At 41.6% G+C, this 62,591-nt stretch overlaps 1 protein-coding gene across 1 annotated transcript; it reads left to right on the forward strand.

The window, feature by feature from the left end:
* Window positions 1-28,370: 28,370 nt before the first annotated feature.
* LOC140206084 (regulator of G-protein signaling 4-like) lies at window positions 28,371-40,625 on the forward strand. Its single transcript, XM_072274214.1, has 5 exons — window positions 28,371-28,503; window positions 29,419-29,526; window positions 31,240-31,301; window positions 37,698-37,864; window positions 39,014-40,625. The coding sequence occupies exons 1-5, from the start codon at window positions 28,460-28,462 to the stop codon at window positions 39,248-39,250; spliced, it is 618 nt and encodes a 205-aa protein (XP_072130315.1). The 5' UTR covers window positions 28,371-28,459; the 3' UTR covers window positions 39,251-40,625.
* Window positions 40,626-62,591: the final 21,966 nt, after the last annotated feature.

A 62,591-nucleotide genomic window follows, 5' to 3' on the forward strand; every position in this document is an offset into this window, starting at 1 on the left:
GCTGCTTCCAAGGCATCGGCAAGTTGATGGTGCCTGGAGGTTTATGGCAGGGAGTTTCCCCCTTTTGCCGCCTGCTATTGGGGACTCAGGAGTCGATTGACTTGGGGACTTTGAGACTATTTTTACTGTGCCCATGGTTTGTTCTTCATCAAATTATGGTATTGTTTTGCACTGCTGTAACTAGATGTTATAATTATGTGGTTCTGTCAGTGTTAGTCTTTGGTTTATCCTGTTTTCTGTGATATCACTCCGGAGAAACATTGTATCATTTCTTAATGCATGTATGCATTTCTAAATAACAATAAAAGAGGACTGAGTGTTCTCATTATCTAAAAATATAGACCATGTACAGGCAGAAGGGATTGGTTTGGCTTGGCACAGACATTGTAGGCCGAAGGCCTTTTCCTGTGCAGTTATTCTCTATGCTCTGTGTTCGAACTACAAAAGGTCAGATCATTTGGTGCAATACTCCAGCAATATTTGCCTGTACTTCGTTGTAAGCTTTCTTTTACATTTAAAATAGAATAACTCCTTGATCATATTAAATAACATTTTAGTTTGCTTGATCACATCTTGGATTAACTTCAGTCCATTAACTATCACTTCTGCTTAGCACCTGAAACATGACTGAACATAATCCAGACCTAATATACAGTAACTGGACATGCAATAGACATATCATGATCTATTTTACAAAAGTCATTTCAGGACAATGTGATGCACTTCAGTTCTCAAACGTTGCTTTCACTGTACCTGACATTGTGCTTGCATTAATGTTGAAACATTAATGACTTTTGCAGTGCGAAGTGAATCTAGACCGGAGATTAGAATTTAACCAAGAAAATACCAGGATTTCCCAATAAAGCCAATATGTTTACTAGAGCTCCTGAACCATCAATTAGTATCTCCACAATGCCCGCAAGAAGCAAAAATTTGACAATATTCAAGGATGGACAGATGTGCAAGTCCGATTTTTGAAGTTCTCCAAAAAGAGAGAGTCTAAATACTTTATACTTTATACTTTATTGTCGCCAAACAATTGATAGAACATACAATCATCACAGCGATATTTGATTCTGCGCTTCACAATCCCTGGATTACAAATATTAAATATTAAAAATAGTAAAATTAGTAAATATTAAAAATTTAAATTATAAATCATAAATGGAAAATAGAAAAATGGAAAGTAATGTAGTGCAAAAAAACCGAGAGGCAGGTCCGGATATTTGGAGGGTACGGCCCAGATCCAGGTCAGGATCCGTTCAGCAGTCTTATCACAGTTGGAAGGAAGCTGTTCCCAAATCTGGCCGTAAGAGTCTTCAAGCTCCTGAGCCTTCTCCCGGAGGGAAGAGGGACAAAAAATTTGTTGGCTGGGTGGGTCGTGTCCTTGATTATCCTGGCAGCACTGCTCTGACAGCGTGCGGTGTAAAATGAGTCCAAGGACGGAAGATTGGAACAGGTCAGAAAATGGGTATTCTGCTGCACACCCTCTGCATCCTGACATATCGAAAACTTTTTACCATGTCCGACAATACTCAAGAAGCTTAAGACTATCTAGGAAAGAAACCGTGTGGTTGATTCGCCTCTGATCAACTATCTGAAATGTTTAGCCTCTAGAAACGGTGTACAATTGTTGCAACATGTACCAATGTGCAAAATGGATTGCCTTGGCAATGCCTTGGATGACCCTGACAACACCCCCCAATCGGTTGTTGTCTGTCACCAGGTAGGACAAGTGGAGTGCGTGCATGTTTTAAACAGAAGTCTCTGGTACTGCAAGATAGCAATCCTCCTCGTAGCACCAATGTGTTGCCAGTAACCCTGACCTTGAGTGCTCTCTGTGTGGAGATTGAATGGCCTCCTGTGACATATGGAGTTCCTCCAGTACTCTGTATCCTCTCACATGAGCGATAAGTAGTCCTCTGTAAATTGTCCCCAGTATAAGAGTTGTAGAATCAGGGAGAAGACAATAAGGATATGGAAAGAATAAAAAGAAGGAATTAAAACCCAGATATGATTGGCAGTGTCCTGGTTGATGAAACTTTCCACTTTGTTTTTTGGATAGGAGAAGGCACTGGCCATCAATGTATTGGTGAGGCCTCATCTGGAATATTGTGTTCAATTTTGGTAACACTGCTATAGGAAAGATGCAGTTAAGATGGAAAGAGTGCAGCAAAGATTCACAAGGATGTTGTCAGGGCTCAAGGTATTGATCAATAGAGGGAGGTTGACTAGGCTGGGACTTTATTTATGAGAGCACAGCTGAATGAGAAATAATCTTATAGAGATGCACAGTACAATATAGTGAAGAGCCTAGAAAAGATGAATGCACAGTGTGCTCTTCCCAGAGTTGAGGAATCAAAAACTAAAGAGCATAGTTTTATAAGAACCTGAGGGGCAACCTTTTCAGCCACATTTGGAATGAACAGCCAGAGGAAGTGCTTGAGGCAGTTAAATTAAAAACGTTTAAAAGGTACTTGGACAGGAACAGCTTAGAGTGATTTGGACAAACTGCAGGCAAGTGGGACCATCTTAGATGGGAATCATGGGCCAAAGGGCCTGATTCTATGTGGTAGATTCTGTGACTCCATAACTCTATAAGATGCTGAGCATGGGTAGAGAATGTGAGGCTTGCTGGATGATCTGTGCCAGCCAGCATCACTCGTCTGGTTCTGGCTGCAGTGATTCAATTTGCAGTAAGCTTGTCAAGCAGAGACAGACTAGTGTTGACCACAAGCAGCCTCGGGGAATTAAACTCAGCGATGTCTGACTTTGCTTGCTTGCTCTGCACCAGCCATACCAGTGTAATCCTCATCAGACACGGCCATCAATCACACTGAAACAGAGCAGACTGTAGCCAAATGACTTAAGAGATAGTGAGATTAGGAGGATGTGTTGTGCGTCTCTCCTCTATCTTTAGCCATTTAAAAAAATGCTTTATAACATTGTCTACGAAGATCCGTACAGTCAAGTCTATGGTATTTCCAGTTGTGATGTATGCCTGTGAGAGCTGGACTATTGGTAAGGCTGATTATGAAAGAATCGATGCCTTTGAACTTGGATGCTGGAGGGAAAATGTTAAGAGTTCATTAGACAGCAAGAAGATCCAACAAGTCAATACTTGAAGAAATACAGCCAGACTGCTCACTAGGAGGCTTGATTATGAGATAAAAGCTCAAATATTTTGGCCACATCATGAGAAGACAGGATTCCTTGGAGAAGACTCTCATGTTAGGTTAAACAGAAGATAAAAGAAAGCAACGACCACAGAGGCTACAATGGATAGATAATATTACTCAGACAATGCGCATGACCTTGGGGGAACTTAGGCAGTTTCCAACAAGAAGGCTTGGTGTGTATGAGTCCGTGAGGTCATGAAGAGTTGCGCTCAATTTAGCGACTCAACAAATCAAAATAAAGTATTAGGTATTTGGCATTCATTAATGGTCATTATTGTTTGCTTGCCTTTGTAGTAAAGACAAGAATTGCTTTATGAATTGCTTAATTTTTCAATGAAACATTTCATCCAGTGTATGTTCAAGATTTGTTTAGGATACAACTCACAATAATTTAGAAGCGTGTGCAATTTGTTACGAACATTTAGGTCTTAACTGTGAAACAAGTGCCTTTGTCTCTTGCTCTAGGCTGAATATCACCCTATTATTTGGCCAGTGGAGATTCTGACTGCACTCTGTGCAACCCATCCCCTGACCAAAAAGAGCCTGAAGCAATGAAATTTAGTGATATGGACATCTTCAACCTATGCTATTCAGCGTGGCTGGGGTTATTGTTGATTACTTCAAGTATTTGTCCAATTGCCTCCTTTGTGAACCATGGCCTTCTCACTCCATCTTCCATGGGCAGCACTGCGTGGCAATGCAAACCCACTGGTTGATATGCCATCTTCTGCCTGAACTTCTGAAGGTGATAGTGTGCTGTCTGGCCTATGTCACTGTAACAACCTTCCAAAACTTGAAACATCTCCTGAAAAGCAGTTTTCCTAGTAAAGGGTGGCTGGAGGAAGAATCAGAGGACACAAATTCATTTACTAGTAATCCTCCTGCAGGTTGATAACTTCATTGGATTTTACCTGCTTGAGAGTAAGGTTGCCTCCCGGCTCTAACAAAAGAGGCAAAGAAAAGAAACAATTTGTTCACTACAGTATGGATGTACATGAAAGTCTGGGTGTTTTCCACAACTTCTGACTGAAACACAATGGGAGTCATGATCTTCCAGTATTTTTCCCCCCACAGTATGGTACCTTACAGAGCATTCTTGGAAAACAGCATCAATGTGCATTCCCCTTTATTTAAGATTTGTGTAATCACAATTCTTAACCACAACAAGAGCTCTGTCAATCAGAAACAAGGGAAGTGTATTATAAGGTTTTAAATTTTTGGTCTTCTTCGATTCACAGATTACAAATGTATGGCTATTTTACCTTCCATAGATCATTCACAGCATTGAAGGATTTGTATGCTGCTTAAATGAGATACTTAGTTTTCAAAACTAATGAATGCCCTGTGGCATTTTGTTTTGTCATGCTAAAACAAAACGCCAAAGTAGCATCAAATACTGCTCCTTTGGCATCTGAGAATGGTTTTCTAGAGCCAAATAGACAAGTCACTTAGCCTTGCAAACTAATAGTCTCATCTCTTTCCAATTAGAGTAAGCAATGTCATGGCAAATGACACCCAACTGGACAAGGCCCTTTTTTGCCATGCACAAATCAACAGTGATGCACTGTTCCAGTGCATGCAAGAGTACATCATTCCATTTGTGAGTGGAAGATCAAATCACTTGCCTACATCGCCAACCGCGTTATTAATGTTAGGTTCCGTCACACAGAACAATAACTTTATCACCAGATTGGGAGCAGAAGGATCATCCCATATTTACCTCGTATTGAGCAATCGGTTGGAGTGATTCCCATGCACAACAGAAACCACTGAACTCTGAGCAGACACGAATAGCTCCATCTCTGGGAAGGAGTCACAAGAATAATTGTTCAGCACCACAGTGGGCAATGCCATTGCAGTCCTATCCCTGCTCTGGCACTCCAACAATGGGTAGTAATGTATGATTTGAGTGAAGACTTTGGAGCATCATCTCATTAACCATTCATCCCTGTTATCATCATTTAACTGAATCCGTAGAGCAGATATGGTCTCCTCCTGAGGACACTTCTGCGCTTATTTCACTTCCTTTTTCGAATAGCACTTCCTATTCTACCCTGCTGTATTCTGAGAGGAAACCCGGGCAGGGTGCCTTTGTCAGGAGAAAATGTAAGTTGGTGCAGAAGGCAGCGCTGAGGCAAAGACATCTCAACACCTGCCCCGTAACTTCCTATGGATTTAAGCAACTTAAACACCTACAAAAAATAGGAAATACTTGTACAATCTCAATGACAGCTGCAAAAAAAAAAATCAGTGATGAATCTGTAAATGGTCAATGGTCTCTTTGAATAGCACAATTGAAGAGGGTTTTTCTATAGCCATTGATGAGGTCAGCATAGCGAGGTCACCAAGACACTGTTAGCTGGAATGTCGAACTCCAAAAGAAGTGTTTAGCAATATCTGCCTTGCACATTCATTGATGTCATGATAAAAGACCATAAGGCCAAGAGATGTAAGATCAGAATTAGGCCAATTGGCCCATTGAGTCTGCTCCGCCATTCCATCAGGTTGATTTAATATCCCATCTCAACGCTATTCTCTTACCTTCTCCCACAACCTTTGACACCCTGACTAGTTGTTCAGGCTTTTATTTTGAAATATAACCCTGCCGACTTTCATTCTGATAGTGTTACAGCCTTAAAATTTGAAATTCAGTTGGATCACATGAGAGTAGCCATTTTGTTTTGGTGGGGTTTTTCAGTCAGACTAAAGCATATTTATACAACCCTGTGTCGTCTTTCCCTTGTTTGCACCATCAAAACCATCGCTTGTTGGTTTTAGCTTTGTTCATAAAGGAGAACACTATCTGAGCAATATTTTGTGTTAACATATGTAAAAGTTTATCCCTAATCATTAGTATAGTATTTGACCAGCCTTGGTAATTTAATAAATGCTTACATAGTATTAATCTTCTCACATACTTTAAAATTTTGCTTACTCATGCTTTGTACAATTTTTGGATATTTTACATCTAAGTCTAGCTTCATATATTGCTGATTTCTTATGAATGTGTGGCTTAATTATCATGTTTGCTGCATTAAATACTTGGAGTATCTTTCTGGTTTGTTCTCAGTTTTGCTTTTATTCAATTGCATGTGTACATGCTGCCCAAATAAAGCACCTGCACCTTGGACACTATATCCTGACTCCTGTGTTCAGTTGACTGCAGACTGGCTTACTGCTGTGTACTTCCTCCTTCACACACAAGGAGAGCAGTACACTAGTCAAGAACTTCACAATCTCTGCTTTAAACATAGTCAATAACATGGCCACGACAGCCATCTGTGGCAATGAATTCCACAGATTCACCACCCTCTGGCTGAAGAAATTCTCTGTTCTAAATGGATGTCCCTCTATTCTGAGTCTGTGCCCTCCGGTCCTAGACTCACTCACTATAGGAAGCATCCTCTCCACATCCATTCTATCTAGGCCTTTCAATATTCGATAGGTTTCAATGAGATCCCCCTTAATTCTTCTAAATTCCAGCAAGAACAGGCCCAGAGCCATGAAACACTACTAATACATTAACCCTTTAATTCCCAGGAGCATTCTTATGAGCCTCCTCTGGACTGTCTCCAATGCCAGCATATCTTTTCTTAAAGGACCCAAAACTGCTCACAATACTCCAAGTGTGGTCTGACCATTGGTTTACAAAGCCTCAGCATTGCATCCTTGCTCTTATATTCTAGTCCTTTTGCAACCAGTGCTAACATTGTATTTGCCTTCCTCAACACCTATTCAACCAGCAAGTTAGCCTTTAGGGAATCCTGCATGTGCTGCCATCATTCCTGATAGTGCCTCTTCCAATCAACTTTGGCCAGCTCTTCTTTCATGCCCTGTAATTCCTTTTGCTCTACTGTAATACAGATACATTTGATTTTTTTCTTCTCCTTCTCAAATTGCAGGTTGAATTCTATCAAGGATTACTGTCTCTTATGGATTCCTTTACCTTAAGCTCCCTGGTTCAACACCCAATCTAGACAAGCCTTTCCTGCTAGTTGGCTCAACCACAAGCTGCTCTAAAAAACAATCTTGCAGGCATTCTACAAATTCCCGATCAGGGTACAACACCAACCTGATTTTCCCAATCTACCTGAATATTGAAATCTCCCATAATTATCATCATATTGCCCTTTTCCCATTGTAATTTATACCCCTTATCCTGGCTACGGTTCAGAGTCCTGAATATAACTCCTAACAGGGTCTTTTTACTCTTGAATATCTCAACTCTGCCCAGAAGGATTCTACACCTTCCAATCCTATGTCTCTTCTTTCTAAAGGCTTGATTTCATTTTTTTACCAACAGAGCCACCCCACCCCCTGCCTCTTCCCACCTGCTTGTCCTTTTGATACAATGAGTATTCCAACTATGATCTTCTTTCAGCCACAACTCTGTGATACCCACTTCATACCTGCCAATCTCCTACTGCACTACAAGATCATCTACCTTATTCCATATGCTGCATGCATTGAAATATAACACCTTCAGTCCTGTATTCATTACCCTTTTCAATTTTACCATCTTACACTTCACCTCATCCCAGACTGCAGTTTTGCCTAAACATCTGCCTGTCCTTCTTTACTCAGTACTCACTACACAGTACCTTGACTGTTTACCAACTTTCCCATCCTTAGCCCTATCACTCTAGTTCCCCTCCCCCACCAAAATAATTTGAACTTGCCCCAGCGGCTCCAAGAAACCTATCCACAAGGATATTTGTCCCACTCAGGTTTAAGTATAACCCTTCCTTCTTTGTACAGGTCATATCTTCCCCAGAAGAGACCCCAATGGTCCAGAAATCTGAGACCCTACCCACTGCACCAGTAGGTCAGCCACTCATTCATCTGTACTATCATCCTGTTCTTGCCCTGACTTGTGCATGCTACTGGGAGTAATCCAGAGAATACTACCTTACAGATCCTGCTCTTCAGCGCCTTCTCTTACTGACTATACACAGCATGCATGACCTTCTCCCCCTTTCTACCTATGTCATTTGTGCCAATGTGCATCAAGAACTCTAGCTGCTAACCTTCCCTCTTGAGAACCTTCTACAGTTGCTCTGAGACATCCTGGACCCTTGTCTTTCTGAATCTGAACTTTGGTACACCTCTCACAGATGTAGTCATCAGGGAGACTGTTAGGTAACCTACATTGCTACATCCTACAGAAGGAGCATTCCACTGCCTTAATTACCATCCTTCCTATACTTCTTGTACCTCTGACTTCTCAAGCTTAACTTCTAACCTGTGCCTGTTCTTGCCATGGCTGTTGAGTCAAAGCCTGACCACTCTAACACTGGCCTACTCACACAATGGCCGCTCCACTTACACCTCACTTCTTTTTATTGGCCCCTGCCAGGTGCCTCAGAGATTGCAAAGGACCCAAGCTCTTTTTAAACCTTGTGCTATCTCACCTGCTTGTGAGTGCTCGCGATGATTGAAGCACATCAGAAAGCATGATCAGCATGTACTGTACACTTGTGGAATTTGGCGACTGCTGTTGAGCTAATGCCCTCTCCAATATGATTTCCCATCTAATTTGCCCCACATTGTCTACATGCAATTCTGACTAATATGGAAAAGATGGCGGCGCAACGCAGCTCGCAGCAGCCACTCCGGTGATGAATATCTGTTATCTGTCAAGTAGGGTGCCGTGCACAATCCTGACTTGATGGAGACAGACATGAGAGCACGGGGGAACATCTGGTGAAACTCCTGAAATGCCCGCTTCGCTGCCGCTGCTACTGTGTAATCCTGAATCTCGGGAGGGGAAGGCCCCCGAGTTCTCAGCTTTACTTGTTGCTCGGTGGCTGGCACTGGGGTCAAAGCACTCGGCAGAGATGCTGCTCGGTGCACGGTGTCAGAGGGCTGGTCAGAGGCTCGAAGTTTTTGGACAGACTCAGAGTCGGCTGTGGTCAAGTGCTTCCAGAGTGCTACATCAGCAAGTTTGTGGTGCTAGAGGTTCATGGCAGGAAGAGTTTCTCCTTTCTACCATCTGGGTGAGATGATGGGGTATCGGGACTTTGAGACTTTTTTTTACCGTGCCCATGGTCTGCTCTTTATCAAATTATGGTATTGCTTTGCATTGTTGTAACCATTGTTACATACCTCAAGGAGATCTTGTGAGAATGATATAATGGTCTTTTGGAGGTCACCTGATGTAGTTTTTCTGCTGATGTGAGGTCACGTGATAACATGTTCACCACAGGTATATAAGGGAAGACCTCAGATGACGCAGTTAGTTTTTAGTTTTTAGTTTTCCAGCTAGAACATTAGTCTGTCTCTGTTTCTGTTGTGTATTTATTTTTTGATGCAGTTTCATTTTTAAAATGGAGTGTTACGTTCTGTTGCAAGGTACAATAGTGCTGGATTGACAATTTTCACTAGATTTGTTGATGTACCTTTTTCCAGTAGTATGGGAGAGTGAAGACTTCATCGAAGTACAGGACCAGAAGGATTAAGAGAAGTTGGTATCGTTCAGCAGTTTTAACAAAGGATCGACCTTATTGACCTTATTGAGTCTTCGTTGAAGAAGTAGCGACCTGCATCAAAGATAACTCCTGCTGAAAGAGCAAGGTAGTTCATGCAAGGTTTGCTCTCTAGAAGTTAAGGTCAGTTGTTTTAAGCCATTTATTTCCTGCATCATGAATCCTTTGGACAGAACCAACAGGAAAGTCGTGTCTATGAAGAAATCCTTCTCCAGAGAAGTCACTCCCAATAGAATGTATAATTCTGTTGGACTTTCGAATTTACCATTTTAAGAACTGTATCTGACTTTACCGCTTTAAGAACTGTTTTCGCATTTAACGCTTTAAGAACCAGTAGCGAGTGGCGGTTTGTTGAACGGCCGCATAGTGGTTAACTTCCAGTTAAGGTTTTCGTTTGTTTTTATTACTTATCCGTGTTTAATAAGTGTTTGGACGTTTTTATATAACCTGTCTCGATTGATATTCATTGTTGCCAGTTACGTAACACTATATGTTATAATTATGTGGTTTTTGTCAGTTTTAGTCTTGGTCTGTCCTGTGTTTCTGTGACATCGTACTGGAGGAACATTGTATCATTTCTTAATGCATGCATTTCTAAATGACAATAAATGAGGACTGAGTGTCCTCATAATCTAATCTAATCTAATCTTTCAGACCCACTACGTACATGTTCCTCTATTTGCATAGCGGACAACAACTGCAGAATTGAAGATCTGCCTGACACTGAGCTGATACAAACCTTAATACATATTCAGTATCACCTTGTTGTCTCACTCCTTATGTTGACAGTGCACTAGAAGATTTTACATATGAATATTTTGCTCCTCCAGTCTTGGTGAATGTACCCTACATTGTGGTGGGCATATTGATACAAGTTGTTTAGCGCCCTTAGAGTAAAATCATACTCATTTTCCTGAATGGAGGGCATTCTCAAGATGTTACCCAAAGGGTGATCCTGTTTTCCCTGATTATCTAGTGGTCAAATTGCAAGGCCCTGAGGGTAACAGGGCTGGGCGTAATAGAGTTGCCTGCATGGTCCAGAACAAGCCCAATCTGTGAAACCCTCTGAAGCCTGTTAACAGCTTGCAAAGCTGTCCTCAACATTATCAAATGTTAAAACTGTCAAAGACTCTAGACCTTTATAAAGGCCTCTGACACCTGGAAACATTACAAGAACTAGAAGACAAATTAAAATAGCTGACAAATAAAAAAAAAACTTAAAGTGTATTTAATTAAAAAATTACAACCTACTTTATGTAGCCCTGCATTCCTGATTAAAATGAATGGGCTCATGGATTGTGTCTGATGTCCAATTTAGTACAGGAGCCAAGAGCAGATTCTCTGGCAGAAGGGCTGGACAATTTCGACAAGCTGCTGCTGCCTTGGGACATGGATGTGGGAGCTGAGGAAGGGGACTGTGGTGCTGTGCCAGTAAATTCAGGTCTTCCCTATTCATGGAAGAATTCTGAAGCTTCTCAGCACCACTGCTGAGAAACGTAACAATTTCAACAGCTTCACCAGCTAAAATCTAGGCTAGTTTAGTGGTAATTATTTCCAAAAGTGGTCACTCTCATCTTTAGGAAACTTCCTTATTATTCTGAAAAGCATCTTTGGTGTAGATTTAAAATTTATACTTTGCAGATTCAATGACAAATCTATAATGTTAGGCACATCTCATTCCAATCCAATTAATGTGTTGTCTTTTAGAGACAATGAGGAAGAAAGAGAACCAAGAAAGAAAGAAAAGGATAGCTGGATTTCGCTTCTATTTCTGTGGCTACTGCTGGGTCAGGTAATCACTTTCCTCTCTAATTGATAGAGAGAGTGAACCACAAGTACCAGCTTATCTTTGAATAAATGTAGACACAACAGTGTGTGTAATGTGTTGTAAGCGGTACCTGAGTATTTGACTCCTGTTGTACTGCCACACAGTAATACAGGTTTCCCAACACAGGGTACTGTCTGATGAATGTGAATGGCTGGGATATGGTGGTAAATACGTCTTAATAACACAATGAGAGTTGGCTGACGTGTGCTTTTTAAAACGGGTAAACTCTGTGTTTAAAATAAGAATAAGCTACAAATGATGGAAAATCAAAACAGAAAATGCTGAAATCTCTGGGAAGAGTAAAAGAGTTAACATTTTGGATCAAAGTTCCTTTATCAGAAATTCTTCCTGTTACATTTCTTCAGAATACCAAACAGGAAGTCAGGGTTAAATGGCCAGTTTGATTTGCTGGAATTGCAGCAACCATCAGTTATTTTTCTATGAATAACGCACTAATTCTTCTGTGGACCATTGGCTGTTGACAGGAAATGCGATGATCTCCACAGCTGTAAATGAGGCAAGGCATGTGTCTCAGCTGGACCATGAAACTGATGCGCTGGGCAAAGCTGAGCTGCTTTCCTAGCCAAGCATGAGAAAATCTGGCCCAAAATGTCCCATTTGTTGTTTTTCTCAAGCTGTTTTCTGAGTTGCCTTTCAGGCTGCACAGCGTCTACCTGGAATCCTTGTCTTTTCACTCAGAGGAAGACTAAATGTGGCAGAGAATAGAGGGATGGGTGACATAGTTTTGCATTGTAATGAGAATTCTTGATAGGTATTGGGCGACACTGTTTCTTCTGGCAAGCTGGTCAATAACCAAATTATTTAAAGTATACACCGAAGAAGTCAAAGGGGAGATGAGGAGAGATATTTTCATATGGTCTGGAACATATGTCTCGAGAGGGCTGAGGAACACTTTGCACAGCACTGTGGGGGACAGGAAGGCTCTATGACGGGTAGTCAAAAGTGCCCAACATACCGCCAGCACCAGCCTACCTGCTGTCAAGAACATACATACAGTAAGGTGCTGGAGAAAAGCCCATAGCATCATGAATGATCCCACCCACTCTGCTCATGGACTGTTTGTCCTACCCTCTTCAGGAAGGAGGCTACGTAACATCCACACCAGGACCACTAGACTCAAAAACAGTTACTTTTCCCGAGTAGTAAGGCTGATCAACACTTCCAACCACAAATCTACCCCACCACACCCCCCACAACCACTACTTTACCATTTCTTGCCTGAATCACCTTCTGTACAGACACTCCTGTGCCTAGTGCCACTTTATGGACATGCAATCGATCTATGTATATAAGGCTTCTTATGTATTTATATTTATTTTTTTTATTATTGTGTTCTTTATCTTATTGTGTTTCTTTTTGTGCTGCATTAGATCCAGAGAAACAATTATTTCATTCTCCTTTACACTTGTGTGCTGGAAATAATATTAAGCAACCTTAAATCTTAATAGATTTCATAGGAACTTTTAAAAGGCAACTGCAAATTCTTGTGCAGAAAATGCATTTGCAGGCTGACAAGGATAAAGCTGGAGTAAAGGATTAAATAAGCAATGGCTACAATGGATCTGTGGAACTCCTGATTTCATAGTATTTCAACTCCCAGCTCACTCCCCCCCTGACCTGTTTTTCCTCGGCCTCCTCCACTGCCAGGGTGAGGTAAAACGCAAACTAGAGCAATAGCGTCTCATGTTCCACGTGGGTAGTCTATGTCTCAATGCCATGAACACAGAATTCTCCCGTTTCAGGTAACCTGCACAATCTCTGTTCGTTTCTTCGCTCCATCTGATCCACCCAGGTTCTCATGTGAAAGTCCTTCTTTCCAAACACCTACTGTCCCACCAGCTCTTGGTTTCTTAGTTACCCCTCCTCATCTGATTCAACCACACACACACACACACACACACACACACACACACACACACACACACACTATCCACTTGAACCCCATCCTGTCTCCTCTCCTTTTGCCCACCACCATCCCTCCTGATCTTATTCTACTCACCAGTCAGATACAGTAATCTGCAACCCTTTGTTGTCTCACTTCCCAGCCCCTGTCACTATCTCAATTGCTCCCTTCTCCACCTGGCTGCATCTGCCCACGATCACATCCTCATGCGGATCCACTTATCTCTCACCAGCTCTAATCCCAGACGTGTGAAGGCTTGCGTGCTTCAAGGACTCCATCAGCGAAGCTAACTCAGCCCCACTCATGTTGGAATGGCTGTGCATGAGATGTCAGACAAAGAATGATCCAACCCCAGCTCCCGAACGGACTGACACACGACTGGGCCACACTTCATCATGAAACAAGCCAACTTTTCAAGCACGCCTTTTCACCAAGATCTGAGACAGCTTTGCTGCAGTCCAATAATGTGGCCCGAGCTGGCGAAGTGTCTTGACAAAAACCAATTAGAAGTGTGAAGAGAAAAACACCTGCCACATGAAATATCAACGATCCCAGCACTTCCTCTCACTGGATCCACCTATCACTAGCTGGCTCCGTCCCAGCATTTCCTCTCACTGGATCCACCTATCACTAGCCGGCTCTGTCCCAGCACTTCCTCTCACTGGATCCACCTATCACTAGCCTGCTCCGTCCCAGCATTTCCTCTCACTGGATCCACCTATCACTAGCCGGCTCCGTCCCAGCGTTTCCTCTCACTGGATCCACCTATCACTAGCCGGCTCCGCCCCAGCACTTCCTCTCACTGGATCCACCTATCACTAGCCGGCTCCGTCCCTGCGCTTCCTCTCACTGGATCCACCTATCACTAGCCTGCTCCGTCCCAGCATTTCCTCTCACTGGATCCACCTATCACTAGCCGGCTCCGTCCCAGCACTTCCTCTCACTGGATCCACCTATCACTAGCCGGCTCCGTCCCAGCGCTTCCTCTCACTGGATCCACCTATCACTAGCCTGCTCCGTCCCAGCATTTCCTCTCACTGGATCCACCTATCACTAGCCGGCTCCGTCCCAGCACTTCCTCTCACTGGATCCACCTATCACTAGCCGGCTCCGTCCCAGCGCTTCCTCTCACTGGATCCACCTATCACTAGCCGGCTCCGTCCCAGCACTCCCTCTCACTAGATCCACCTATCACTAGCCGGCTCCGTCCCTGCGCTTCCTCTCACTGGATCCACCTATCACTAGCCGGCTCCGTCCCGGCACTCCCTCTCACTGGATCCACCTATCACTAGCCGGCTCCGTCCCTGCACTTCCTCTCACTGGATCCACCTATCACTAGCCGGCTCCGTCCCGGCGCTTCCTCTCACTGGATCCACCTATCACTAGCCGGCTCCGTCCCGGCACTCCCTCTCACTGGATCCACTTATCACTAGCCGGCTCCGTCCCTGCACTTCCTCTCACTGGATCCACCTATCACTAGCCGGCTCCGTCCCGGCACTTCCTCTCACTGGATCCACCTATCACTAGCCGGCTCCGTCTCTGCACTTCCTCTCACTGGATCCACCTATCACTAGCCGGCTCCGTCCCGGCACTTCCTCTCACTGGATCCACCTATCACTAGCCGGCTCTGTCCCGGCATTTCCTCTCACTGGATCCACCTATCACTAGTCGGCTCTGTCCCAGCATTTCCTCTCAGTGGATCCACCTATCACTAGCTGGCTCTGTCCCGGCATTTCCTTTCACTGGATCCACCTATCACTAGCCAGCTCTGTCCCAGCATTTCCTCTCACTGGATCCACCTATCACTAGCCGGCTCTGTCCCGGCATTTCCTCTCACTGGATCCACCTATCACTAGCCAGCTCCGTCCCAGCACCTTCTCTCACTGGATCCACCTATCACTAGCCAGCTCTGTCCCAGCATTTCCTCTCACTGGATCCACCTATCACTAGCCGGCTCTGTCCCAGCACTTTCTCTCACTGGATCCACCTATCACTAGCCGGCTCTGTCCCAGCATTTTCTCTCACTGGATCCACCTATCACTAGCCGGCTCTGTCCCAGCACTTTCTCACACTGGATCCACCTATCACCAGCCAGCTCTGTCCCAGCACTTTCTCTCACTGGATCCACCTATCACTAGCCGGCTCTGTCCCAGCATTTCCTCTCACTGGATCCACCTATCACTAGCCAGCTCTGTCCCAGCATTTCCTCTCACTGGATCCACCTATCACTAGCCGGCTCCGTCCCGGCGCTTCCTCTCACTGGATCCACCTATCACTAGCCGGCTCTGTCCCAGCACTTTCTCTCACTGGATCCACCTATCACTAGCCGGCTCTGTCCCAGCACTTCCTCTCACTGGATCCACCTATCACTCGCTAGTTCTTGCCCCAGCACTCACTCTCATTTCTTTACCATCGTGTTGCAAGGTCTCAACCCAAAACATCAACTCTACCTTTACCCCACAGATGCTGCTTGACCCAGTGAGTTCCTCTTTACTCTACCAAAAATCAGCCCAAGCGTAACAAGTCTATATGGCCTACTTCAATGCAGCAACACTGAAAAATGTTAATTGTAAATAACAGTGAGCTAAAGAAGGAATATAATATGAAATTCTAGTTGGTGAAATATGGCCAAACTCCCAACACAATGCTTCAGATAATAGGATGAATAACAGGAAGCACAAACCTGGTCCCACAGTCGCTGTCTGTTTTCTAGGAATTGATCTCAGTAGTTCAAATACATCTCCAGCTCTACAGTTACCCATTTCTAGGTATCACTAATGTCTTCTAACATAGCGCCTGCAGCAAAGACTCTCTTGGAAATAGAAATTCTACAATCTAGTTATGCTCAGTTGATCTTTTAAAATTATCCTTGATGCTTTCTTAACACGCCACCTGTTAAACATGCATACATAGACCTGATTAGCTGCTCAATTTTTTTTCTTACTTTTGCTGATCTAACTTGGCCTTGATTCAACGGTTTTACATTCTTCAATATTTCAACTTTCTTCCTTTGTAAATAGTTAATCTTTAAAAAAATGATGTGTCATTGATCTAACTTTCTCACTTACTGGGTTTGATATAATTTTCATTTCCTCAGTAACCTTTTCACATCCCAGCCATACTTTCAGAAGTTCCTTCTTATATTTTGTTTTTTTTCTATTTGATTTTCCACATTACAATCCTTTGTTTTTATTTGCTACAATACTACCCACTGTGCAAACATTGCTTGAAGCTCTCTGGCAGATTTTTACCCATTACACCTTCAAACCAAGGTTTATGAGAGTTGACTGTGATCATTCTCCTAGATCTACTTCTGATCCTCCATACTCCTCAATATATATAGTTGACCATGCGATCCTTCTCCAAAATCTCTGCATTAAATTGAAGAAAACATTGTAAAATGTTGCAGAAAATCCCTGTTCAGTCTGCAAAGGAGATCCTGAGCTTCCATTTGCCTGTCACTTTAATTATTAATTCTAACTTCCATTCTGACCTCACTATCTTTGGCTTCTTGCACAGTTCCAATGAAGTCCAATGAACAATTTCAGATAACCAGCTCTTCTAGTTCACTCAGAGCAGGGAATTCTGGGAATTCTCAGCGGATCAGGTGGCATATGTGAGCTGCGGGTGGGAGGGAGGGTACATTTGGTGTTTTAGGTTGATGAGCTTTCATAGTGAGATATCTTCCTCCGCAGATGCTGCCTGACCTGCTGAGTGTTCCTGCTTTCCTTTTATCGTTTCAGATTTCTGGCATCTGAAGTGTTGTCAAATCCTGGTCAGTTCTGATCTAACACAGTTGTTCTCCCTCTGTGGTTTCCGCCTGAACTATTGGATTTTTTCCAGCAATCTCTGCAATTTCAGATTTCCATGTGTTGCTGTGCTCTTCTTCTCGCAGTTCCAGCATATTATAAGACCATAAGACCATGAGATATAGGAGCAGAATTAGGCCATTTGGCCCATCGAGTCTGTTCCACCATTTCATCATGAATGATCCATTTTCCCACTCAACCTCAGTCTTCTGCCTTCTCCCTATAGGCCCTGACTAATCAAGCATCTATTAACCCCTGACTTAAGTATACCCAATGATCTATCTCCACAGTCACCTGTGGCAACAAATGCCCAAGTAATAGTTACTGCCTACTCTGAACTTTTTCTATCTGTATGTCCTCCAGACTTATTAGATGTAATTAACAAGCCTTCTTCACCTGCTTCCAGCCAACACCAATCTGTCATTCACTTTCCCGTATTCTCCTCTTGTTATGTGCATTTCCTCATTGTCCACATTTAAAAGGCTCCTGTTTTGTGAATATTCTCAATTCTGGTGAAGAGTCAGCAGCCTGGAATGTTATCTCTATTTCTCTCTACAGATGCTGCCTGACATGAAGAGTATTTTCTGTTTAGTTTTGTATATCAGGTTTACAGCATCTTTCGTATTTTAAAAATCAAAAAGACGAACTGCAAATCCTTGTGTAATGCGCTGGTTCATATTTTTTACTGTTATGTTTTTCTGTATTTCATTTTGTGCTGTTCTGTGTAAGCTGCTCGTTTGGGTTACTGTTGAAGATAAGAGACAGGAGAATTGTGTGCCACCGAATCAGGATGGTCCGATTATGCGGAGGTTTCTCTGGTGAGGGACACTAAGGTTGGGCTTGGGGCTTTTGTTAGAGAGGGATGAAGAGAGAAGATGCCGGAGAGAAGAGATCGTAGGATTCCACCGCGTGCGGGACCTTGATTTAACGAAGCCCGGGATGATCGATGTAGCATTGGTGACGGGGAAACTGTGACCTCCAACTTGAGCACATTAGACTGTTTCATTAAAATGGGCCCTTTTCTTTTTGTTCGTTCTTTCTTTACTAACCCTTTAGTCAAATTAAGAATTATAAAGCTAAATCTTTTAATTGTATGTGGTGTACTCTCTGTTATTTCGTGGCACTCATTTGTAACAGGGTAATGAATCACACAGCATCCACACAAACGGGGGTTTGGGGTGGGCTCACACCTCAATCTCACACATTCGGTGGGGCTGGAGATTGTCTTCCATAGACTTACGCAGCCGAGGAAAACAGACTGTTTCACTTGAAATCTGAAATTAAATGAAAAATGCAGCAAATTCCGATTGAGGATCCCAGAACTGAAAAATTAACCTTTCCTTTGTTGTACAGCTCTGGCACAAAATCTGAGAGCAGATTTCCCAGTTTGGATTGAGTGACACAGCATAGAATTCATTGAGTAACACAGCACAGAAATAGGCCCCTCGGCCCATAATGCCCATGCTGACCACCAAGTACCAACCTATCCTAATCTCATTTACCAGCACTTGTTCCATTGCCTTCAATGCTTTAATGATTCAAATGCTGGTCATCTGGATACGTATTAAATGTTGTGAGATTCTCTGTCTCACTCACTTAGGCACTCAGTCCCGTGGTGGTTTGTAATTTGGGACTGAATGGTGGTAATATGGGACTCTAAACCTCTTACTTTTTACCATAAGCCTATGCCCACTAGTTACAGGGAAAAGAATTACCACTGTCTATCTATTCTCCTCATAATTATGTACTTCTATCAGGTCCCCACTTCTCTCTCAGATTGCTCCATCCCAAGGCAAACAAATTCAACCTATCCAGTCATTCCTCATAACCATCCCAGGCAACATCCTGATGAACCTTCTCTTCACTACCTCCAGGGCAATAATGTCCTTTCTACAATGCAGTGATCAAAACTGTACATATTATTCTGATCACAGACAAGAGAAAATCTGCAGATGCTGGAAATCTAATGCTGGAGGAACTCATCAGGCCAGGATCTTTGCCCAATACATTGACTATACTCTCGTAGTCTTTTCCATAGATGCTGCCTGGGCTGCTGAGTTCCTTCAGCATTCTGTGATTTTGTGTGTGTGTTGCACATATTATTCCAGATGTTTTGTACAGCTGTCCCATATCCTTAAATCAATGTACTGGTGAATGAAGGCTGCTATCTTGCATGCTTTCTTTATGATCCAATCTACCAGTGCAGCCACCTTCAGAGTACTTTTGACATATTTATTAATGCTTCCCAGGGCGCTACCTTTATTTGATCTCCCAAAATGCATCACTTCAGACTTGGGATTATATCCCATGTGACATTTCTCTGGCCAGTTTATCAGCTGATTAATGTTTTGCTGTAACCTGAGATTATTCTCCTCATATCCACATCATTAATATTTACGCAAGCTGAACCATATCAATCATATCTCCTATTTTAATGACTAAATCATATAACTAAACAATAAAAGACCTAGTATTGATTGCTGTAGTACACCACTGGCCAAGGGGTTCCATTCATAAAACAATTACTTGATAAATGAAATAAAAAAAGAAAATGTTGAAATGCTCATAAACCTTATTTTTAGCTCACATTGCATTGCTAAATGTTGGCAAAACACTAGGTAAATCCAGTTAACTCCTCAGACTGTTAAGCAGTGGGCTTCCTGTGTATATTAAACCATTTCCATTTTCCAATACTTGCAGTGCTCTTTTTGTCAAGCATTAATGAAGATTTACCTTATGATTTCATAAAATCTCAGCTCTTCATGACATCACTTATTTTGAAGTTTTTCTTACCATCAGCTTATTTTCTTTATGATTCAGTCTATTTCTGGCTTCAATACATTTCACTTGCCAGAAATAGACCTGGCTCATTTCTTTTAGCACTTACATTAAAAAAAATCCTCAGCTTTTTAGGCTTAAATGTAACACAGAAAATAATGTAATTATTTTAGCTGATGCAGTTGCAGTTTCCAACTTCATAATCTGGTCCTAGTGATTATTCATACTTAGCAATGTCTTGCTTTTTATCCTAATTTTGCACTCAACAAGCTGTTTCTGTTTCATTAATGGACTGGTAAACAGAGTGCTCATGATTAATCTGATCCTCAGTAAATGTCCTTGTCTTGCAAAGTGACTGCTTTCCCTTTATTTACTTTTACTCGCAGCTTTACAGTCCAGTTCTGACCGCTTACTTGTATCTTACTTGCCTTGAGTATCAATCATCTTATATATGTCAATGTCCTTGAAGTTTTCTAAATGATTCCATTCACTTGCCCAAGTAAGGGAGATATTTTTGCTTCATCTGATTTATTTCCAATGTCCCTGACTAACAGAATCATCAAGTCATAGAGTAATAAGTTCACAAAAACCATTAAACACCTACTTACACTAATCCTTACTCATCCTATTCTGTTTTCCTCATACTCTCTTTACCTCATACGTTCTACTTTGTACATTCAGAGTAAGAAACTCACAGTGGCTGATTAACCTATCAACCCATATGTTTTTAGCATAAGAACTCTCAAAGGAAATCCATGCAGTCACAGGGAAAACTTGCAAATTCCACACAGACAGCACTCGAGGTCAGGACTAAACCCAGGTCTCTGGAAATTGTGAAGCAGCAGCACTATTAATTGCATCACTATGCTGTCCCTTAAAACATTCAACACATCTTAGACACCAACTACTTTTGATTGCACAACATAGTCAGTGCTCCCGTGTTAACATGATGCTTCTCTGCATTTTAATCCAATTCCACAAAGTAATTTGATTTAATTGTAAATGCAAGTACAGGCATCAAATCAGAATATTCAAATTTGCCCTGAAGTTATCTAATTTATAGTCACTGAGTCAAAGTCATAGAGTCATACAACAAGGCCCTTTAGTCCAACTCACCCATGTAAACTCCTGCTACTCCCAGATGGCTGCATTTAGCCCAAAATCCTTCATATCCTCCTCTTCCTCCTCATCTACTGATACAAAAGCCACTTAAACGTTGCAATCACACCTGCCCCATCCACGTCCTCTGGCAGTCGATTCCAGGTACTCCCTACCCTCTTATCCTTTGTGTAAAGAAGTTACCTTCCAGGTTTCTTACAATATTCTCCACTCTTATCGTGCGTCTGTCCCTCTAGTTTTGGACTTCTTAAACCAGAGGAAAAGACTATGACCGTCCACCTTAACCATTCTCCTCACGATTTTGTGAATTTCTGTGAAGTTGACCCTCGTTCTCCTGCACTCCAGTGAATAGCAATCCAGCATGACCAACCTCTCCCTACATCTCAGACCCTCTCAATTAGACCGCCTGCTCGTAAATCCCTCCTGCACGCTGTTCAGCTTGATGATGTCTTTCCCATAACAGCGTGAACAGAACTACACAATACTCAACTCTAATTCTGTTTCTGAAGTGTAGCCTCTCCAATGACTTATATAACTGCAACATGATGCTCCTACTCTAATGTCCTGACTGACGAAGGCCAGCATGCTAAATGCCTTCTCCAGCTCCCTGTCTACTTGTGTCACAATGTTCAGCAAACTGGGCTTTTGTACTCCCAAGTGCCTCTGTTCCACAATACTCATCAGTGCCCTCCCAATCACTATATAAGTTCTACCCTCATATGACAGTCAATCCTAGCTGCCTTGTGGTAGCAATAATTCCAAAACATTGGCTGCTCTTCTATTTATCTGCAGATAATGGAGTATATGATATTGAAGATGGCAAAGCATATTCCCTTGCCACTCTCTGGTAGAACAATGCAAGTGAGCCTGCCTTTCTTCTGCTCTTTCTCCATATGCTTGTGAACACATACTGCTCATCTGCTAGTGGTACCTCTGCTCTTACAATGGAGATGGAGGTCAATTTGCCCTCGAGCCTGCCTCATTCGCCATCTAATGAGATCATAGAGTTCGATTGCAACCTCAGCTTCATTTTCCTGGCTACTTGCAATAATCCCCTCATCCCATACTTAAAAAGAATATACCCATCTCAGATTTCTAAAAAGATTGAACCATTATGCTCCCACCACTCATTGAGGAAGGCCTAAAACCCTAATGAAGTCTCTTTGCTTCTGGCTTATGTGGGAACCTCTTACTTTGAAACAATGATTCCTGCATCCAGGCTCTTCCACAAGCTGAAGCATCATCTCCACATTTACCCTGTTCAGCAGTTGTTTTTTATATCAGGTTCCATCTCACTTTTCAAAGCTTGAAAATAGCCTGCCCATTCCAGATATTGGTCTAGTAAACCTTTTCTGAGCTTATGGTATCTGTCATCATCACCACTTCACTAAGTTGAGCAGCCTCCTCCCTGGAATGATACATCTTTGCATATTAAGCCATTTACTTCAGCAAAGGTAAAGTAGATACTTGACAAGTGGAAATGGAATTGAAGTAGTTTATTATTGTTACATGTACTGATATAGAGCGATAAACCTTGTTTTGCATGCCATCCATACAGATCATTTCACATTTGAGGTAACATAAAGGAAAACCAATAATTGAATGCAGAATATAGTGATGCTATTGCAGTTGCAGAGGAAGTGCAGGGCAGCTGAACAATAAGGCACAAGGGCCACATTGAGGTAGGTTGTGAGATAAGAGTTCATCATTAGCATGCAAGAAGTCCATTCAATAATCTAATGTCAGCAAGACAAAAGATGTCCTTGAGCCCAATGTGGCTTTTTTTCCCCAACTTTTCTCTCTTCTGCCCTATAGAAGTGGGGAGAAGAGAGAATGGCCAGTGTGGGAAGTGATCATCGATTATGCTGGTTGCTTTTCCATGGTGTTTAAGAAGTGTAGGTGAAATCCAAGTTGGTTTTTCTGATGGAAAGAAGAAATTAGAGATACTTTTTGTAATGGATGAAGGGTCAATAAGATGTGGGTACAGAGTTAGGGCACTAAGTAAAAGAACCGGAGTGACCCAAGGACAAGTGTTTTAGGCAGCACTGGCTTTGGATACAGATGGAAATTGCTTATATATTTAGAGAGAAAATTTCAGGTTAAGTGGGGAGATAGGGATTCAGAGCAAACTGGATTGAGAGCAGAAATGTAAAATAATTGAATTTACATTCAGCCCTTCAAGATTATGCCTCCCTCATAAGAGTCATGCCTTCCATCCACTTTCCCTGTAGCTCCACTGCGAAGAGAACAATGTCAGCCACTTTTATACCTGAAATCCCTCACCTCTGGAACCACTTGAGAAAATCTTCTCTGAGTCCTCTCTGGGTCTTCCAATTGCTTTTGAAATCATGGCACCAGAACGGAAGGTAATACTGGATCAGTAGCCCTGTTAGTCCTTTGTAAAGATTTTGCATATCTTGATGACCCAAAGTCATCTTCTGCACTGTATTTTCCCATGATTATGTCTGTCTCTGATGATTCTTCATCAACACCTCCAAATGAAGATAATGGATGAAAAGGAAACAGAATGTGAAAATGTACAGCATTGTTTGAAAATGAATATAATTAGCAAGATCAACCTGTCATATTCTTTTAAATTGTGAATAATCCGCAATACATTTCTGATATTTTATTTTCTAATTAGCTTTGATCTTGTTGTTATTTCATGATATAATAGTGAAATTCTCCAAAATAGGGACATTTTGAATAGCTTTTAATTCTTAAATGTTTTAATTTGGATGATTTTTATAATTTATATAATCACATAACTTAAATTGGAATACTCCCTCTCAAAAATGTATAATTTCAAACTGATGGGTTAATTTTCCATTGCTATCCTTTGTTTGACTTTCATAGCCACTGTGTTGGTTAGTTTTTGAAATTCTTTGCATTTAATGTGATTCCTAATCTTTTTTAGCAACACGCACCAAGTGCTGGAGGAACTCAGAAGGTCAGGCAGTTCTATGGATAGGAATAAACAGTTAACATTACAGGCTAAGACCCTTTATCAGGACTGGAAAGGAAAGAGACAGAAGCCAGAATAAGGGAGACAATGGATGTTGTTTACTTCAATTTTCAGAAGGCGTTTGACAAGGTGCCACACACGAGGCTGCTAAGCAAGTTGAGTGCCCATGGTATTACAGGAAAGATGCCATCGTGAATAGAAGATTGGCAGACTGGCAAGAGACCAAGAGGTGGAATAAAGGTGGCCTTTTCTGATTATCTGCTGGTGACTAGTGATGTTCTGCAGGGTTGGTATTGGACCTGTTTTTTTCACATTATGTGTCAACGATTTGGATGACAAAATTGATGAATTGTGGCCAAGTTTGCAGATAGTACGAAGATAGGTAGATGGGCAGGTAGTGTTGAGAAGGCAAGCAGTCTGCCGAAGGACTGAGACACATTGGGAAAATAGGCAAAGAAATGGCAGGTGGAAAATAGTGTATGTTCATGCATTTCAGCAGAAAGAATAAAGGCATAGACTATTTTCTAAACAAGGAGAAAAATCAGAAATCAGAGGTGTAAAGAGTCTTGGGAGTCATCACACAGGATTACCTAAAGGTTAACTTGCAGGAAGAGCCGGTGGTAAGGAAGGCAATTGCAATGTTAGCATTCATTTTGAGACAACTTGAATATAAAAGCAAGGATGTAATGCTGAGGCTTTCTAAGGCATTGGTCAGATCACACTTGGAGTGCTGTGAGCAGTTTTGGGACTCTTTTCTAAGAAACATGCACTGGGATAGGAGAGGGTTCAGAGGAGGTTCACAAGGATGGTTCCAGGAACGAAAGAGTTAACGTATGAGGAGCATTTGATGGATCTGGGCTTGTACTTGCTAGAAATTAGAAGAGTGGGATGGGATATCATTGAAACCTATCAAATATTGAAAGGCATCGATAGAATGATGGGGAGAGGATGTTTCCAATAGTAGGGAGTCTAAGACTAAAAGAATTAAGGGATGTCCGTTTAGAATAGAGACGATGAGGAATTTCTTGAGAAAGAGGGTGGTGAATCTGTGGAATTCATTGCCACAGATGGCAGTAGAGGCCAAGTCATTGGTATATTTAAAGTGGAAGTTGATAGGTTCTTGAAGAGAGTCAAATATTATAGGGAGAAAGCAGAAAAGTGGAGTTGAGACAGATAATAAATTGGACATGAGGGAATGGTGGAAGATTCGATGGGCCAAATGGCCCAACTCTGATCCTACTGCATGTCGTATGGTCTTGTATTCATGGAGTGACTATGTTTTATTACCTGTGTAATAAGTTTACGTGATTAGTTTGAAGGATATTAAATGACTTATGACATTTCATGGCTAATGTGATTCCACTTAGATAACTTGTGATGAAGATCAGCCATTTTCAAGGTTTAAGGTTGCTATTATTCAGCATGTACTAAACATTTTTGTAGGTGCCTCCCTTGGCTAAATGGAAATCTCTGAGTCAGTAGATATACAAGACTTTCATTGTAAAGGCTGACAAACCAGAGTATAAATGCCAGCATTGACACACCATAGATTATGTCCTTTTAGATGGACTAAAAGAGCATTTGTACCCATTCTTAAGAGTCAGTAGGTATATTTAAGTCTAAGATAGATAGGTTTTTGGTATATGAGTTATGGAGTTTGGGTAGGAAAGTGAGCTTCAGGGCCAAAGATTTGATTTACTATGGTTTTATAGGATGGTGGAGCAGGTTCAAGAGGTTGTATGTCCCCTACTTGTCTTGTTTTTAAAATCTTGTGAAAAGCAGGGGTATCCTGCCCAAAGTTTAAAATACAATCTACAATCACTAAAAGATTTCCTAATTCCTAGCACTTCACTGTTTATGAAACCTTATGCACAAAACTCCATTATCACTAACCAATATCACAGTAGTATTTCCTTACTATAAACTGTTTTGAATGTCATATTAAGAAAAGTATTGAATGAGTTCAAAGTCTTTATTCTTTTTTACTGATACACTTTTGCACACAGTGCTTTGTATTTAGGTCTCTTTTAACATGAGATTAGTTCTGGCAGAAGTTTCTGTTATGCTTAGCTTTTAAGCATATTGCTACACATTCATTGTAGATGTTCCTGGGTTCCCCACCTCCAGACTCTAACAAGTCAAATGGAATATAGTGGCAATAACACATGCCTGACTATGTGGCTTGCAAAGTGAATGAACCATTCTGATTCTCATACATTGTGTATTTAGTTGAACATTGCAAACATGATCCAAATCTCTTCTGGCATTAAGTTAGATGGTAACTGACCAATGACATAGTTCCAGTAACCTCCAAATTTATAAGAGTTAGTGAGTAAGTAAAGCTTTTAAAGAGATAAATAGAATATAGTGAGTAATTTAATGTATAGTGGATTCCAGTTAATTGGGACAACACGTTTTGACCCAATTAAGGAGCTGCCACAATTAGTTGGAGCTTCATGGAAATAATTAAAAAGGTATAAAAAAAGACAAACCACTGTTTAACTGAGTAACAAATTATGTATTTAAATAAAATACAGAACAAATTAGAACATTACCACAGTACTATAATACTGAGTATTGGTTCCTAATAGTTTCATCAACTGAGGAATTTTTCTGCTGCGTTCTTTCAATTGACTGTAAATGAACAAGATCAGCATAGACACCTACTGCAGGTAATGAACTGCCTTAATACTAAGTTTTCAGTGATTGCATCTTCCAAGTCTTACCTTGTAACATTCAAGATGAGTATTGATATCTTCAAATTCTTTGTAGTGCCTAACTTGTTGAAGTACTGAAATCATTTCATTTTCACTCACAGCCATTTCTGGCATCCCAAGCCTGAATGCTTGAAACCGCAGTGAGCAAAAGAGTTCCGAATTGCCTTACTGCTTACTTCTCGCCAACTATCAGTGACAAAAATCACTGCTGTTTGAACACAAATACATGCAACTGATGCCATTTAAAAACTGTTCACTCTAAGCACGGTGTAGTGTCTAACAACCACTCAAGTACACGCAACTGACATTAGTTTGAAATTGTTTGGCAACAGCTTCCTGTCCCAATTAAGAGGCATAGTGTCCCAAATAAATGGAGGGAATCCCAGCTATTTTCTTGATTAGTTTTGTTTCTTTAAGAGTTGTCCAAAATAAGCAGCTGCCCCGATTGACCGATGGTTGAGAGAAATGTGAAATGTGCTTTATCTCATTCAAACACATCATTTGCCAAAATGAATTGCCTCGAGCTCTAAATGATCTGTGTACACCACATAATATAACATAAAATATAAAAATATCCCTATTTCCTGAGGAGACTGAGGTCCTTTAACATCTGCCGGACGATGCTGAGGATGTTCTACGAGTCTGTGGTGGCCAGTGCAATCATGTTTGCTGTTGTGTGCTGGGGCAGCAGGCTGAGGGTAGCAGACACCACAGAATCAACACACTCATTCGTAAGGCCTGTGATGTTGTGGGGATGGAACTGGACTCTCTGACGGTGGTGTCTGAAAAGAGGATGCTGTCCGAGTTGCATGCCATCTTGGACAATGCCTCCCATCCACTACATAATGTACTGGTTGGGCACAGGAGTACATTCAGCCAGAGACTCATTCCACCGAGATGCCAACACTGAGTGTCATAGGAAGTCATTCCTGCCTGTGGCCATCAAACTTTACAACCCCTCCCTTGGAGGGTCAGACACCCTGAGCCAATAGGCTGGTCCTGGACTTATTTCCTGGCATAATTTACATATTACTATTGAACGATTTATGGTTTTATTACTATTTAATTATTTATGGTGCAACTGTAATGAAAACCAATTTCCCCCGGGATCAATAAAGTATGACTATGACTAAAAATATCTTTTACAAAAGTCTTTGCTCCTGCATGGTATTGGATAGCTCGGTACATAGGAAATAGATTAACAGAGATGACATTAAGAAATGTTTTAGTTACTGAATCAGATCCCTGAAAGGAATTGCTTGGTGTGATAAATAAGGAAAAAACACAGCTAATAGCAATTTACTTTTTATTTCCATGTTGTTTGAACTTCAGAGCCTGGAAATATGCAAATCAATGCAGGGGAATACCCAGAAATTAACACAGTGTTTGATTCACAATGTAGGTTTGCAATTTCTGGTAAGAAAAAAACAAATTATGGCTGCTTAAGACATTGTGTGGGTCTGACTGTTGATTTTGGCAGTTGATCGTCATCACTACCAGTTTACTGCAGGAACTGCCATTGGTGAGTTCTTGGCCCCTGTACGTCAAACACAGCATATAAAAGGCTTGTCTCTGCAGAGAGCTGGATCAGAAGCCTTAGCATTACTAAGTCAAAGTGAACTGATTCTAGTCAACGGAGACTGCTTGCTATCAACATGTGTAAAGGACTAGCTGCCCTGCCTGCAACTTGTCTCAAAAGGTAGGTCTTTAAATATATGGGGTTCTAATTTATTTTTGCATATATCTCTAGAAATGTTCACTTCAAGTTTTGTTTAATACAATACAGTTTGCAGGAGTAAAATGTTCACGTATTTTTTAGAGTAGACGATCTGGTGATCAGGTCTTAATGAAAAGGAATGGAAGTCTTTGTGGTATTTAAATGTGAATTATTGGATGGTGTGCTGATTTTTTGTTGTGCGAGACAGACACAAAAGCTGAATGGATTTGAACAATACTGAGATGTAGTTGGTTCTCAGCTTCCTTCAATTCTCCGTAAAAATTTGAATTTAGAAAGAGAATTCGAAGTGAAAAAGCCTTTCTCCCTTTCCTAATGACATATGCTGTTGCTGTGTTTCCTCAGTGTATCTTAAACAGCAGTGATCTACACACTTATTGATCCTTTCCCACAATGACAGGCTTAATTTCTTAAACGAATGCTCTTCAGAAGAATTGAAATAACTGAATAAATTCAGTGATATAAAAGCAATGATTAGCACCAAATTGTTTGCTATTTTTGTGTCTTAGTCCTGACTTGTCAATAGCAGGACTATGGCAAATCTGTCTCTCCCTTGATCATTTATTTTTGTTCCAGTACTTAGAGCTATTTCCACCTGATACAGGACTGCCACTGTCCAAAAGGAAGCTGCAAACTATATACAATATTTATCTCATGGTGGACTATTTTGCAAAAGAGCTACTGTTTAAATAAAATAGTAGTTATTCTATTTGTTATTGTCAGCATTTGCACCTATGCTAGGTGTAAACAATCAGTCAATATAGTTTTGTCACAATCTTGGGTAATATTTCACTGTAGTAAGGTTTTGGAGCTATAGCTATTGCTTTGAAAATAGCATTTGTTCTGTTCCTTAATCACGTTTGTGTTGATTCCTCACAGCGCAAAGGATATGAAACATCGCCTTGGCTTCCTGTTGTCAAAGCCAGATGCATCGGCAGATCATGGCTCAGTGCCCATCAAGAAGGAGAAGGCAGGTGTAGCTCACAGGTAAATTTCCCCTTGAAACCCTTTTGGACAACCTGCAATGTTCTGCTTTGCACTGTTCCTCGTCAGGAGGTACATACTATAGCTGTGGTGAGAATGAAGTTAGCCCATGTGTACGTGTTTGCTAATGCCTCATTTCCCAGTTATTAAGTAGGTATTGCAAGTTCCCATTGGTTTTCAGGTGTCTGAAGATAAGCAAAGCATTTGGGCTCACTAATGCTTCCATCTTGATGCCATCCTCAGATATCTTTTAACCAACTCTCAAGTTCAGCCGCATCTCAACTCAGTTAGAAACCCTTGTAATTCACAAATCAACAGAGGCAGGAAAGGTTTACATTCGAAGACAAAGCAGATTTAGTTTACTTATGTAGAGCAAAAGTAAATAAGAAAAAAAAGGGAAAATGAGTGATCTGAGAGTGAGTTTTGTGGGAGGGTGTGCAGATTTTATTCTGTTCCGCTCCTCCCATCTAAGAAGATGTCAAAAGTTTCTGAGCTCACTGGAACACAAACTCATTGTATTGGGCCTGAAGTTACATTGCTTACTGTTCTTTTAACCAAATGAAAGAAAAGTTTGTCTTGGACAACCTGTCGCCTGCTCTCGCTCTATTCAGAATCAGAATCAGGTTTAATATCACTGGCAAATATCGTGAAATTTGCTAATTTTACAACAGCAGTACAATGAAATACATGGTAAATAAATTTAGGGAGAACTGAATTATGGTAAGTTTATATCTGTCTATTAAATAGTTAAGTTAAAATAAGTAATGCAAAAAAAAACAAGTTTCAGAAGAATGAATGGCTGGCATTTTTATGGCACATTTCGAAGCCATAAAATATCTTGAAGCACTTGACTACTGAAATACTTTTTAAGTGTAGCTCTGTTGCTGGATGCTAATGACTAATTGAAACAACAAAAGAAACACACAGCAGGTCAACCAGCATTTATGAAAAAAAACAAAATTTATGGTTTGGGTCAAAGACTTGTTTTTCTTTCTGCAAATGGTGCCTGACTTCCTGAGTGTTTCTAATTATTTTCTGTGAATACAAGAATTGCTTCCAACTTAATGTTTTGCCAATTCTTTTTACAACAGAACAGCATTTGGATGGAGAGGGCATGGAATTTAAACAGTGGGCAGAAACCTGCATGCCTTCCACCATTACTTTTAAATTGGTTTTTCTTATTATCACTCTATTCTGCGCAATTCTCAACCAGGGACAATCAGTCAATGATAAAACACTAGGGCAAAATCTAGCCTCAGCCTGAGCAACTGTCACCTTCTAACAACATGGACCTATTTGGTATTTAATCACAAGCTTTACTGACCATTGATTTGTGCACTGATTCCCATTGCAAGTCTGGGGTACTTGACAGATCATCACATGAAAACTAGATGTCATTGCCAATGTCTACATGGTAAAATTATTTCCAGTTCTGTGTTTCTGAATCTCACTGATTATTTGATAATATAACACTAGGATAGGGATCTACTGTATATGAAGTGACATTCACTCTGACACTGGTCTGAGCAATAAGTAAACGTTAATTCTCAAAGAGCCCTGTTAATGAGGTGTTTTAATATGTTATATTGATGCAGGATTTACATTTTGTTTACAGTACCTTATCACCTGCAATAATTTATTGCACATAATCTTTGTGTATTTCCAAGGTGTGAAAGGATTTTGTCTCTAATTGTCTATTTCTGTGTTTTTGCATAGACTCAGTTGGGATGAGGTCAAAGAATGGAGTGAATCTTTGCAAAGACTGATAACTCACAAAAGTAAGTGGTAACTTTAAAAAATATGTCACCCAGTAACATGTACTTTATATTATCTGATAACAAAATCTAGTGATACATTCTGTATTGTTACAAATGGGAGTTACTGCAACAAGGATCTTGAATGTGCAGATATCTAAAGCATTCATATAGTTCAGAATGACAGCTGGTACATTTTAAGATGACTTGGACACACAAAGATGTATACAACATGGGAATGCTATCCGAATCCTCAATCCGGCTCTACTATTCAACACGATTGTGCCTCTCTGCCCCAAATCTTTCATCCTCTTTGTTGTTAGATCCCCATTGCCCACAATGCCCAAATATTTCTAAATTTATATACATTCTCTTCATATACCTGCAGTAACCTGGTCTCCACAGACTAAAGAGCAGAGAATTTCAGAAATATGGACAGATCTTGACATTTCTACTACCAGGCACCCTTAGGGGATAAGACGTTTTAATAAGGTCACCTCTCATTCCTCCAAGCTCCACAGCACGAGGTGTTATACCCTTTCGTGACGGGACAGCCGTCACATTCGAGGAAATAGCCCAATGAATTTTTTCTGGACTCCCCACAATGCTAGAATGTTCTTTCTTAAATAATTGAATTAAAACTGTATATAGTTCTCCAGAGACAGCCTCAACAATACCCTGTACATTTGTAACACTACTTTTTTTCCCACCAATAAAGTCTAATATGCTATTTGACTAACTAATCAGTACACCCACCTGCTAACCTTCTGTGCAACGTTGACAAGAATACCTAAAACCCTCTGTACTTCTGACTTTTAGAATCTTGTTCCATTTAGATAATAGTGTGTCTTTTGATTTCTCCTGCCAACAATAAGCCCTATATCTTCCTGCATTAAACTTCATTTAGCAAGTTTTTGCTCCCGTCACTCAATCAATATCCAAATATATTCTCCAACCTATTTTTCCATCATCAGTAAACTTGGTAGTTTATACCATGTCTCTTCCTTCGTTACTAATAGAGATAGTTAATATTTGAGGACAAAGCTTTGAACCTACTAATTATGGTCTCCGGTCTGAAAAAGGCCGGTTTATTCCCGCTCATTCGCTTCACTGTGATAGCAAGTGCTCATCCATGTTAACACTTTTTCCCCAATATTTTTCATAAAATTATATTGATTGGTTTAAATGATTAGCCCTTTCTTCCTTGAATATAAACTTCAGCGTCTTTACAATAACAGATGTTATGCTAAGTGGCCTATAGTTTTCTGCTTTTTGTTTCGTTCCTTTCTGAAGTAAGGGATCACTTCCATAATTTTCCAAGCTACAGACAACCTTCTGAAACTCAACGAGTTATAAAAATCTTCAAACAGTAACTTTGCTATCTCTGCAGCTACTTGGTTGCAGAACATTAAGTGCTGAAAACTTGTCGAAAATTAGTGCCATTAATTTTCCAGTACTTTGTCACTTGTGATAGGGATTGTTATAAGTTATTGCCTCCTCTGTCTTAGAGATATGGCATGGTAACAGTCACTTTCAGCTCTACAAGCCCTTCCCAATTACTCAATTACTCCCAGGTGTCCAATTAACCTACATCTGTACATCTTTCGAATGTGGGAGGAAATCCACACAGTCACAGGGAGAATGTACCCACTCCATATAGAGTGCAGTGATATTGAACCTGGGTCACTGGCACTGTAACGCTATTATGCCAACACCTGTGCTGCCTCATATTGAAAACTCATCCATCTGTGATCCAGAAAATGCTGAAAATCCTCTGCAGCTCGGGCAGCATCTGCGGAAAGCGAAGCAGAGATGAAGTTTCAGTTGGGAAACCTCCTTCATCAGAGTGGCTGAAAAGCCTCTGATAATGGGCCCACGGCCTACACTGTTAATTCTTCTTCGCTCTCCAAAGATGCTGCCTGACCCACTGTATGTTTCCATCAATTTCTGTTCTTATTTCAGAGATTTATCAAGTGCAGTTTTGGTTTAATGCTTAACTTTCACTACTATCTCTGAGGTGTTCGCAGCATTCTCCTTCATGAGGGGTACCTATGCAAAGTATTAGAATATTAGTTGCTATTTCCTTACTTCCCTTTTTAAATTCCCCACTCTCAGCCACTAACTATTCTGCATATACCTTGGTTACACTCTTTCTTTTTATATTTACGTGCATGTTTTGATATAACTTGCACATTTACTTCCCTGATCATTTTTTTCCCCATTCATTAGCTGCTGGTTCCTGAAAAATTCTTAGCCCTCTGGTCTACCACTAGCTTTTAACATTTGTATGCTTCAGTTTGTGATTGAATGTTTTCCTTGATCTTCTTTGTTGAACATAGTTCATAGTTCTTATGGTTCCGTTTTCTGATGGGGATATAAATTCAGTAGCCACTTTATTAAGTACCCCTGTAGCTAATGAAGTGGCCACTGAGTATATGTTCAAGGTCTTCTGCTGCCTCAAGGTTCTATGTGTTGGGTGTTCAGAGATGCTTTTTTGCACACCACTGTTGTATCATGTGGTTGCTTGAGTTACTGTTCCCTTCCTGTCCGCTTGAACCAGTCTGGCCATTGTCCTCTGACCTCTCTCAGTAACAAGACATTTTCACCCACAGAACTGTTGGGCATTGGATGTTTTCCTGTATTTCATACCATTTCTCTGTCAACTCTAGAGGCAGTTGAGTATGAAAATCCCAGGAAATTGGCATTTTCTGAGATAGTCGAGCCACCCTGTATGGCACTAACAATCATTACACAGTCAAACTCACTTAGATCACATTTGTTCCCCATTCTGATGTTTGGTCTGAACAACAGAACCTCTTGACAATGTCTGCATGCTTTAATGTCCTGCCACAAAATCTTTATTGGACAGAATTGAAGGGCGCTGTGATTTGGCAACAATAAGGTATTGAGGCACCCACTGGCTTAATTGAGTAATGTTATGAGGTTTACTGAGTGTTATTTGAGTATCAAGATAATTACAGGGGTTATGGATTCATGTCACTGAGATTCATGAGATAAATATGAAGGTAGTCATAGATTCATACAGAATGGGAACAGGCTATCATAGTCCTACCAAATAGTGGGCAGGCATCCATGTTAATACCATTTTCATAGACCTAGTTTGTAGTCTTCAAGGCATAGACAATTCGATCTTCCTCCAGATACTTCTTAAATGCTGCCAGCAACTTTGCTTCCACCACTCTCTCAAGTAGCCCATAAGACACAGGAGCAGAATTAGGCCATTGAGCCCATTGAGTCTGGCCTCCATTGCTATCTGTGGCAATTAGATCCACAGATTCACCAACCTCTAGCTAAAGAAATTCCTTCTCATTTCTGTTCTAAAGGAACATCCTTCTATTGTGAAGCTGTGGCCTCTGGTCCCAGACTCCTCCTCTACAGAATACATCCTCTCCATGTCCATATCCATGCTATCTAGGCCTTTCAATATTCAGTCGGTTTCAATTATATCAACCACGACCCACCCCCTCCACCATTCTTCTAAACTTCCATGAGTACAGGGCCAGAGTTCCTCATACATTATCCCGTTCATTTCAGAGTCAATCTTGTAAACCTCCTCTGGACACTCTCCAATGCCAGAACATCCTTCCTTAGATATAGGACCCAAACTGTTCTCAATATCAACACCTTACAGAGCTTCAGTATTGCATCCTTGTGTTTATATTCTAATCCTCTTGAAATGAATGGCCGCATTGCATTCCTTGCTACCATCTTAGCTTGCAAGTTAACATTAGGAAACCATGCACTAGGTTCTCCCAAGTCCCTTTGCGCCTCTGAATTGAGTATTGTGTTCTATTACTCAGTGTATTCCACATAGTCACCACTTTCTGAGTGAGAAAGGGCCCCTACAGATTCCCTAAATATCTTCCCCCTTAATTAAACCTTTGCCTTCCAGATTTATCTCTGTACATCTGACATGGGGAATAGCTTCCTGCAGTCTTCCCTACCTTCCCCTTATACGTTTACATGCTTCCACTTTCCCCTCTTAACCTACTTCACTCCAGGGCGAATGGACCTAGCCTAGTTAGTGACCCAGTTGGTGAGGGACATGAATAAAAATTCTGCCAGAGTTGTGGAAAATGAATCAAAATGACTTTTTGAGAAACTGATGTGCATCTAAGTTCATGACAAAGACCATGAGACACATCTGCATTTTCTATCACATTCCTGCTGTTTCATTGAAAAACATTTTAAATCTTATAAAATAGGCAGTTGATAAATGAGGTCAATTTTTATAACTCATGAAGATGAACAACAAAGTCTGCCTTGAGCCAATGAAACTCAAGACAGAGAATCCTGTTGTTCATTTATCATTGTACAAATATGTTTACTTCTGTTATTACTACATTTGGCAGTGGCCCTATCTCCCTGATAACAATTAATCTCCAGAATGAATGATTCTCTCTGTGTACTTCATAAACTGAAGGCAATGAATATAAATAAAGGCATCTGTTTCCAAGGACACATACTGCATATTCTCAGGTGACATTTGTTGCCCGAAAGCAGGTTTATTTTATAGGTTCTCATCTTAAGGTGTTCTCATCAATCCCTAGACAGTGATTGGCTATTTTTCACATGCACCTATTTTGCGAGTGGTCGTGAATAACGTTTTTTGTATCCCTGCATTTTAATTGGGAGAGCCAAGATTTGATGACGGCCCTGAGCCATTTTGGACCTACTTGTACTGTCCTTGTTGGTACTTTAAGGTATATCCATGCAGTGAGCCTCTGGCAGAACTTAAAAGATCTCTACCTTCCAAAAAAAAACTACTTAAAACTTTTAAAATTTGTTAGAAAAGGGTGAAAATTGCATTGTGCCACCATAAACATGTGATATTAACAGTGATGGGCTTTTCTTCACCAATAACAAAAAAGATTTGTTAAACAAATCTCATGAAGGTCCTTTAAATTCCTTGATGTTCCATGCTGTAATGATGATAAATTGCAGCTGTGGCTTCAAGTGAAGTAATGGCAGTGGCTCCCTTCCCTGAGGAATTGCAGGAGATGGGACACAGTGCTTAATCTGACTTGTTGCAAGACTCATGGAGCCCCAGTGCCACTGGGAGACCTTCCCATGCTCCTGCTGGAAGTACGTGTAGGCAGTCAGCTCAGCCGTCCTGGAAGCAGGATGCTTATTTGTGTTGTCAGCTGTCCCCGGTCATCTAGGGCCATATGGTGGATGTTACTTTGCACCCAGATTCACGACCTTCCGGAGTTTCTCTGTCACTCACAGATGGCGTGCTTTGATTCCCAATGATTCACCCAGAAGTATGGTCATTGCCAGGGACCCTTACTAGTGATTCTGTGTCAACAAATGTTTTACTCACGTTTGGACAATTTTTCAGGGAGCTTTCTGGAGTAGAAATGAGTATCAGAGGCTGGTGCACTTTCCCACTAATTCCCCGTCATTCAATTGAAGAGCATCCTCATTCATTCAAAACATACGAGTCTGAAGAGCATGTGAATGAAAGATCACATTGCAGTAGCTTTGCGCTTCAGGGAACTGTGCCACAATTCAGCATTGCTTTATTCTGTTCCCTCTTGTCTTTCAAACCTCGAGGCAGTTACATTGGTGACCCTGCCAGTAAGTAGGTGCACTTGACAACTTGTGATGCAAAACGAGCCTTTTTCCTACCGTTGCAGACTCCAGATTTATTTATCATATGTACAGTGAAATTTGTCATTGGCAAGAGGCAATGTGGCAATGCAGCTGCTGCCCGACAATGCTGGCAAACGCGGTTCAGTATGGTCCTCGAGACCTGTCTGTGTGCTATTTGCACCTTCTCCCTTTGACTTCCCTACAGAGGCTTCCGTTTCCACCCACATCCCAAAGCCAGCGACAGGAATTTGCCTGTTGTAGATTGTCCCTAAGTAAGTACTGGAATCTGGGGCAGTTAATAAGATAGAGTCATAGAGCACTACAGCACAAAAACAGGACCTTCAGCCCATCTAGTCTGTGCTGAACTATTATCCTGTCTAGTCCCATTGACCCTCACCTAGACTATAGTGCTCCATAGCCTTTCCAACCATTGGATGCATGGAGAATAAAACAAGATTAGTGATGGATTGATGTAAAAAGTCACTTGAGGTTGGCATAGACTCAGAGAGCTGAAGGACTTACTTCTCTGACCTTTGACCGTAGGGCTCTTTAACGCTTGCTGTTTTTAGAGGTTGGCCTGACATCCTTTGTTCTCTAATGTGTGGTAATGATTGATGTGCACAGAAAAACTAAAGAATTAATTCTTCTAAAATAACTCCACAGAAAATAAAGGAAGTAAGAAATTGAGGCAAAACACGAAGCTTCGGTCTGATTATATCCTTGTCAGTAATTTCTGTCAGCTGCTGCTGTGTTGCCTGGTAGTTTCTGTTAGTACGCAAGTCATGCCATTCTCTTTGCCCACAGGTGGCCTGGTCATATTTTCTGAATTTCTGCAATCCGAATTCAGCGAGGAGAATATCAAGTTCTGGTTGGAGTGTGAGGCATACCGAAGGAACAAGTCAGCTACAAAACTGGCCTTAAAGGCAAAGAAGATTTTTGATGAATATGTTGCAGTTGATGCTCCCAGTGAAGTAAGTCTGCAAACAAAGCAAAAAGTAATTCAGTGATGGAGAAATTTTAATTTCAGTGGTGACGGGCTTTTAAATCAAAGGAAACACGGGGGGTAGATGTTGAATGGAGTGGCATGGACTCGATAGAGTGAATATCCTTCTATGCTTAAGGGATGTTACAACACAGAAGGAGGCCACTTGAGTCATATTAGCTCCAGGGGAGGTATCCCATTGGTCCCGTTTCCCTCTTTAATTCCGCTATACTGCCACAACATGCCCTCCCTTACAGTCTCATCAACTCCCCTTAAATTCTTTTATAACTTACCCACACTAAAGGGTAATTTATATTAGATCTCCCCTCAGTTTAATATTTCATTGAAAAATATTATTCTAACACTAGCACTATCAGGGAAGCATGGGTGTGCTAGCTCTGTCATAAATTGTGACGATTCGAATACAAGAGGAAAAATTTGTAATTTTTCCTTTACTTTCGTTGTTGAGGAATGTTAACACTGTAAATTCCAAGTGGATGGAAAATATTCTTTCTTCTAATTCTTCTAATTGTGCATCTCATGTAGCTTGAATCTGTCTCAAATATCCGGACAATATTCAGATTCAATTCAGTTTTCTCATTTCAGTTGTTCTCACTTTCCATTCCAAGTATCCAAGCATCTTTGTGTGTTCTTTTTATGGAAGATGCCACTTTAGTGTAAATTGCTGCACATATTTATGCCTGGAGGCAACTGGGTTGGAGTGAAGCAAACCCATTACATACAGGATTACAGATAAAAAACAGCGGATGAACAGATGAACACTATAGACATTAAGGTGCCTTTGATCCTAATTCCTGGTACTAGAGGTGATATAATGCCACATGTATCACACAGGCACTTATTAATTCCATAGAATGTTGACCCTTCAATTATAATTAAAATCATGCTGGATAAATCATAATTAAAGATGAATAATGAGCCATATTTCACAACATATAATGTTCTTTTAATTTTTCACTATCTTTTTAAAAATACTACACCAATTACTTTTATAATGCTCAAATGTTTCTTTGAATTATAATATCAGAATATCCCATCGAAAATATTTTCTCACTCCATATAACAAGGTAGAGCACATAATTTTGCATCAACTAAATCTTTCTTCTTGAACTTCTAGGTGAATTTGGAATCTGAGATCAGAGAAAAGACAAAGAAAAATATTCTGGAGCCAACATCCTCTTGCTTTGATGAAGCACAAAGCAAGATCTATGCCTTGATGGCGAAGGACTCTTATCCCAGATTTCTTAAGTCAAAGATCTACTTGGATTTACTGAGCCAGGCTCAGGCCAGAACCCAACCCAAATGCAGAGAACAAACCCCCTTCTGCTCTGATCCCCAGCGCTTACGTTCTTAGTGCGCCTGGAAATACCAGAGTTACTATTTATGTGATGATGGTGTTGAAATATTCCTTGGATAACTTAATCTAAAGCCTACAAATTTACTGTTGTTGGTGAAAGTTATCGTAATTAAATTTGATCAAAAGCTGCACTTTAACCCCTCAGAATGAAGGTCACTTTTTTTGTACAATTCGAGCAAAATTTCATTTTTCTAATGTAGTTGTATTATACTTGTGTTGAAAAGCTGTGCTGTGCCTTTCATTGTTACCTGGACTGTAATTAGTCAAAGACTGTTCTCATGGACATTGGTATTCCTCATCTTTCTTGTATGTTGTATTTCCTCATTACACCTGAGATCATTCAGCTCTTCTCATTTCAGAGCATCCTCATGTCCCACTCATCCATTTCACTCCCTGTTAGTTACTCCCTCTCAATTCTCTCCTTGATTTTCCAACTATTCACCAAAAATGCTCAGCAAAATTTACAGTGACCAATTAACCTATCAATCTGCATGTCTTTTGGTTGTAAGACGAAAGCAGAGCATCCAAGAGAGATCCAACTGGTTGCAAGGAGAATATGCAAACTCCATGCAGATAATGCCAGAGTTCAGGATGGACGCCAGGTTACTGGAGCTGTGAAATGTCTACTAGACAAATCAGTATTCATTCACATTTGCCGGTTGGAATCTATGGAGCTTTCTATCTTGTCAATTTTTGTGGGTGGGTTCAGCATGTGGTCTGTAGCTTTTCATGAAACTATTTCAAGAACACCTTCAAGTGCATGATCAAAGTACTGTAAAATGCCATTGGCTCCAAGATATATTCAATATTAAAATAGATGGATTGCATGCCTTACATTTTGACAACATATGGCTGATCCTTTCTGACAAAAAAATAAATGACATGATGTGATCGGTACAGAAGTCACTCTTGTGCTAGTTTGAAAGCAACCAAGTGACAACAGTATTCATTCCTGAAGCCTGAACTTTCTGCATCATGCTCTATTAAACAAGATAAAATCCCTGATGGGGGAGGAGAATGGTTTATGGAAATAAAAACCTGAATTGTTTTGTACATCTGTGAAGAATATATCTGTGTCTATAGCAGTCAATTATTCAATTTGATGGTATCAGAAAATAATTTATTGTACACCAAGAATAACAAGAAAGTGTAATTATTTTTATATGCATTACATTCAGTATTGTTGCATTCTGTGTTTGAGTTACCCTGGCAGGCTGCATTGGGGTGAATATCTGGTAATCAACAGAACAGCGAAACAGAAAGTTAGGCCATAGTCAAAAGAGTATTTATTCTATTATTATTGATTAATTTATGGTGTGTGTGGAATTTCCTTTTGTTATGAATACTTAAATAAATTATGTTTCATATTAAATTGCAACTTGAAATGGTTATTATTTTAACTAACATGTCAGTTAAAAAAAATCATTCATTGATAGAGGTGAATTTTAACTGTGTTCAAACTATCTCTACTCCTTCCCTGAAAGTGCTAATATTTTTTGGGGGATAAGATTACCCAGCCTTGAAAAGGGGGCTTTGGAATCCAAATCTTATTCAAATCTGGGGGTGGGCAGTTGAGAAGCAACTGTGATTTTTCTGTGACTTCTATTGCAACTTCCAGGCAAGCTAAGTACCCAGATAGGGCTGTGCACCAGAGGTGGTGTTACACTAGTCCGCAAGCAAAAATGTGCAGCCAAGGGATTTCTGAACATTGATTCCACACCTCATGAATTTTCATCAGGTCAGAAAAGGTCCTTCTGATTATTACCATTGCCCTTCTTCTGTGGTGTCAGACCTTGCAGGAGACAGAGCTACATCAACTCAAAGCAATGGAGAAGAGCAAAACCCTGCAGTTCTGCCACAGCTGGTTGTGAACAATTGCACAGTTTAAGAGCTCGAGGAAGAAGGGTCCAGTGCTTTCCTGGCAGATATGATGAATAAATTCTTCTCAGGCTTCTAGGCAGGTACAGGTATCAATTATAACCTGAATATAACTGGAGAAGGAAGCTGCATGAAATCCTCATCCTCACTGCTGTCTGGAGCAGGGGCTCTGTGCTGAAGATGGGGCTGAAGCATTGACAACCATATTTGGGGCAGCAGCTGTGAATGTTGCTGCCATTCACAAATGTTCACCTAACACTCAGTTTATGCTAACAAACAGAATCATAGTGAGGAAAAAATGTTGTTTAACATTTAAAAGCCTAAAAGGTGTGTCTATACATGAAAAACAAAATTACATTATTAAATATAGCTTTAACCATTCGGTTCTTCAACCAACCTGCACCATCCTAAACATTAACCTCAGTATACCACCATGACCACTTTAACAACCTTGTACTATTATAAACTTTGTTTATTTTCTTTGTTTTTGTTCTGTTATTGTCCTTTATTGTACAATATATGAATAAGTTGTGTTTAATTTATGTTATTTATATAATTTATATTTCTTATATTTTTATAAGTTGTATATAATTTTTTGTTGTGCCTCTATTGCTATATGCCTCCACTGCTGCTGCAAGTAATTTTTCAGTGCACTTGTGCATATGACAATGATAATTATTTGAAGTAAATAATTTTTTAAGAACAGCTTTTCCTTCTCCCTGGAACAAATTATTTCAATTTACTTGTGCAGTATTTGAGCTGGGTATAATCCAGGTAGGCTTAGGGCACTATTACCATCTTGAGAAGAGGAAGGCTTGACAAAGATAGTGCTGCCCCATTGGACTCAAAGAGAAGTCAGTAGAGCAGTGGAGAGGAAGAAGCAACTGGCATGGGTGGAGAGAAGAAGGCCATGGCAGGAGCCTTCAAGAAATCCATTTTGTCACAAATAAAGACACGTGTCTTCATCTGTACCTGGTACTGCAGTTGTCCAGACCTCGGGATGGGATAACCCTTCCTGATCCCTAACAGGTTGGGGTTTCCATATAGAGCTGTGAATGTAATTTAATGTGCTTCATCATTCTCTGAGCCATCTACAATCTCCCAGTGTGTACACATCCACAAGCCCAGACAGCCAGCTGCCATTTTTCTGAGGAGAATTCCATCTCCTTGAGGATCCAACCCATGTTTTATGTTTCCTTATGGCAAACTGTATGAGGCAATTTTGTCCTATTGCACCTTCAGTGGCTAATTAACATTACACACCCACACATCATGGGCATGCGGGAGAAAATGCAAGCACATTGAAGAAACACACACGTCCACAGGCAAACTTCATACAGCACCGAGATCGGATTTGAACTTGGGTCATTGGAGCTGTGAGACCATTAAGCCACCCTTTTGCTCCTAGAAAGGTCTTGGGGGAGAGGCTCCCTGACCTTTCATCTTCCTCGTCTTCCTCTGGGAAGGAAGCTTTGCCTTGGGCCTTCCCTTTCTATGCCCTGATGTTCTGGATGCCCATTAAAACCACTTCCATTCTTCCAAAATATAAGGCAATTTGCAGAGTAGTTTCTCAGACCTGTGGAGCACAATGATTTTGTCTCCCATTCTTTCCTTAATAACTTTGAACGTACTTGTGGATTATTTTAAATGGTGCAAGCGGAAAAGACTTTGTGCTGCTCTTTCAACTTATCTTCCTGTTGGTAGACTGTGCTGAAAAATAGGATTAGACATGCCTGTTTTCTAATTTGCTAATGCTGGCATTAAGTCCTAAATTGAGCAATCAGTGTTATAATGCCTTACAAGAAACTGTAGAGATCAGGATTGAGAGGGACAAATAAGGGCTTTTTTTGGGAAAATGAGAAACTTTAATTCTGATCTTAATGTTTCTGCAGTATGCCTGGGAAAAGGAACAGGGAGTCTAAAAGTTCAGCAAATGTGTTGCACAATTCAGTTTTGAGGCCAATGTGTCTATTCCTCAGAACTGATGAAGAAAGATGTATTCTTTCAGGCATCCTTGATATTCAATAATGTAAACCAGGCAGTAAATCCTTGTTAAAAATTGCAAAGGGCTTTTGACATTACTCTATAATTTATGATGCTAACCAGTGATGACTAATTCACAAGTACAGGATGTTGGAAGTCTGCATGTTATTGCACTTAACTATTTTATAAAGTTAAGTCACATTAGAAAATTTAGAATTTCAACAAACCCCCTCACTTTATGTAATGAGTAGATTTGAAAACTAAACAGGGAGAACTTTATCATAGTCTCCAGTTTTTTTTTATTTCTGAAATGGTCTTTGCTCTAACATCCTGTTTAGGCTAACTGGAGAAAAGCTGTGAGATTATCTTGCTGCGTGAGTTCTCACTGATCTGTAATCCACAGGGGCTAGAGGAGTTCCCATCAATCTGTAATCCCAGCGTGGTTATCCAGAGTTCATCCGGTCAAGGATAGAACATAAGAATGAACCAATAATTTAGAGCAAATCTGAAAGATCTTACCTAGTTACTATTTGTCTATTGGCACAAGTAAACTACTGATTGCACAATCTACTCTGTTTTCAGGAACCTTGTATCCCAGGTATTTTCAGTTCTTATAGATTATTGCATTAATAATACTATTGTGTATCCTCAAAAGCAGGATTTTACCCGATCACATTATCAATTTGTTATTTCCTGTCCTCCTAAGCTATAAGTAGATTTAGTTTTAAAACATTCACTACTCCATACTGTATCCTGATGAAAAATTTAAATAAAATCTGACTTTGAGGCTCCAGCAACGGGAGTCCAACAATTTCTTTGCATTACTTGGCACACGTCTCCACTCTCTATTTTTACATATCAACAAGTGAGCTTGGTTCTCTTGGAAACGGACAGTGACATTTCACTGTGACTAAGTATATTTATTTTATTCCTCAATAAATAGTATAAATGTCAAGCCTATTTACAGCCTGCAGGCTTATAGATCAAATAATTGCCTTATGTTTACTATGTGAAGAGCCACTGAATTTTAGAAATGTAATTAATCAAAGCTTCTGCTATTCAATCTGTTTGCTTTATTCAGAACTGTTGAACTGATTTTTGATTGATCAAATAAACATAATTCTCCATTAATTCTCACATGCAGTGTTTCAGCTACTTCAGTCAAAAATAGGAAATGTACAAAATTCCTAAAGGAGTCGACAGGATGGATGTGAGGAAGATTTTTCTTCTCCTAGCCTTTGAAAGGGTTCCGGGATACCTCTTTTCCCCTTATTAGGGAGAGTGAGAGAGAGCCTGTGGTATGTCGAATTACTGGGTGAACGAGTAGTCATTGGGGTACTGCAAGTTTGTGTTTTTATTGATGTTTTGCTGCACACTTGAGTGCTCAGTGGAGGGGGCCGATGCTTTTTTGCTGGGGGGGGGGTCGTTGCTTTGCTGCTGCTTGTGCATGGGAGGGGGGAACTGGGGGAGGCTTTGGGGTTCTAGCATTTAACTGTCATTCACTCTTTGGGGCACTCCTCTGTTTTTATGGATGTTTGCGAAGAAAAAGAATTTCAGGATGTATATTGTATACATTTCTCTGACATTAAATGTACCTATTGAACCCATTGGATAAAAAACTTGTCTGTAAGATTCACTCTCACAGTACTAAGGGAGGTGTGTTAGCATCGACTGAAGATCACTAGTAAATGGGTATATTTCAAGCAGGAAGCATGCATCAAGTGTTATCATTTATTTATATTGATAACAAATTAGAGATGGCAGAATGTAAGGTATCCAAGTTTGCTGATGACACAAAAATCAGTGGAAAGGCAAATTGTGACAAGAATGTTCTACTCTGCAAAGTAAAATGGGTAGTGGATGATAGGGCAAAAACCTGGAAAATGGAATGATGTGGGGGAGTGTGAAGTCATGCACTTTGATAGGAGGAATCAAGATATTATCTTTGTAATATATGGATCTATTTCTTTTAGAACAATGTCTCCCCTTAGCACTGATTATGGACTGATAATTATGCATGCACAGTGTTCTGTTGTCCACACATGCACACTGTTCTCTCTCTCTCTCACTGCTATGTGGACACACCAGTTAAAGCCATTCTGCGTGTGTGCTTTTATTTCAATTGATATGCAGTTGTACAGACACAACAAATTGGCGATGAGTACAAACCTGAGTGTCAGCGAATATCACCAACGGCACCGACAGTTACGGGATGACAGACGGGAGAGAGACAGCGAGAGGAAAGAGTTAAACAGTACAGACATGGCATGGACGCTAGCAAAGCAACGCATGAGTAACTGCATAGTGATGTACAACTAGCAAAATTAAAGTAAAAGTAACGTGTTGATGGCCTTAGTCAGGAAAGTTGATGATTTTGATGGTGCTAATGAAGACTGGGAATCGTATATCGAGAGGTTTGATCTGTATTGCAACTTGAACAATGTGAATGAGGAAAGGAAAACCTCCACACTTCTTAGCTTAATGGATGCTAAAACGTCCAAGCTTTCACTCAACTTAGTAACTCCTGAAAAGCTAGGAAGCAAGACATTTGACAAAATTGTTACAGTTTTACAAAATTACTTGAGCCTTAAATCACTGGTAATAGCTGAAAGATTTAGATCTTACAAAAGGAACCAGTCAAAGGATGAAAGTATTTCTGAATACATTGCAGAACTGTACAAACCTTCCCAGCACTATGATTTTAGAGATGGACTTTCTGATGCATTAAGGGACAGACTTATATGTGGCATGCATAATCAAAATATTCCAAAGGGGTTACTGTCAGAAAGAGAATTAACCTTAGAACAGGAATTTACCATTGCAATATCATTAGAGACCGCAGCAAAGGATGGAGTAGATCTACAAGAAAGGAGTTTAGAACATGAAATGCATAAAATTCCTGAATAGTCCAAAGAGCCAAAAATGTTATTGACATGGCAAATCCTCCCATGATGCAGATGACTGTTGGTTCAAAGAAAAAGTTTGCAGAATGTGTCACAGACAAGGTCACATGGAGAGAATGTGCAAGTCAGACAAAAAACACAACCAAAGAGAGAAACCACACAGAGTGAAGTTTCAAACAAAAAAATGAACAAATGCATAAAATGACTAAATGTGAAACAGAGTTAAAATACACATGGACTAAGATGTTAACTGTCCTGTGCTATCACCAGTGGGATCATCAGTTGATCTGCCACCTGCCTTCAGGAGTTTCGGCCCGCTTATGATCAAGACTCCCTCGAGGTGGTGGGCCAGCAGTGTTAAAGCACCACCTCCCACCGGTGAGCTTAAAAACTTAGTATCTGCCTCTATCAGATTTGTTGGTCACTTCTATCCAACAGATAGTCTGCTCTTCAGGTGTCTATGTAACTACTGAAGGGTTTGCAAGATATGTATACACTGTCTGACTATCTGCCCCTCTGGACGTACTTGGTCCACACCCATGCTGATCCTTTCTCTGCTGCCTCAGCTACAGCCCTGCTGGTTGACTTGATCTCTCTTCTAGTGAAGCCAAGGTTACGCAGCCACTTCTGGAAAGTGAACGCAATAAACCCATGGTAGCCTACTTCGAATGGTTAGCATCAGACCTTCCACCCTCTGTCTCTGCACTCTGATCTTAACTCTGCATACTTGGTTAACTTGTGCTTATGGGCTTCATCGATGTTGTCTTCCCAGGGGACTGTGAGTTCACCAATAACCACTTCTCTACTGGTGTCAGACCATACGATTATATCTGGACACAATGTGGTGAAAGCTATTTGCTCCGGGAAACTTCCTTTCCCCTCCAGGTCGGCCTTGACACACCAATCATTGGCTGAGGAAAGTATGCTTGATCGTGAGCCTGCGCTGTACACCCTTGACCTGGAGCCTTCTTTCACAAATGATATGCGATGTTCTGTGCAGCATGGGGCATGAGATAAGTTGTGCTGCAGTACTCTCTGCTTAACCGCTTCTGTCACAACTTTGAGAACGTTGTTATGTCTCCAAGTGTACATGCCACTGGAAAGATTGACTCTGCATGCACTCAAAATATGTTGAAATGTTCCCTTCCTGCCACAAGCAGCCCACCTGTCTGTCTTATTTTCATACCAGGTGCTGAGGTTGGCAGGTGTTGGGAGCAGATCGTATGCTGCTCTGCATAGAAAAGAAATGCGGAGCAGTTCCATCTGCCACAGAACATTCCAAGAAATATGTCATTGTTCAACACTTTCCCACCAGGTCCAAGCCCCTTGTTTGGCCAGGCCAGCTGTTTTAGTTAACCTCTTCTCCTCTTCTACCTCTCGTATTTCTTGTGTTACAAGCTCATGACACTCCCTACCTGTAGAAGATGACCACCACTTGTGGGTTGTCCATCCAAGTCTCTGGCGGCCTAGCTGGATAGCCCCAACCGTCTCCTTGTGCTTCAATCTAGACTCTGCCTCATCAACTGCTACATGGGCTGACCACTTCCTGCCTGATCTCATATCCGGCTGGGTGTTCTTGATGACAGGGTCTTTTGAGTCTCGAAGCATCAAGAATGATCTTACCTTGGCTACCTTGACCTCTTCCACAAGGGATTACAATGGGATGGTAAGCTTTGTCTGGCTACTGTGGATTGCAACATTGGTGAGGCTGCTCGGTACTCGAAGCCACTTCTTCACATACTTGTTGATCTTCTGATCCATTGCCTCAACGTGGGACATTGCCACTTCATAGGCAGTTATTGGCCACATTATCCGTGGCATCAGTCCGTACTGCAAGCACCACAACTTCAACTTGCCAGGCAAGCCACACTTGTCAACAGACATCAAACCTCTGCTGATCTGTTCTCCTGTCTCTTGAACCCTCTTGGTGTGTACCATCGCCCGAGGCTCTTAACTGGTTGGTCCTGAATGGATGGAATCTCCTCTCCACAAAGGGTGAAATGAAAGTCAACCAGCTTTCCTCTCTGAAGAGCAAGGCTCCTTGACTTCTTGGTCTTGAACTTCATTCTTCCTCAATCCATTAGCTCCTTGAGTCTAGATAGTACATTTTCCACTTCCTCCGTGCTGGGACCCAAAAGGGTGGGATCATCCATGAATGCTCGTATTGGTGGTAACTCCCCTCCGCCATCAAGTGCGACACCTGGTCCCACTGATTCTGCAGCCCTCACAATGACCTCCATGGCTAACACAAAAAGGATGGGTGAAATCGCACATCCCATTGGGATTCCAACATCCAAGCTCTGCCACCTAGTTGTAAATGGCTGAGTGGAAAACTTCATCTGGAAATCATTGTAGTACTGCATAACAAATTTCTTCACCTTAGCAGGAATCCATAGGAATTCCATCACAAACTCAATCAGGACATGAGGAACAGAAACATACGCATTTGCCAGATCAAGCCAAACTACAGCCAGATTTCTTCTCAACCTTTTCAACTCCCGGATGGTATGCCATATTATACTAGAATGTTCAAGGCATCCTGGGAAGCCTGGTACTCCTGCCTTCTGCACAGATGTATTTACCAATCCATTCTCTATCACAAATGAAGATATTCTTTCTGTCAGAATGCCAAACATAATCTTCCCCTCCACATTCAGGAGTGAAATTGGTCGGAACTGATTCAATGTAGTAGAATTCTCTTCCTTCGGGATGTATACTCCTTCAGCCTCACTCCATGACAAAGAAACAACACTTTGTCTCCACACCACCTTTAACAATCTCCACAAGTATTTCCTCAGCTCTTCACACTTCTTGAACACCTTATACAGCACTCCATTAGGTCCTGGCACTGAGCCTGACCTTGCCTTTCTGATGAACCGTTTGACTTCTGTCAATTCAGGTTCTGACAGATCAAACTTCACTCCTGGCTTGGTAGGCTTCACAAGCCCTGAAATGTCAAGCAAAGGAGCCTCCCGCTGTTCGTTAGAATAAGTGCTTGCCAGGTGATCCTCAAGTTCTTGTTGAGAGATGTTAAGCTGCCGATTCTTACTTTGTTCATACAGTTTCTTTGTGAACTCGTGAGGGTTCTCACAGAACAACTTTCTTGCCTTCTCTCTCTTCCTTCTCTTTTTACATTGTGACTCTGCATGATGAAGTGATGCTAACTTTATTCAAAAATGCTCTCGGAGATCAGCAAACCCTGGCTTGTCACCCTCACTTGCTACCTTCTACCTCTGCCCCAACGATCTAAGCTCTCTCCTCAACCTTCCTTCTGGTGCCTGCTTGGTTGCTGTGTAGGCTTTGCTTTCATCAACTCAACCAAACCAAACCTGTACTTTCCAACATCGTAAATCATATCGCCCATCACTTCCAACTTCCTCTTTGATGTTCTCCTGAGAGTGTTCTCCAACATCATACTGATATCCTCATCAAACACACGCCAAGCCTTCTCATCTGTCATTGCTGGCCACTTGATCTTCCTCTTCTCCTCTACCTCCTCACCACCGTCATCATGCGATCCTGTGTCAGACAACACAGAGTCTGACAAAGGTGAGCTGTTATGCCTCAAACTGCATAAAATTACTGAAGCAGACCACAAAATCATAAGGATCACTTTAGATGCGCCTGCTGTAAAAATAAAAAATGGAGCAGGAGACAGGGTCAGCTTTGTTCATAGTCAGAGGCTGACTACAACAGACTGTTTTTTATATTACCATTAGAAAAGACCTCAGTGATGCTAAAGACCGACACAGGCGAAAAAGTGTCTCCCAAAGCCAAACTGCTAGTAAATACGATGCATGGAGGCATATCACAGCAGTCAGAGCTTTATGTATTGAAAAGTGGAGGGATAGCACATTTTGGACATGAATGGTTGAGAAAAATCCATCTAGACTGGCACACAATCAAGGCTCTCAATATGTCATCAACAGGCAGCTGGATCACAAACCGTAGCACTAACCAGAGTTTGTCACAGCTGCTAAATGCTAAGGAAAGGTGTTTGAGAAGGGTATTGGTAAACTCAAAGGCATAAAGGCCAGAATAGAACTAGATGGAGAAGTAACACCAAGACTGCATGAAGTCCGTCCAGTGCCTGATGCTCTATGTCATAAAGTGCATGCTGTACGTCAGAGCCTGGAGGCACCTGGCATTCTCTCCAAGGTTGAGTAGAGCGATTGGGCCATGTCCATTGTCCTGGTGAATAAGGAGGGGAGGGCCGAAGCCGTTCACATATGCAGGGACTTCAAAGTGAGCATCAACCCTATGCTGCGTACTGTGCTTTATCCCCTGCCACGAATAGGAGACATTTTTTGCATCTTTGGCAGGTGGTGAGAGGTTTTCGAAGATTGACTTGTCACAAGCCTATCTGAAAATGGAGATTGAGAAGTCAAGCAGGAAGGTCCTCACAATCAACTCTCACAAGGGACTGTTCCAGTATAATCATCTTGCCTTTGATGTCGAATCAGCTCCAGCAATTTGGCAAAGAGCAGTGGGCCAAGAGTTGGAAGATATCCCAGGAACACAATGCTACCTTGACTGGCAAGAATGATGAAGTGCACCTCCTGAGCCTTGGTAAAATGCTTACCAGGCTGAGTGAGTATGGTCTGTGTGCAAAGTGAGACAAATGTTAATTTTTCAAGAATGCAATCTCCTATGTCATTAACAAGCATGGCTTACATAAGTCACAAGAGAAAATTGAAGCAGCGTTGCAGGCACCCAAACTGGAAAATGTGTCACAGCTCATGTCATACTTGGTCCTTGTAAACTACTACCACCGCTTTCTCCCAAACATCAGAATCAGACTCAGATTTATTGTCACCAGCATGTGTCATGAAATTTGTTAACTTAGCAGCAGCAGTTCAATGCAATACATAACATAGAGAAAAAATAAATAATAAATAATAAATAAACAAATAAATAACAGTATATGTATATTCAATAGATTAAAAATTATGTAAAAACAGAAATAATATACATTTTAAAAAGTGAGGTAGTGTCCAAAGCTTCATGTCCATTTAGGAATCGGACGGCAGAGGGGAAGAAGCTGTTCCTGAATCACTGAGTGTGTGCCTTCAGGCTTCTGTACCTCCTACCTGATGGTAACAACAAGAAAAAGGCATGCCCTGGGTGCTGGGTGTTCTTAATAATGGACGCTACCTTTCTGAGACACCATTCCTTGAAGATGTCCTGTATGCTTTGTAGGCTGGTACCCAAGATGGAGATGACTAAATTTACAACCCTCTGCATCATCCTTTGGTCCTGTGCATTAGCCTCCCCCACAGCACCCCCCATACCAGACAGTGATGCAGCCCTTCAGAATGCTCTCTACAGAATATCTATAGAGGTTTTTGAGTGTATTTGTTGACATACCAAATCTCTTCAAACTCCTAATGAAGTATAGCTGCTGTCTTGCCATTATAGCTGCATCGATATGTTGGGACCAGGTTAGGTCCTCAGAGATCTTGACACCCAGGAACTTGAAACTGCTCACTCTCTCCACTTTTGATCCCTCTATGAGGATTGGTATGTGTTCCTTCGTCTTACCCTTCCTGAAGTCCACAATCAGCTCTTTCTACATTGCTACAGTTCTGCACCCATTGAACACACTGTTACAGATAGAGGCAAAGTGGGAATGGTCAGAAAGATGTGAAAGAGCATTCAAGGAAACAAAGAAACTAATAACATCAGATGAACTGCTCACCTATTATGACCCCTCTCTGCCCAACAGGTTTGTGTGCAATGCACCCCCTTATGGAATTGGAACTGTTTTGTCACATGCTATGAAAGATGGATCTGAATTCCTGATTGCACTTGCTTCAAGATCACTGACAAGCACAGAACACAAATATGCACATATTGATGGAGAGGCCCTTAATCTAGTATGGGGAATAAAGAAGTTTCACCAGTACCTCTACAGATAAGAGTTTACTCTAGTGACAGGTCACCAGCCCCTTGTGTTCATTTTCAATCTCAGGATGACTGCTACCCAGTTATAACATTGGGCACTTTTTCTAGCAGCCCACTCTCACCACATAGAGTTGAAGGGTACCAACAACACAAGACGGCTTGTTACTTCTTCCAATGTTGGCAACTGAAGAAGAAAGGTTTTCGTACTGTGACCCAGCAGAAATGTTCCACACAGCATTAGTGGACTAGCTCTCTGACAAATTCTGAAAGACAAAGAGAAACAAGGACTATACCCATCAGAAGTAGCTTACCTGAACAAACTATGAGTGATAATGGACCACAATACACGTCAGAAGAGTTCAGACTATTTCATGAAGAAAAACGGCATCAAACATTTGAAGTCAGTTCCTCACCACCCAGCGATGAATGGGTTAGCTGAAAGGTTTATACAAACCTTCAAGTCCATTAAAGCAATGGACAAGGAGGACATTTCTCAACAGCACAAGGTGGACAACTTCCTTTTTGTGTATCGGAACTCTGTTCATGTGACTACAAATCAAACCCCTGCAATGCTGTTTATGAGCAGGAATCTGAGATCTCGCATAGACCTCCTGAAACCAGATCTGTGGACGCAAGTGCAGAATAAACAGTTCAGCCAGTTGCCAAGTGAAGCAGCAAGTTTGAGGTTGGATGGGAAGTCCTGACGTGTGTTAACCAAGAAGACAAACGGACACCCAGTAGGATAACAACATGAACTGATGTACACAGTGGATGTTGGAGATCAGACATGGAGAAGTTATGTAGACTAGATACAGGATGCTCGGTTGAAGAACACACCTGAATCTACTGCATCCAACAAGATGGACACATTACAGCCCCTGGGATTATCTCTCATGTCACCAATAAGAACATAAAAACATAAGAAATAGGAGCAGGAGTAGGCCATCTCTGCCATTCAATAAGATCATGGTTAATCTGGCCCTGGACTCAACACCACCCACCTGCTTTTTCCCCATAACCTTTAATTCCTTTCTATACAAAAATCTGTCCAACCTTGTCTTAAGTATATTCACCGAGGTAGCCTCCTCTGCTCCAATAGGTAGAAAATTCCACAGATTCACCTATCTCTGGGGAAAGCAGTTCCCCTTCATCTCTGTCCTAAATCTACTCCCCCAAATCTTGAGGCTATGCCTCCTAGTTCTAGTCTCACCTACCAGTGGAAACAACTTTCCTGCCTCTATCTTACCTAATCTTTTCATAATTTTATATGTGTCTATAAGATCTCCTCTTATTCTTCTGAATTCCAGCGAATACAGTCACAGGCAACTCAATCTCTCCTTATAGTCTAACCCCCTCATCTCTGGAGTTAACCTGGTGAACCTCCTCTGCACCGCCTCCAAAGCCAGTATACCCTTCCTCAAGTCAGGAGACCAGAACTGCACGCAGTACTCCAGGTGCAGCCTCACTAGTACCTTGTACAGTTGCAGCATAACCTCCCTGCTCTTAAGTTCAATCCCTCTAACAACAAAGGTCAACATTCTATTTGCCTTCTTGACAGTTTGTTACACCAGCAAACCAACCTTTTGTGATTCATGCACAAGCACTCCCAAGTCCCTCTGCACAGCAGCATGCTGCAAATTTTTACCATTTAAATAATAATGTGCGCTTTCATTATTCCTTCCAAAGTGGATGACCTTGCATTTACCAACGTGACTCCTGTGACAGAGAAAGTTGTCTTTGACAAGACAACTGTCAAACTTGATGCCACTCCACAAGTCCAAAGGCACTATCCTCAAAGAAACAGAGCGCCACCCAAAAGACTGAATCTTTAGTGTAGTGAAGTTAAGTATCTACTGTAATTGTGCACATTTATTTGAATATGGTTTGTTGAAGGAAAATTGAATGTTTTGTTACACATAGAGTTTTATGTTACATTAATCTAAAGGGCAAAGAAGTATAATGTATGGATCTATTTCTTTTAGAGCAAGAAGGCTGTGAGTGAACGGCTGATTTTTCGGAGTGAAGGGAGTTTCTTACTTCTCAGGGTGAAAGAGAGGCAAGACTGTGCAGGTGCATGACGTCAGCCAGTAGCACATGAAAGGTTTAAAAAGAAGACCGCCATATCCAGCAGGCCGCGTCGGAGCGGGCAGCAGAGTGAGAGGCGGCAGAGTGATAGGGCTTTGGCTCAACAGGCTTAGGTGGTAACGGGACGAGGTGAGGTAGGTTTAACTGTGTTAATTGCGGAAAGGAAGTAGTATGAGTGTGAGGCCAGTTTCCTGTGCTCGGTGTCAGATGTGGGAAGTCCTGGTGTCTCCCAGCCTCCTGGACAGCCATATCTGCACCAGGTGTGTCGGGCTGCAGCTCCTGAGGGACTGAATTGGGGAACTGGAGATGCAGCTCAATGATCTTCACCTGGTCAGGGAAAGCGAGGAGGTGATAGATAGGAGTTATAGGCAGGTGGTCACACCGGGGCCACGGGAGACAGACAAGTGGGTAACAGTCAGGAAGGGAAAGGGGAAGAGTCAGGTACTAGAGAGTACCCCTGTGGATGTCCCCCTGAACAATAAGTACTCCTGTTTGAGTACTGTTGGGGGGGGACAGCCTACATGGGGGAAGCGGCAGCGGCCGTGCATCTGGCACAGAGTCTGGCCCTGTAGCTCAGAAGGGTAGGGAAAGGAAGAGGAAGGCAATAGTGATAGGGGACTCTAGAGTTAGGGGGTCAGACAGGCTATTCTGTGGACACAAGAAAGAAATTCGGATGGTAGATTACCTCCTAGGTGCCAGGGTCTAGGATGTTTCGGATCGTGTCTAAGGTATCCTGTGGTGGGAGGGAGAACAGCCAGAGGTTGTGGTACATATTGGTACCAATGACGTAGGTAGGAAAAGGGAAGAGGTCCTGAAAAAAAGACTACAGGGGTTTAGGAAGGAAGTTGAGAAGCAGGACCGCAAAGGTAGTAATCTCAGGATTACTGCCTGTGCCACGCGATAGAGAGTATAGGAATAGGATGAGGTGGAGGATAAATGGATGGCTGGGGGATTGGAGCAGGGGACAGAGATTCAGATTTCTGGATCATTGGGACCTCTTTTGGGGCAGGTATGACCTGTACAAAAAGGACGGGTTGCACTTGAATCCCAGGGGGAACAATATCCTGGTGGGGAGGTTTGCTAAGGCTACTGGGGAGAGTTTAAACTAGAATTGTTGGGGGGTGGGAACCGAACAGAAGAGACTGGGGAAGAGGGGGTTGGCTCACAAATAGAGAAAGCTTGTAGACAGTGCGAGAGGGAGGATAGGCAGGTGATAGAGGAGGGACACGCTCTGACTGAAGGTTTGAGATGTGTCTATTTTAACACAAGGAATGTTGTGAACAAAGCAGATGAGCTTAGAGCGTAGATCAGTACTTGGAGATATGATGTGGTGGCCATTACAGAGATTTAGATGGCTCAGGGACAGGAATGGTTACTTCAAGTGCTGGGTTTTAGATGTTTCAGAAGGGACAGGGAGGAAGGCAAAAGAGATGGGGGTGTGGCACTGTTGATCAGAAAAAGTGTCAGAGTTGCAGAAAAGGTGGACGCCATGGAGGGATTGTCTACAGAGTCTCTGTGGATGGAGGTTAGGAACAGGAAGGGGTCAATAACTTTACTGGGTGTTTTTTATAGGCCGCCCAATAGTAACAGGGATATCAAGGAGCAGATAGGGAAACAGATCCTGGAAAAGTGTAATAATAACAGAGTTGTTGTGATGGGAGATTTTAATTTCCCAAATATCGATTGGCATTTCCCTATAGTGAGGGGTTTAGATGGGGTGGAGTTTGTTAGATGTGTTCAGGAAGGTTTCTTGACACAATATGTAGATAAGCCTACAAGAGGAGAGACTGTACTTGATTTGGTATTGGGAAATGAACCTGGTCAGGTGTCAGATCTCTCAGTGGGAGAGCATTTTGGAGATAGTGATCATAATTCTGTCTCCCTTACAATAGCATTGGAGAGAAATAGGAACAGACAAGTTAGAAAAGTATTTAATTGGAGTAAGAGGAATTATGGCTCAATCAGGCAGGGAATTGGAGGCTTAAATTGGGAACAGATGTTCTCAGGGAAAAGTACGGAAGAAATGTGGCAAATGTTCAGGGGATATTTGTGTGGAGTTCTGCATAGGTACATTCTAATGAGACAAGGAAGTTATGGTAGGGTACAGGAACTGTGGTGTACAAAGGCTGTAATAAATCTAGTCAAGAAGAAAAGAAAAGCTTACAAAAGGTTCAGAGAGCTAGGTAATGTTAGAGATCTAGAAGATTATAAGGCTGATAGGAAGGAGCTTAAGAAGGAAATTAGGAGAGCCAGAAGGGGCCATGAGAAGGCCTTGGTGGGCAGGATTAAGGAAAACCCCAAGACATTCTACAAGTATGTGAAGAGCAAGAGGATAAGACGTGAAAGAATAGGACCTATCAAGTGTGACAGTGGGAAAGTATGTATAGAACCAGAGGAAATAGCAGAGGTACTTAATGAATACTTTACTTCAGTATTCACTGTGGAAAAGGATCTTGGTAATTGTAGTGATGACTTTCAGCAGACTGAAAAGCTTGAGCACATAGATATTAAGAAAGAGGATGTGCTGGAGCTTTTGGAAAGCATCAAGTTGGATAAGTCGCCGGGACCAGATGAGATGTACCCCAGGCTACTGTGGGAGGCAAGGGAAGAGATTGCTGAGCCTCTGGTGAGGATCTTTGCATCATCAATGGGGATGGGAGAGGTTCCGGAGGATTGGAGGGTTGCAGATGTTGTTCCTTTATTGAAGAAAGGGAGTAGAGATAGCCCAGGAAATTATAGACCAGTGAGTCTTACCTCAGTGGTTGTTAAGTTGATGCAGAAGATCCTGAGAGGCAGGATTTATGAACATTTAGAGAGGTTTAATATGATTAGGAGTAGTCAGCATGGCTTTGTCAAGGGCAGGTCGTGCCTTACAAGCCTGATTGAATCTTTTGAGGATGTGACTAAACACATTGATGAAGAAAGAGCAGTAGATGTAGTGTATATGGATTTCAGCAAGGCATTTGATACCCTATGCAAGGCTTATGTAGAAAGTAAAGAGGCATAGGATCCAAGGGGACATTGCTTTGTGGATCCAGAACTGGTTTGCCCATAGAAGGCAAAGAGTGGTTGTAGACGGGTCATATTCTGCAAGGAGGTCGGTCACCAGTGGGGTTCCTCAGGGATCTGTTCTGGAACCCTTACTCTTCGTGATTTTTATAAATGACCTGGATGAGGAAGTGGAGGGATGGGTGAGTAAATTTGCTGTTGACACAAAGGTTGGAGGTGTTGTGGATAATGTGGACGGCTGTCAGAGGTTACATGGGGACATTGATAGGATGCAAAACTGGGCTGAGGACTGGCAGATGGAGTTCAACCCAGATAAGTGTGAAGTGGTTCATATTGGTAGATCAAATATGATGGCAGAATATAGTATTAATGGTAAGACTCTTAGCAGTGTGGAGGATCAGAGGGATCTTGAGGTCCGAGTCCATAGGACGCTCAAAGCAGTTGTGCAAGTCGACTCTGTGGTTAAGAAGGCATACGGTATATTGGCCTTCATCAATCGTGGAATTGAATTTAGGAGCCAAGAGGTAATGTTGCAGCTGTATAGGACCCTGGTCAGACCCCACTTGGAGTAATGTGCTCAGTTCTGGTCACTTCTCTACAGGAAGGATGTGGAAGCCATAGAAAGGGTGCAGAAGAGATTTACAAGGATGTTGCCTGGATTGAGGAGCATGCCTTATGAGAATAGGTTGAGTGAATTTGGCCTTTTCTCCTTGGAGCAACGGAGGATGAGAGGTGACCTGATAGAGGTATGTAAGATGAGGAGAGGCATTGATCGTGTGGATAGTCAGAGGCTTTTTCCCAGGGTTGAAATGGTCGCCATAAGAGGACACAAGTTTAAGGTGCTGGGAAGCAGGTACAGAGGAGATGTCAGGGATAGGTTTTTTACTCAGAAAGTGGTGAGTGCATGGAATGGGCTGCCGGCAACGGTGGTGGAGGTGAATATGATAGGGTCTTTTAAGAGACTTTGGATAGGTACATGGAGCTTAGTAAAAAGAGGGCTGTAGGTAAGCCTAGTAATTTCTAAAGTAGGGAGATGTTTGGCACAACTTTGTGGGCCGAAGGGCATGTATTGTGCTGTAGGTTTCTATGTTTCTATATTTTTATGTTTCAATGATTTCCTTTAGCACTGATTATGGACTGATGATGAGTAGACTTATTTTTCCTGTTTCATTCCTGTAGAATCAGATAGCATGCCTGCAGGGTTAGTGCTTTGTTCAGGGTGTCAGATGTGGGAATCCTGGGAGACCTCCAGCCTCCCTGATGGCCACATCTGCACCAGGTGCACCGAATTGCAGCTCCTCAAAGACCATGTTAGGGATATGGAGCTGCAGCTTGATGACCTACTGCTTATCAGGGAAAGTGAAGATGTGATAGACAGGAGCTACAGGGAGGTAGTCATCCCTAAGCTACAGGAGTCAGAAAACTGGGTGACTGTCAGTGGAGGGAAGGAAAATGCCTGGATAGTGGAGAGCGCCCCTGTGGCTGTCCCTCTCAGCAACAAGTATCTTGTTCTGGATGCTGTTGAGGCTGTGTTGCCTCCCAGGTGCCAGGGTACGGGGTGCCTCAGATCGGGTTCAGAATATTCTGAAGGGAGAGGGTGAGCAGACAGTTGTCTTGGTATATTTTGGTACCAATAACATAAATAGGAGAAGGGAGGAGGTCCTGAAGAGAGATTTCCGGGAGTTAGGAAGGAAGCTGAGAAGCAGGATCTCCAGGGTGGTAATCTCGGGATTGCTACCTGTGCCACGTGCTAGCGAGGGCAAGAATAGTAGGATCAGGCAGATGAATGTGTGGCTGAGAGACTGGTGCAGGGGACAGGGCTTCAGATTCTTGGATCATTCGGATCTCTTCTGGGGGAAGTATGACCTGTTCAAAATGGACAGGTTACACTTGAACCCGAAGAGGACCAATATCCTGGCGGGAAGGATTAATAGAGCTGTTAGGGAAGGCTTAAACTAATTTGGCAGGGGGATGGGAACTGGAATGATAGAGCGGAGGAAGGGGAAAACAGAAATAAATCTAAGATCGTGAGCCGTAAAGATGTCAGGAAAGACAGGCAGGTGATGGGGCAAATTTGTAGCCATTGGGATGAGTTGCAGTGCAATAAAGTTGCAGTGCAATCAAAGCAAAAAGTATCAAATACTGGTCTTAAGATGTTATACTTAAATGCACGCAGCATAAGGAATAGTGTGGATGATCTTGTCATACAGCTACAGATTGGCAGGTATGATATTGTGGCCATCACTGAGACGTGGCTAAAGGATGCATGTCTTTGGGAGCTGAATGTCCAAGGATACACAGTGTATCGGAACGATAGGCAGGTAGGCAGAGGGGGTGGTATGGTTTTACTGGTAAGAAATGATATTAAATCATTAGAAAAAGGTGACATATGATTAGAAGGTGCAGAATCTTTATGGGTTGAGCTAAGAAATTGCAGGGGTAAAAGGACCCTGATGGCAGTTATTTATAGGCCTCCAAACAGATGCAATGCTGTGGACTACAAATTACAACAGGAAATAGAAAAGGCTTGTCAGAAAGGCAGTGTTATGATCATTGTGGGGGATTTTAACATGCGAGTGGATTGGGAAAATTATGTTGGCACTGGATCTCAAGAGAGAGAATTTGTAGAATGTCTGCGAGATGGCTTTTTAGAACAGCTTGTTGTTGAGCCCACTAGGGGATCAGCTGTACTGGATTGGGTATTGTGTAATGAACCGGAGGTGATTAGAGAGATTGAGGTGAAGGAACCCTTAGGAGGCAGTGATCATAACATGATTGAGTTCACTGTGAAATTTGAAAAAGAGAAGCCGAAATCCGATGTGTCCGTATTTCAGCGGAGTAAAGGAAATTACAGTGGCATGAGAGAGGAACTGGCTAAAGTTGACTGGAAAGGGACATTAGTGGGAAGGACGGCAAAGCAGCAGTAGCTGGAGTTTATGGGAGAAGTGAGGAAGGTGCAAGACGGACATATTCCAAAAAAGAAGAAATTTTCGAATGGAAAAAAGATGCAACCGTGGCTGACAAGAGAAGTCAAAGCCAAAGTTAAAGCTAAGGAGAGGGCATACAAGGAAGCAAAAATTAGTGGGAAGACAGAGGATTGGGAAGTTTTTAAAAGCTTACAAAAGGTAACTAAGAAGGTCATTAAGAGGGAAAAGATGAACTATGAAAGGAAGCTAGCAAATAATATCAAAGAGGATACTAAAAGCTTTTTCAAGTATATAAAGAGTGAAAGACAGGTGAGAATAGATATAGGACCGATAGAAAATGATGCTGGAGAAATTGTAGTGGGAGATAAGGAGATGGTGGAGGAAATGAATGAGTATTTTGCATCAGTCTTCACTGAGGAAGACATCAGCAGTATACCAGACACTCAAGGGTGGCAGGGAAAAGAAGTGTGCGCAGTCACAATTATGACAGAGAAACTACTCAGGAAGCTGAATAGTCTAAGGGTAGATAAATCTCCTGGACCAGATGAAATGCACCCTCGTGTTCTGAAGGAAGTAGTTGTGGAGATTGCGGAGGCATTAGCAATGATCTTTCAAAAGTCGATAGATCCTGGCATGGTTCCGGAGGAGTGGAAGACTGCAAATGTCACACCGCTATTTAAGAAGGGGGCAAGGAAGCAAAAAGGAAATTATAGACCTGTTAGCTTGACATCGGTGGTTGGGAAGTTGTTGGAGTCGATTGTCAAGGATGAGGTTACGGAGTACCTGGAGGTATGATAAGATAGGCAGAACTCAGCATGGTTTCCTTAAAGGAAAATCCTGCCTGACAAACCTATTACAATTTTTTGAGGAAATTACAGGTAGGCTAAACAAGGGAGATGCAGTGGATGTTGTATATTTGGATTTTCAGAAGGCCTTTGACAAGGTGCCACACATGAGGCTGCTTAACAAGATAAGAGCCCATGGAATTACGAGAAAGTTACATACGTGGATAGAACGTTGGCTGATTGGCAGGAAGCAGAGAGTGGGAATTGTTACATACCTCATGGATGTCTTGTGACTGTCTTGTGAGGATGATGTAATGGTCTTGCGGAGGTCACATGATGTAATTTTCCCGCCGATGTGAGGTCGCGTGATGACCTGTTCTCACCAGGTATATGAGTGTAGACCCCTGGTGACGCAGCTAGTTTTTCCCAGTTGAGTTTTCAGTTAGATCGTCAGTCAGATACTCCGCTAAGCTGCGTGTTAGTCTCATGACGCAGTATAGCTTTAAAACAGAGTTTTACTTTCTATTGTAAAGTACAGAAGGGTTGGGCCGGCAGTTTCACCAATAGCTGCCAGGTCTGTTGATGTACCTTTTCAGTAGTATTGGAGAGTGAAGACGGGAACCTGAAGGAGTCGTTCAGTGGTTTTAGGGAGGATCGACCATTATTGAATTCGTTCAAGTAAGAGTGATCTGCATGAGATAACCTCTGCTAAAAGCAGCAGAAAAGGTTGTGCAGTAGCTAGTCTATTCTACAGAGGAAAAAGGTCAGTACCTTTAAACTGTTTTATTTCCGTCGTCGTGAATCCTGCAGACAAGGCAGGTTCCGGCTGGGATCGGCAGTAACGTCGAGTCTTCGAGGAATTCTTTACTTCAGGGAAGTCTCTCCTAATTGACTGTATAAATATCTTGGACTTTCAAATTTACCATTCTAAGAACTGTGTTCCAATTTACCACTGTAAGACTGTGTTCGTATTTACTGCTTTAAGAACTAGTACTGAGTTTGGTGGCTTGTTAAATGGCCGCATAGCAGTTTACTTCTGGTTAAGGTTTTCGTTTGTTTATCTTTTTACTAATTTTGAGCAGAGTTTAATAAATGTTTATTTGTTTATAAAACCTGACTCATTTCTATATTCATTGTTGCCAGTCACGTGACAGAATAAAGGGATCCTATTCTGGTTGGCTGCTGGTTATCAGTGGTGTTCCACAAGGGTCTGTATTGGGGCCGCTTCTTTTTACATTGTACATCAACAATTTGCAGAGAGACTTGGAGAGATTGGAAGAATGGACAAAGAAGTGGCAAATGAAATACAATGTTGGAAAGTGTATGGTTATGCACTTTGGCAGAAGAAATAAACGGGCAGGCTATTATTTAAGTGGGGAGAGAATTCAAAGTTCTGAGATGCAATGGGACTTGGAAGTCCTCATACAGGATACCCTTAAGGTTAACCTCCAGGCTGAGTCGGTGGTGAAGAAGGCAAATGCAATGTTGGCATTCATTTCTAGAGGAATAGAGTATAGGAGCAGGGATGTGATGTTGAGGCTCTATAAGGCGCTGGTAAGACCTCACTTGGAGTACTGTGGGCAGTTTTGGGCACTTTATTTAAGAAAGGATGTGCTGACGTTGGAGAGGGTACAGAGAAGATTCACTGGAATGATTCCAGGAATGAGAGGGTTAACATATGAGGAATGCTTGTCCACTCTTGGACTGTATTCCTTGGAGTTTAGAAGAATGAGGGAGGACCTCATAGAAGCATTTAGAATGTTGAAAGGCATGGACAGAGTGGATGTGGCAAAGTTGTTTCCCATGATGGGGGAGTCTAGTACGAGAGGGCATGACTTAAGGATTGAAGGGCACCCATTCAGAA

The sequence above is a fragment of the Mobula birostris genome, chromosome 12 (genome assembly GCF_030028105.1).
Source record: "Mobula birostris isolate sMobBir1 chromosome 12, sMobBir1.hap1, whole genome shotgun sequence".
Classification (NCBI taxonomy): Eukaryota; Metazoa; Chordata; class Chondrichthyes; order Myliobatiformes; family Myliobatidae; genus Mobula; species Mobula birostris.

What these genes read in the sequence shown, in the direction of transcription:
- LOC140206084 (XM_072274214.1), top strand. Translation starts at nt 28,460, where the DNA reads ATGTGTAAAGGACTAGCTGCCCTGCCTGCAACTTGTCTCAAAAG. An exon ending in CCTGCAACTTGTCTCAAAAG is followed by an intron (nt 28,504 to 29,418) that starts GTAGGTCTTTAA and finishes GATTCCTCACAG; the next exon opens with CGCAAAGGATATGAAACATC. An exon ending in AAGACTGATAACTCACAAAA is followed by an intron (nt 31,302 to 37,697) that starts GTAAGTGGTAAC and finishes CTTTGCCCACAG; the next exon opens with GTGGCCTGGTCATATTTTCT.